General features: G+C 37.1%; 1 protein-coding gene across 2 annotated transcripts; it reads left to right on the plus strand.

Moving 5' to 3' along the window:
• The first annotated feature begins 9915 nt into the window (after window positions 1-9915).
• LOC131068208 (U3 snoRNP-associated protein-like EMB2271) lies at window positions 9916-54766 on the plus strand. Of its 2 annotated transcripts, XR_009111958.2 has the most exons (8): window positions 9916-10548; window positions 23460-23784; window positions 23871-24095; window positions 24696-24954; window positions 28094-28272; window positions 36154-36219; window positions 53982-54130; window positions 54232-54766. XR_009111958.2 is itself a non-coding variant. In XM_058003390.2 (7 exons), exons 1-7 carry the CDS (start codon window positions 10058-10060, stop codon window positions 54060-54062), a joined length of 1626 nt encoding a protein of 541 aa, XP_057859373.1. In that variant the 5' UTR covers window positions 9916-10057; the 3' UTR covers window positions 54063-54766. The 2 variants fall into 2 exon arrangements, 1 of the variants encoding a protein (XP_057859373.1); XM_058003390.2 differs by having other exon boundaries at window positions 53982-54766.
• Window positions 54767-72089: the final 17323 nt, after the last annotated feature.

The following is a 72089-nucleotide window of genomic DNA, read 5'->3' on the forward strand; positions in this document are numbered from 1 at the left end:
AAAGTCCCCCCATAAGAGAGGAAGGAGAAATCAGCTGACCCCCCTAATGAGACATCCTGCACCCTTAAGAGAGCTCACAACTGCTAGAACTTACTCTCGGTGAAAGGTTTGGTGAATATGTCTGCAACCTGCTCTGTTGTAGGACAATACTGCAAATCAATGACCTGCTCCTGAATCAGCTCTTGGATGTAGTGCATATGGATCTCGATGTGTTTGGTCCGCTGGTGCCAGACTGCGTTCTTCGAGATAGCAATAACACTCTGATTGTCACAATGTAGAACTGTCGACCGTGGAGTGGTGAACCCAAACTTTGTGAGAATCTGTTGAAGCCAAATGGTCTCAGTTGCTGTGTTAACAACTCCTCGATACTCAGCCTTAGTCAAAGAGAGAGCAATAACATGCTGGTTCTTGCTCTGCCAACAAATAGGCCTCGAACCAAGGTGAAAATTGTAACATGAAGTAGACTTACGATCATCAAGATCGCCAACCCAATCGAAGTCTGTGTAACCAACCAAGCGAAGTCTTGTGCCTATTGCATAGTGAATCCCATAGTGATGTGTACCTTGGATGTAATGAAGGATGCATTTGGTGGATTTCCAATGAAGCTCATGTAGTTCCTGCATGAAGCGGGAAACCATGCCAACTGCAAATGAAATATCAGGGCATGTGTGAGTCAAGCAGATGAGACTACCCACAAGCTGACGATACAATGTGGCATCAACTGGTGGAGAAGAACACTGAGCCTCAAGCTTGACTCCTGAAAGAAAGGGAGTTGGGGCAGGATTACAATCAGCCATATGAAAGCGTGCAAGTAGATCAAGAGCATACTTGGGCTGTGATAGTGTAATCCTGGAAGGTGACTGTGAAATCTCTATCCCGAGAAAGTAGTGCAAAAGATCCAAGTCATTCATAGCAAATCTACCATGCAAAGTAGATTTGACCATGCTAATGATGGATACGGTGCTCTCTGTAATGATCAAATCATCAACATAGAGCACAAGTACCAAGTGAGAGTCATCCTGTCGCAAAATGTAGACATTTAGATCAGAATGACACCTGGTGAACCCTACTGAGAGAAGAAAGGAATCCATCTTGGCGTACCAATCCTTGGGGGCTTGCTTGAGGCCATAGAGAGATTTCCTTAGTCTGCAAACCAAGGAAGTATCCTGGATGAAACCCCGTGGCTGCTCCATATAAATCTCCTCATCAAGATCACCATGAAGAAAAGCACTCTTCACATCCATCTGATGTACAACCCAACCATGAGCTGCAACAATAGCAAGTGTCAAGTGAATGGATTTCATCTTGGCTACGGGCGCAAAGGTCTCGGTATAGTCAACACCTGGAATCTGAGAGAAACCTTTTGCAACAAGTCGAGCCTTATACTTATCCACACTACCATCCGCTACAAACTTGCTTCAATAGATCCACTTACATCGAACCATCTTTACCCCCTTGGGGAGATGGACTAAATCCCATGTGTTGTTCCTCATCAAGGAACTATACTCTTCCTCCATAACTTGGTCCCACTCAGGAACCCCTGATGCTTCCAAAAATGTCTGTGGATCGGAAGCGGTAGCAATGAATGCATGCGGAATATCTTGATGTTGTGATTGAGTCCTTCGTGTATTTGAAGGATCCCCAACAAGAGAACCTACTGACTCAAGTGTCTGTCGAGCCCAACGAGGTCTAGGTGGAGGTGGAGAATGAGGCTCCTCAACTGCAAGTGGACCCTGCGAAGGTGTAACCTTGTGAGTCGGAGTTGAAGGAGACTCATCATCTGAATCCCTAGCATCACTATCCACAATGGAGCAAGGTGGAGGAGGTAGAGAGGCTAAGCTAGGAGAGCTTTCCTCAAAGTGAACACTCCTCTCAATAAACACCTCACGTGTCTCAGGATCCATCAATATATATGCCTTAACACCCTCAGGATATCCAACAAATATGCAAGGTCGACTTTGAGGTTCCAATGCCTTGCATTTTTGCAAAGGTATGTGAGCCCATGCTGGACACCCAAAGACTTTGAAATATCTCACAATCGGTTTCCTACCAGACCAAGCTTCAAATGGAGTAATACCTTGCAAAGCTTTGTGAGGAACCCGATTTTGGATGTGTGTGGCACACTGATAGCCTCTGCCCAAAAGGCGGGATCAAGAGAATGTGCATGTATCATACATCTAGCCATTTCTTTGAGAGTTCAATTCTTGCACTCTACAACTCCATTTTATTGTGGAGTGTATGCAACAGAATCTTGAAGATCAATCCCCTCAAATGTACAAAAATCCTCAAGTCTTTTGTTCACATATTCCCTTCCATTATCTGTACGAAGAATCTTGACCACTTTCCCGGATTGTTTCTCCACACGAGTCTTGAAGTCCTGAAATCTGTCAAATACTTCACTCTTATGAATGAGAAAGTAGACCCAAGTGAAGCGGGAGTAGTCATCAATGAAGGTGAGGACATAGCGGGCCTTGCTGAATGAAGGTGCTGGAAATGGACTTGCTACATTGCTGTGAACAAGTTGAAGAACTTCCAAAGCTCTCCAAGATTTCCCCTTATCAAACTTCTCCTTGGGATGCTTGCCCATGGAACAACCTGAACATACACCCTCTGAAAAAATTGATTCGAGGTAGACCTGTGACCATGTCTTTAGTGTTGAGCTGTTGAAGATAGCAGTAGTTGAGGTGACCAAACTGCTCATGCCATAGCTTACTTTCTAAATTTGAACGAGTAAGCAAGGCCCTAGAAGGAGAACTTGGCACAAAGTTGGAGAATGAATAAAGCCTTGAGTTGTCATTGACTTGTTCCACTACTACCAAGGCATCATCATCAAGTTCCTTTACCACAACCGAATCAGGTGTAAACTCAACCTTTTTCCCATTCCCATAGCGAGTGATTTGGTAGATAGAGAGAAGGTTGGTAGACAAGTTAGGAACATAAAGAACATTCTCAAATGTTCCATCATCCATGTCAACTGAACCTTTCCCTTCAACCTCTACTTGTGTATCATCACCTATGTAAATGTGAGATACCTTAGATGGCTCCAATGAAAAAAACTGCTCCTTTGTAGAACCCATGTGACAAGAGGCACCCGAGTCAAGTATCCAATGGTGTGAAGAACCTATTGTAGCCACAAATGCTTGCCCTTCTCCCTTAGACTATGAGGAAGAGGAAGGAGACAAATCCTTCTTTGTGTAGGCGGATGGCAAGTTGATGTTGTTTTTCTTAAGAAGATTTGTCAACTCATCAACTTGCTTGGTGTGGCATCGATGCTCATCATGACCATACTTCTCGCAATATGTTGGTTTATCCTTCTTAGGTGGAGTCCCCTTCTTGGAAGAGGATAAAAAATTGCCTTGTGATGGAGAGGATGATTGTCCTTTTTCTTGTTGTGGCTTTGACTTAGATTGCTTCTTCTTGTTGTTGGAATCTTTGCTTTGACTCCCTTGACTCCCTTGATTAGCCACCAAAGCCTTGGACTTTGAAGATTTGAGAAGCCCCATGTTCAACAACTTAGATTGTTCCAATATCAACATTTTTGTGAAAGCATCAAATGAAGGCATAATATAGGAACTCCCCACTGTCAAACGACGAGTTTGGAAGCTAGACACAAATGCTGCATATTCTGGTGCAAGCTTGTCCAACAAGTTGAATACCAACTGAGCATCCTTTTTGTCAATTCCACGATCCTTAAGCTTTGCTCTGAGCTCATTTGCTTTGGTGACATAATCTTGGATTGTATCGAAACTCTTGGGACCCAAGTTGGTGAGCTCATTGTCAATCTCGTAACCTCTGATTTCATCAACTTGACCATACAATTTCTGAAACATATCCCAAGCCTCTTTTATTGTTGTACACTTCTCAATGTGAAAAATGAGGTCATCTGATACATACTTACACAAAGTTCCAAGAGCCATGCAATTCTTAGTGAGCCATTCTAACTGAGCATTAGGATCAGCCTTAGGATTAGGTGGTTCTGCTATTGTTCCATCTATGTAATGCGTGAGACCTTTTTCCATTAATTTGCTCCATATTTTAATTTTCCATGATGCATAATTATGTGGAGTTAAAGGTGAAAATTTATGAGGACTCATTGCAACAAAAATGAAAGAGAACAAGGAAAAAGAGGCACAATCACACAAGACACCCCCCCAAATTCACTCAATCAAAGAACCCCACCCCCCAAAAAATGATGATTTGGCACTTTATACTTAGTGCGTGCACAATGGGCCACTTGCAAAAAATGGCAAAGTGGACTTCTGATTTCAACTTTACAACTACCTCAATAAGGCCAAAAGAGACTCAAACTAATAATGCAAGAGATCTAAAGTAAGATCCAAACATTTTACAAGTACCAAATAGTCCAAATAAGACCAATATTTGAAAGTACAATTTCCACTCAAAATATTTGAAAATTGATCATAGATTATGAAATTAGACGAAAACACATGCACTTTCAAAAAAAACGACACTTGAAAAGGAGGTCGTATGAGCTCAAACGAAGCCTTTGAAGTTGCATAATTGAGGATTGGACAGGTACAACTGAGAGAATCCAAAAATTACAAAAAACATGTGCACCAAAATCAAAAAATAACCACACCACTATGAAGAGAACAAAAAATTAGCCCAAATAAAAAAATTTGCACCCAAAAAGGAGCAAATTTGAGCAAGTTATGAGCCTCCAAAGTTGACCCAAAAATCCAAATTGCTCAACGGAGAGGGGTCTAAATTTTTTTCAAAAAATGTTGACTAGGTGTTGACTGTGCAAAAAATGTTGACTAGATGTTGACTATGTAAAAAATGTTGACTAGATGTTGACTGTACAAAAAGTGCTAGGTGGCGCTGACTGGGCAGATTTGCTGACGTGGCAGGTGATTGGACCTATTGCTGACGTGTCAGGCAGAGGTGGATGACGTGGCTTGCTGATGTGGTAGGCAGATAGGCTTTGTCGGTCAGTCACCGGAAAACTGACAGATGGCGGTCGGAAAGAGGATTGTCGGCGGTGGGTTGGGCCGACGGAAGTTGCCGCTGGTGGCTAGAGCAACGGGGTCGGTGGGAGGCGCTGACAACAAAGCTGGAGCTCGGCGGTGGCGCTGTTGCGGGGGCCTGCGGCGGGGCAGCGAAGGTCGCAGAGGCGCTGGCAGTGTAGCAGCGGTCGTCGGGGGTCGCGGGAGGCTCTGCAGAGACCGCCAGAGGATCAACACTGCACGGGGTCGTTGTTGCCGACGGTGGTGTTACTGTTGCGACTGCCAGAGGAGGCTGTAGGGTCCGCCAGAGGGGACTTTTGGTGGTGGAGTGGGGAGCTGTCGGTGGCCGACAACCTGCAACCTGCAAATATGGTGGGGCAGGGGGTCTATGGACCCCCAAAAAAAAAATTTAAAATTTTTTTTTTCTTTTTTTTTCTTTTTTTTTAAATTCCCATTCGTCTTTTGAATTTTTTTTTCTTTTCAGAATAATAATAAAAAAATTGCAGAAAAAAACTTTTTAAAAATTCCCAAAATTCGATTTTCGCCAAAATAGGTCGAGTTTATACTTGATTTTTATGGAAATGGCCTCCTGGACGCAATGGTGAGGTCGAAAACGCTCTAAGATGCCTCCAAAAAGTGCAGTTCCTCAAATCCAAAAATAGATAGAAGCCTTCCACGATGTCTCCAAAAACCAATCAATGAAGCCCCAATTGCTCTGACACCATGTGAGATTTTGTCAAGATCAAGGGCACAATGAAAAGTATAAAAGAGAGACAAAATAATGACAAGAACAAATTGTATTCTCATCAATATGCAAATGATCAACTGGATTAACCAATGCAATGAATATGAACCTGCTTATATAGGTAAGGCCATAAGGATATACGAGCACACAATCATGACATGTGGCTCAATGAGAAATAAGGGTAGGTAATAAATACTAAGGGCAGGTAGGAGAAATAATATAATATTCCACAAGAGGTGGATGACCCACCGAATGTGGAGTGTAACAACAAAATAAGACCACAAAAGGTGGAATTTCTCCTACAAGCTATATCCCTATGAGTACACTTCCCTAAGTGTCTCAAATCCAAACTAGGAAGAGATGCATTATCCTAAGTTAACTTAAGTAAAGTGTAATAATATCCATAATGAATATTTATTTACACCAACAATAAAAAAGTATGCCTTTATGCATTGCAATTTTCATTTTGTGATCTTTTCTTTTGAGGAATATGGCATATTTTTCTTGCTACTGTCATTTATGAAAGGTGTTCTAGTTTGTTGTTTGATCTTGTAGGCTTGTGTTGCAAAATTCAATGACAAGGACCAATGATTGTACCAATCCACAAGTGTATGCATATGTCATCATTGTCATTCATTCCATACCTAACAGTTCCATCACCCATGCCCTTCTCCCCCTCTCTAGTTTTTTCAATAACCTAAAATTGTTGGGCTTTACATAGTATACACACACATTTCCATTGAAGCACAAATTAATGAAATTGTTGGGCATTAAGTATTTTTACACACTCAAACATCCATTACAATACCAACTTAAATAAAACCCTCTGCAACACATAATACGTATGCACATATCCCTCACAAGCCCTAGACACCGCAAAGTACACGTATGCATTAAAATCCCATATTAATGAAACTCCAAGGCAACACATGTACACACCCACACATTCATTACAAGACCAATTTTACACACACACACCCAACCACCATTAAAGTGATACCCAATTCATGACCACGTACCAACAACACTTGATCCCATCATCATTGATGAAATAGATGCAAGTTTTCACATATAGGGACAAAAGCAAGTGCATAAATCCTTTTGCATACTTTTCTTTCTTCTTCAATTTCTTGTAGAAGTAAAACAAAAGAAGAAATTAAAGGAAAAAGGAATATAATTAATGCATCATGGTGCACTTAGCACTAGATCTCTCCCCAATCCAATCAACACCTCCTTTCTTATTCTTTGAACCCCCTAAAAAAGGCAATGGAACATTTTTAGGAAGAGTTTAACAAAATTTATGTTTGATATCTTGAATTTTTCAATCTTGAGAATTTTTGGAACGGTATGCCTTTCTTCCAAAGGTTTTTCACTAAAGAGTTTTTTGTATCCATTGCCATTATCAATTTAATACACAGTAAACCAAAATAATAAAATTGCTCCAAGATACCCTAAATATATACTCCACCTACACTACCATCTCCAAGAAATATAGATGATAAACCGATACACAAAAAAATAAGAAAGACCATCACATTCAAATGAAATTACATTCAGAAACATAATACACTGATTTTAATTCGTCAATAGTCAATATTGTGACTGTTATATTACATTGTTTAGACATTAAGCACAAACAATTAATATTGTGAGCATGTGTATTGGGTAGGGGAATAATTTGTTATGGGAGCTCTAATTGGCAAAAGAAGAGGATGCATAAACAACACATGAAAAAAGGAAACAATGAGGAGGTATGTTGTAGAGCATGGTATGGACATTGCCAACTCTTTATTGGATGTCCCATGCATATTTTTATGCAAGCATAGAAAGACATCCATCATATGAGATGTAATTTGCAACATCACAATTTTGTCATTGGAGCCTAGCCTTTCATTAAAATCCTTTATATGGATGACCAAAACTTCTTCCATCTTTGTTGTAAACCCTACTCCTTGTGCTTCTTTGAGATACTCTTTGGCATAGATGCAAATAGGCAAATATTGTTGTGGAAACTGCCATTTCAGTGATTGAATCAAATAAAAGCTACATTCTTATCTCAACAATAGCAAATTTTATTTCATGGAGAGTTGCAATTGGAGAGTTCAGCGTGTCAATGCAAATACAACATAAAGATTCTTTTTAGATTTTAAATAGAAGAAAAATAAATCATAATATATAAAAAATTAATCAATAATTATTGTATTTTAAAAACAGTGTTATAAATTATCTTGAATAATTTTTATTTATTTATTTTTGATACATAAGAGGTGTTGTATTGATTAAAAAAGGCAAATACAAATGATTTGTTCGGCCAGAGCAACATTCATCCCCAACCTGCCTACTGCCCACAATAGAATGCCACGTAGGGCTAATGAAGATAAGTTGCATGCCTACAAATAGGGATGCAATATTAGCTACTCTACCCCACACTCTTGCCCCTAAACAAGAGACCTTAATCTCCAAACCAACACATATGGCAATGTCGATGTAACGATGTTTGTGCTTTTTTCCCTTTCTCGAAGGACTTCAATATTCTTTTATGTTGTGGGTTATGTTTCGTCCTCTTTACTTTTGTCCATCCTTGGTCTTTTGGATGACTTCTCTCTCCTTCTACACTTTCCTCTCCATTTATCACCACAAATGTCTCTTGCGGTTTAGGAGTAATCTCTTAATCTGTACACTTTAGAGCAGATGCCTCTTGCAAGATTAGGGAGTTAGCCACATTGACATTCTTTGAGTAGACACCACATGTAGTTGATGGTCATGGAACAGGTGAGGGAGGGGGCAAGTTGTAATATCATAAGGAGAAGCTTATAGACTTAAGGGTATTGGGTGACATGACATAGTGTTGAGGGTCAGGCCCAATCCACTACGATGTTTTGCTTGATGATGCCTAAATCCCTAAATCTCGCAATTTATGACGTTGGGATGTAAAATGTTCAACTGAGAAATATCTCCTACCTCTAAAGACAATTTTCACATAGTCAACAAGTTGCCTCCTACATGTATTCCCCACCTTCAACAATATCTTAGCAAGGAGGTCGTTGGATAAATCCATATCAACACGTATTCAAGCATAAGAAGAATTTTGATAGATGATAGTTTTCTTGGAGGTGCAGTGATACTACCGTAAGCCATTCCCAATTAAGCATTATAGTTCCTAGAACTATATGGGAAGAAATGATAATCACACTCGTAAATATGTAGTAGTGAAGAAATCTATGCATGGATCGAAGGTAGGGAACTAGGGTTTCACACACAAAAAATCTCCTTGGAAGATTCAAGGACCATTTTCCAACATCAATTCGTTATCTTCCTAAGAATCAAATTCCAAGATGAGAAACACCTCAGTATAGGGGCAAATACATATTTTCCCATCCATATATTCTTTCTATTTCTTTGTAATCCAAGAATGTAGGTCACATAATTTAGGCCAAGTCTTTGTGAGTCGACAAATTAGGGCATGATCCTACAAAAAACCCTCCCGATCCATGGCAAGTTCATTTAGTCATTGCAGAGGGGCGAACTAGGAGATTTAGCGTTTTATATAATAGTTTGTCGAATAAGGCTAGGGTTAGGTGAAATCTTTGTGGATTTCGCATGAGGGTTGGGACGCCGAAAGTTGCCAAGCGCCAAAGGCATCAGACCCTTATTTGGATAAGCCACGACCTCCAAACCTGGCCACACCCTCGAATTCACTCAACTTTCTTTCCCACACAACAACCGTGAACTAGAAAAACAAAGAAATTGCACATTTTGACTAGCAGATGAAGCAATACCAATCATTGAGGAGGTGTAGACAAAAGGAGCAACTTTAGGGAATTATATTTCCCTGAAGAAAAAATTGTATGTTTTTTTAAAGTTAATATTTTAATTCAATTTTACCTTAAACTTTTTTTAAATTATTATTATTTTTTAGACTGTAGGAATCAGGTATAGCACCCCCTATAAACTACAGTGCGTCGGGTAAACTTTTTATGTGATCGGTGACGTTGGTACAACACGTCCTTTGATACCATGTGGACTGGGGAGAGACTTTAAAATTAATATTTTAATTTAATTTATCTTAAAAATATTTTTAAATCATCTTTAAAAAAAATTAAAAATTAATTATTGAAAATTAAAATAAAACAATATTTATGTACTTTGAAAAGTATTTTAATATATCTGCTATTTTTATATAGATTTTTTAAATATATGTCAGTTCTCAGCGGTAAGATTTAGCCCCCAAAAACCTAAAATTTATTTTCAGAGGTTTAAGCCGATAAAATGCACTTGCAATCACAGAGCTTCTGAAGGAAGTCGCCGCCATTGTTAAATCTGAAAGGATCAAGATTTTCTGGCAATGTTTAAGATGAAGAAGCAGCAGCGTCAGAAAAACAACATTTCCAGAGGAGGAGGAAGAGGAGGAGGAAGAGGAAGAGGAGGAGGAGGAGGAGGAAGAGGAAGAGGAGGAGGAGGAGGAAGTAACGGAAAGAGAAAAACTCCTGCAATTGACAATGATCCGTTTTTCAATGATAAAAACCCCAAACGACAGAGAGGAAAGGGCGAGGAGATTCTCAGCAGCGAAGAAGACGACGACGATTTCGTTGACAGAAATGGGGAAGAAGAAGACGTCGCCTTGGAAGACACAGAGACTGCCGATGATAAGCGACTTAAGTTGGCCAAAGCTTATCTGGACAAAATTAGGGAAATAACAAAAGCCCAGGAGGAAGAAAACGAAGAAGATGAAGATGAAGAAGGGCGGAGGGGTAAAAGGGATTCGCTTGTTGCCGAGATTCTCCAGCAAGAGCAGCTCGAAGAGAGCGGCCGGGTGCAGCGCCTTTTTGCTTCGAGGTATTTTTTTTCATTTAAATTTTTTTATCGGTTTGATAAAATTCTCTTTTTGCCCGATGTAATATTTCGCAAGACCTTTTGGAGGTATCAAGTGCGAGGAAAACTTTTCCTCGACAAGGACATTGAGGAATTTAGTTCATGAATCTGTCATTTCGAAGAATATGTATGTAGAGGGAGATGAGTACCCCAAGCATGCAATTAGACAGTTATAGGTATGAATAATTATCACAGTTCAAATCAAAAGTGCAGTCATAATGCGACAATTTTCAAACCTAAAACAATCCTCAAATGTAGTCACAAATGATTGTCCAGAGGACAACATGTAGAATACATAAAGGACAGTGAAATGAGGTTAAAGTGGGTAGTTAAATAGTTATAGAAGTCTATGATAGAAATCAGCTGTAGTGCTTGATGTACAGAGCATTGCTTGTGGAGGTAGACTTGGACATGGTGTAAATGTAGATGTTTCGCATCCAAAACTTGTTGAGGCTCTTGCAAATACAAATGTTTTGAGCTTGTAGCATGTGGGGAATATCACAGTTGTGTTCTAACACTTTCAGGTGACTTATACACATGAGGAAATGTTAGTTATAATTATGGGTTTCTTGAACATGGAAAACGAGTTGGTCACTAGGTTCCAAAAAAGGCAAATGGACCTTTGGAATGCATATCCTTGTTTTCAATTTCTTGTAGACCATGGCACACTGTTATAGTAAATTCTACAGGTTATTTGTTTACATTTGGCGATGGAACATGTGGTGTTTTGGGTCACGGAGACAACACAAGTGCAGGGTTGAATGTTAAGGTTTAAGGAGTGACTTGAAGATATAAATAGACAATCACCTTGTGAAGACATTGAACATATCGATGACAATCTTTGGTGCTTGTAATTACAGTGCAGAATGGATAGACCTTTTGAAGATGGAATTTGTGATAATCACCAAATATATATGAAGAATAGTTAACGTTGGATGGTAGATATGGCAATTGGTGTAGTGAGAAGATAAAGTGCATTTTTTAAAGAACAATGTTGTAGGTCTAGGGACAGTTTGATGCCTTCAAGTTCAGAGCAGATGGAAAACAGACAAAACTTTCAGTTTTGAAGTTAATGGAAAGGGTATGCAACATCTTCAACAAGATTATAGCATATAAATCATAATGCTTATAGAAGTCAATAAATAAAGCCCTGTAGTCATAAATATGTTGTTAATAATATGGACAGTGACATACTAGAAAAGAATAAGACAGTCTCTGTGGTAGAAGGAAAACAATGAAAATATTGGAACATAGTGCAAAGGAACAACCATGATAAAGGTTTAATAGATGCCAGTCTAAATAAAGCCATGGGGAATGTATAAACAACAAAGTGAGGTTTCAAAATTACTGCTTCATCATATAGGACAATCCTTTGTCCTCTCCAAGGAGACAGTAGGTTATCAACTTATCACAGATGTCATAACAGTACTAGCATAAAAACAAGAAGAAGCTTTGTCTATTCTAAAACAATCATTAAGACAAAAGTAAGAGTTAAGAATACAAAGTGACAGTAACAGTCCCTGTGAAAAGAATCACAGGTTACAAGATTAATTGCCTTAAATGACCTAAAAGACAAGGAAATTAGAACACGGAGACAGTCAACTCACAGTCCTAAATGACAGTTTTTATGATGAAGAAACTAAGAAGGTATGGATATAGTTCTTTAGAAGGGACAATATAAAAATAAGAGGGACAATCTCTAAAAAAGCTGATAGAAGAAGCACATAAAGGTATAGTTATGAAGTCATGTGAGACATAAAGCATGAATGTGGCAACTGATAGATGACTATGGACTGTAGATTGATTGAGGAGTAGAAGGAAATGACCATTATAAAGTCTGTCAGGCACACGAAAGACAGGCGAGCATCATGCCTAAAGAACAGTCTCCATAGAAGCCTAAGGTACATGAAATACATGGCAGCGAGCTTGAGTCAAATGTAAGATGATAGTGAAACAAAGAAGGTAGATTGCAGCATGAATAGAAGTAGATAGTCATGGGCACTATAATAATTGTCATGTGATTGGTGGACAACAAATTCAAAGTTAACCCTTGACAAACATTAAGGGTAGAACAAGGTTTGCAATAGAGAAGAGTGAAAAAGTGATAGAGAATCTTCACAAGTCATATAACCTATAGCAATCATAGAGGTTGGCAAATGTAGCATGAAAGAAGGATATCGGTAGTCATCACGAGGCCTCAAGACGATAAATAAAGTTTCATTAAAAATGACATTTGTAGAATGACCAAATGCTTGAACAAATAAAAAAATCTCAGTGTTATGACAATTTTTCGAAAAATTTCATTCAGCAGCATAAATATGACTAGTGTCTACAAAGACAACACCAAGCTTTCCTTGAAGAAGGCAATTGCCTCAAAGATGATAGTCCCTTGGATATATTAGAATAATATTGGCATATCTTATTATTTAATGGTTAATGATGTATATTTAAGTAGATTAGATTCTTTCTAATTTTGCTTTCAGTTCTCGATGGTTTCTTAGGAAATATTGTCAATGTAATTGTCTATATGTACATTTCATTCTTTCAATAATAAACAAGCAATTACCATTGTAACATGGTATTGGAGCGAGACGAAAGAAATTTTTGAAGAATTTGTAATCCTAAAATTTGTTAAAACTTGAACCAGAATACACAAATACACAAGTCCTTATCCTGGGAAAACCCTCCACTTGAGGGTGAAAAACCCAGCCACACAAAATGAATCTTTTATTATGATTGCAAGTCTGATACAATAATAAGAAGTCAAGAACTAATTACGATTGTTATCATATAACAACCCACAGTAATCTGAACCTGTTCAAGAGAGACTGATCCTTCACATAGAGAAGACTGAAAAATGATGAAGATCGTAGCATAAATGATCTCCAACAAAAGCTCGAACATTACACAGAATGATTATCAAAACAAAATAAATGACGGAATGCCTTCAGCTCTCTCCACGGCTGCCTTATCACCAACCTTATATAGGAATCTGTCATAACCCGCAACAAGAAAGAGAACAATCAACGAACGAAAAAGACCAGACTCTTCACGTACTCTCCCGAACTAGCCATTACTCTTCCCTGCGGGAATGACAAGAGTCGCGCATAAGGAAAGAGGTCCGTTACACCACTGACGCAAGGAGGAAAGGCAACTGACGAACTCCATACAGGAATAGAAACGACAGCCAGCACAGAATCACTCCACATCGGATAAAAACAGTTGGCAAGGCTTCTTCATAAAATCTCTCTCGCAGCTATAAATCATCAACACTCCCTCTTAGCAAGAGAGAGATCTTCAAAATGTCATCACATGACAAGTACACATAGCTGCAACCAAAAGAATGTCAACAAAAAAAATCCCATCACAGATTTTCTCAAATAAAAAAATGTTATCGCAGCATAACAATATTCACCATAGCTACTCCTAGAGGGTGAATTAGAAAAACTGAAAATAAAGTCATGAAGTCACACACATGACTTCCACCATGGCTACTCCCAGAGGGTGTGCCAGAATACTAAGCTGCAGTGCCCATCCTAGGACAAAAGCACAGGATCTACCTTCAAGCGGTTAGGCTCTATAGGAGGAACCCGCTCTGATACCATGTTAAAACTTGAACCAGAATACACAAATACACAAGTACTTATCCTGGGAAAACCCTCCACTTGAGGGTGAAAAACCCAGCCACACAAAATGAATCTTTTATTATGATTGCAAGTCTGATACAATAATAAGAAGTCAATAACTAATTACGATTGTTATCATATAACAACCCACAGTAATCTGAACCTGTTCAAGAGAGACTGAACCTTCACAGAGAGAAGACTGAAAAATGATGAAGATTGCAGCGTAAATGATCTCCAACAAAAGCTCGAACATTACACAGAATGATTATCAAAACAAAATAAATGACGGAATGCCTTCAGCTCTCTCCACGGCTGCCTTATCACCAACCTTATATAGGAATCTGTCATAACCCGCGACAAGAAAGAGAACAATCAATGCACAAAAAAGACCAGACTCTTCACGTACTCTCCCGAACTAGCCATTACTCTTCCCCATGGGAATGACAAGAATCGCGCATAAGGAAAGAGGTCGGTTACACCACTGACGCAAGGAGGAAAGGCAACCGACGAACTCCATACAGGAATAGAAACGACAACCAACACAAAATCACTCCACATTGGATAAGAATAGCTGGCAAGGCTTCTTCATAAAATCTCTCTCGCAGCTATAAATCTTCAATAAAATTTTCTCTTTTGAAATTTTTTTAGTGAGATTTCTCCTAGTTTTGAAATTTTTTTTCAAGAGTGTTTTCTTGCATCGTGTTTGGACCTATGTGAGCTTGTGGGATACGCAATGTAAGGGCTTTTGTTTGGAATTTTTCTAGGGTTTGTGGCTTCTGTTTCTTGTTTTGCGAGTTTGTGGGTTGCTGCATGTGATTTTTTTTCCACGCTTTTCTGCACTTCTATTTTTTCGTGATAGAGTTTTCTCTCTTGTGCAAGCCACTTGTGGAAAGTTTTTTGCGATGCTTCTGCACATGACGAGATTTTCATTGCGTTTTCCATTTGCTATTTGTCTTCAAATCGTGTTTTCATACTCACATTTGAGCAGTTGATCTCTTCTCGACGGTCATGTGCAGATATCTGCCCACTGTTTTCCAAATTTCGATGTCGTCCTAGGGTTCTTATGCCGTTTCTGTGCAGGTTGAAGCTTGCACTCAATGGTTTTCTACAATCTTCAGCTACGATGGTGTTTTTCTTTGCAGATTTTTGTGGGTTCTCTATACATCTCTTGTGGCTAGGATTTGAATTCCTGGGTGTTTTTTCAGACCTGCATGGGAAGTTTTGGCTTTTTGAAGCTGCACTTAGGGCCTCATGCAGATTTTAATTTTTAGTGTCTAATCTGCAGTCTATCTCTTCATTTGTGTATTTTGTATTGCAATTTGTGTCTCAAAATTTGTCTCATTGGAATCCGTGCCGTAGGGTTTGTTCCATCCAATTTTGGTTGTTTTTTCACCTGTTTACAACCTCTTTTGTTCCTCTCATGTTTGGTGCCTGGGAAAGCATGCAAGATGGCATCTTTGAGCAACATAATGTTGGAAGGCAGTTAGAAGTTCAATGGCCGCAACTATAACACTTGGAAGCAACACATGACGACAATTTTTGAGTATTGGTGCCTTGACTAGATTGTTTTGGGCAAGTCTTCATGCCCTACAACGACGGGTTCAGATCAGGACAAATTTGATGAGCGAAATGGGAAGTCGTGATGCTTATTAAATTATCAGTCATCGATGATCAATTGCCTCAGGACCCTCAGGCAAGACAACTCCTGAAATCTGGGATCATTTGAAGAACCTACATGAAACGTTCGACAAGAGTTGTGTGTTCTTTCTGAAGAACATGTTTTTCTCGATGATGGTGGATGAAAAGATGTCTTTGCAGGAGCATCTCACGAAAATCAAAGACATCCATGATTAGTTGGAGGCAATTGGTCGAAAGATGGAGGAAGAAGACATGGTAGTCATCACTTTGAAAAGTATACCAAGGTCTTATGAGCACTTTATTGAGACACTCAACATTACTTCGACTAATGTTGACTTGAAGTTTCCAGATCTTTGCAACTAACTCCTGTAGCAAGATCGTTGGATATAGTAATTCGGTAGCGGTGCTAGTTCGTCCTCCACAGAACAGGCCTTCTCAGCTAAATCCTTTGCTAAGGACAAAGGGAAAATTTAGTCCTCTCAGCAGAAAGGCCCAAGTCAATCCCAGGACAACTACAAGAAGAAGAACATTCAGTGCAACTAATGCCACAAGTATGGTCACATGAAGAAAGACTGTAGGCAATGCTTGGCTTCTGAACAAAAGAACCAAGGAGGGTCTCAGTCAAAAGCTAATGTTATAGAGCACACTAAGTAGAATGAATCTCCCTTTTACTCATTTATGGCTAAAAGACTTGCATATCATGTCAAGTCCTCTGCCTGGTACATTGATTCAAGTGTTTCTCGACATTTCACTTAGTGGAGGGATCATCGATTTAGTGATCTTTGGAGGAGGGGAAGAGTATACTGTTGTTGGCAAGGGCAACATGCATATTCAATTTGGTGGGAGGAATTTAATTTTCCTTGATGTATACTATATGTTCTAGGCATGGAACTCAACCTTCTCTCTGTTAGTCAAATTATGAGACACTCTCCTCGGTTGGATGTGGTATCCAGTTCAGACAAATGCAGTATTGTTGATAGGGAGACTCGTGCTACAATTGCTGTGGGTATAGAGGATCATGGTCTTTATAGACTTTTTGACATTAGTGATTCTTAGGAGCATGCCACGATAGCCAAAAGTTCTTCCATCAGCAATCTCTAGCATCAACAGTATGGACATTTGAACATTCACTATCTCTCTCAGCTAGTTCGGGAAGGTCTAGTTGTTAGCTTACTTGAGATATAGACTCAGAATTGTGGAGTTTACAGAGCTTGTCAGGCTGGAAAGCAGCATCAGACTCCATTTTCGGATGGTGATACATGGCAAGCTTCCAAGGTATTATAATTGGTTCATGCCGATATTTGCGGACTAATGAACACTCCTTCAATTACTGGGTCTAGGTATTTTTTGTTATTTGTTGATGATTTTAGTCGCAAAATGTTGGTGTATTTTCTTAAACAAAAATCATAGGTGTTTAACATGTTTGAGGAGTTTAAGGCCCTAGTAGAAAAAGAGACTGGTCAACAAATAATAACTCTTAGGTCAGTAATGGGGGGGGGTATTTTGTTCTTCTGATGTCTCCAACTTCTATGCACATCATGGCATCAAGCGTCTGCTTACCACACCTTACACCCCTCAACAAAACGGTGCTGTTGAGCGGAGAAACCTCACAATAATTGAGATGGCTCGGTCTATGTTGGAACATAGAAGTGTTCCAAAGAAATTTGGGCAGAAGTAGTCTACATTGCTGTCTATCTTTTGAACTGATCTCCCACATAGGCCGTAAAGAAGAAGACTCCAGAGGAAGCCTGGTCTGGTAGGAAGCCCGAAATTAGTCACCTGAAAGTCTTTGGCTCTACAGCTTATGTTTGGATTCTAGATGTCAAGCGCTCCAAATTGGATTCCAAGATCCAGAAACTCATGTTCACAGGATTTAGTGAAAACCACAAAGCATATTGGCTGATTGATGTAGACACTGATTGTTGCATATTCAGTCGGGATCTTGTCTTTGATGAAGAACAAGGGCCTTTTCAGCTCTCTTCTCTTGTTTTGAGCTCTGAGGATCAGCCTTTGAAGGCTACGGATTTGGGTGTTCATCTTCCCTTAGATCCACTTGATGGGAGGGATTCAATAGACTTTCACTTTGAAGTTGTGGAGTCTCCCAGGCATATTATTGCACCAACCGACTTTCCTCTGGAAAATGTTGATCTACATCTTGATGAACCTTTTCCATCCATTCCAAAATCAGATGTGATCTTCATGATGATGAGCTCATTGAGGGTAGATCGTCTAGAAACAAGAGCAAACAACAACATATAGTAAATCTTGCTCTTATGGCCAACATTCACAGTGTTTATGAGCCTTAGACATATGCAGAGGCTAAAGGTATACCTGAGTGGGAACAAGCTATGGAAGTTACCACAATCTTCTGAAGAACAACACTTGGATCCTCTCTAATCTTCCACTAGGGAAGAAGCCCATTACCTACAAATGGTTGTATAAGGTCAAATATAAGGTTGATGGAACCCTTGATAAGTACAAGGCTCGACTAGTTGCTAGGGGGTTCTCACAAAAAGAAGGCATTGACTATGAGGAGACTTTTGCTCCTATAGCCAAAATGATTACAATTCGGCTCGTCTTTTCTATGCTAGCTTAGTTTGGTTGGAAAGTCCATCGAATGGACATCAAGAGTGTATTCCTCAATGATGAGTTGCAGAAAGAAGTCTATATGACGCAGCCTCCAGGGTTTAAGGTTGCCAGTAAAGAACATCGCGTATGTAGATTGGTGAAAGCACTCTATGGCTTGAAACATGCTCCTTGGGCTTGGTACATAAAAATTGATAAGTACCTCATTGATCAAGGCTTTCAGAGGAGTTTTGATTCCAATCTGTATGTCAAAACTATTGGTGGTGATATTCTTCTACTTGTCATCTACGTTGATGATTTGATTATCACTGGTAGTTCAATACTTTTGATCGATTAGATCAAATAGAGTTTGTGCCATTACTTTGACATGACAGACTTGGGACTTTTGCATTACTGCTTAGGTGTTGAGGTTTGACAGATAGATGGCTATATCTTTATCTCCCAGTCAAAGTATGCCAAGAGTCTGCTAAATAAGTTTTGGATGCAAGATTGTAAACCTGCATCCACACCTATGGAAAAAGGGCTGAAGTTGTCAGCCAATTTAGATTCACTTGTGGCGAATGAATCCTCGTTCAGGCAACTAGTGGGTAGTCTCATCTATCTCATCGCCACTAGACCTGACCTTCGTCATGTAGTGAGCTACATCTCTCGCTTCCTGACAACTCCTAAAGTTGAACACTAGGTTGTAGCGAAGCGTGTGCTGAGACATGTGAAGGGCACCTCTGAAATTGGCATTCTGTATGGCAAAAGCAAAGATCCTAGACTCATTGCTTTCACAAACTTAGATTGGGCAGGTTCAGTTGATGACAAAAAGTCTACATTGGGTATGTCTTCAGTCTGGGAACAGGTGCAGTCACATGGACCAGCAAGAAGCAGCAAGCGCTAGCTCTTTCCTCAACTAAAGCAAAATATCGGGGAATTGTTATAGCAGCTTGTGAGGTAGTTTGGCTTTGAAGGATGCTTTTTGACATGCAAATGTCTCAAGCAGGGCCTTCACCCCTCTTAAATTACAATCAAGAGGTGCTCAAACTTGCCAAAATTCCTATCTTCCATGAATGAACCAAGCATGTGGAGTTTCATTGCCATTTCATCCGCTAGCTTGTAGAAGACGGATCAGTACAGTTGCAGTATGTGCCAACTGAGGATCAGATTGTAGACATCCTCACCAAGTCTTTGAGCCCGGACAAGATTGTAAAATTTAGTGGGCAACTTGGTGTAGTTGATAGATTGACCATTAAGGGAGGGTATTAGAATAATATTGGCATATTTTATTATTTAATGGTCAATAATGTATATTTAGGTAGAGTGAATTCTTTCTATTTTGCTTTCAGTTCTCGATGGTTTCTTTAGGAAACATCGTCAATGTAAATTTCATTCTTTCAATAATAAACAAGCAATTACCATTGTAACTGGATAACGAGCAAAGAGACAACATTAAACAAATGTGGTTTTTATGATAATAATAGTTTATTGGCAGGGACAATATATATGAGGTGGCGATAGTTACATAGAAAGATGCTAAGCAAGAAGGGGTTCATCAAATTCATCACAATATTCAGGAAAGTGATATGGGTAGTGAGTGAAGAGGATGATGACCAAGATAGTATGGACTGTAAAGAGAAAGGAGGATAATTTACTACAAAGGAAGAAGGAAGACCAAATAGACCTTAAGATAGTGTTGAGTTTCACAGGAAAGGGGTAGAGAAGACATGAAGGAAAGTATTTATTCATAGAACATATAGTGTATGAAGGAACACAATCCAGGAATGGATGTTCAGTCCAATAGAGGACAGTTTATCAGGGAAACCAAAAGATAATCATTAGGGTTATGAAGGTTGTCATGGTACAGTCAAGAGGATAGAAGAATAGAATTGAAGGGCCTGTATTATGGGCATATGAAGACATCAAATAGAGGTCAAATGCATGAAGTAACAGTCTCCACTATGCATAAAATACTAACAAACAAAAGGATATGGCAGATGAATATGCAGGTCACAGTCTTGTAGGTGAACAGATAGTGAAAAGTTGAAGGCAAGAAGCTCCTAAAGGTGACGACAAGTGCCATATCCTAACCTAGAAGCTCTCCCACGCCTTAGGAGATTCCAGCCTTTTAATTGCCTTTCTCACATGCCCTATAAGCATGTTTGAGGGAGGTGGCAATAATTAAAGAGTCGTAATGGCAGTTATTGACAAGTAGAGGGCATATAAGAGACTGTTTGGTGAGTTGAATGGTACATGAGAGAATAAAGAAGGCAGTTGAACAAGTCATAACACATCTCCAAGGATATAGGAGCATTTCCAGTTTAAGGAGGTCAAAGTAATAAAGTTTTGTCTACAACCATCAGCAGTTTGAGGAGCAAAACCAGGGATAGATCAGCTAGGTGCCTGAGGATGAAGTTTAACTTAGCATCATGGCAAGGCACATGTCTCTTATGTCTTCAAAGTATTCCCAGATGATAGGAAGCCATTGAATAATCTAAAAGGGATGCCTAGGGTCTTTTTTGGTGTGAGATTTTATTGTGTAGGCGAAGCATTGCAACTTGTTATGGTTCTTTTTGGTCATTCTTAGCATGGTAACTCAGTGTAACTCAGTATTGAGACTGAGAAGCAGGTATTCTCTTGATTGTATGGAGTTGTAATACCTTTTTGATTAATAGGTATAAGCATTTTGCCTTCTCAAGAGCTGTTTTACTGTGTGCAATTGAATGATGGATGGATTTTTATGTGATTTATGTGAGAATCCTTAAACATATCTCATTTTAGCACTGTTATGCAGAAAGTACATGCCTTATGCAGATTGTGTAATTAATGTGAACCACATTGGTCAATTTTGTGTATGCAGAAGCAGCAGTATATGTGTTGAAATCTCTTTGGTGCATCACCTTGCTAGTCTTAGGTTTCATTCCATATTTTCTCGTAGGTAAATTAGATTAGGTGAATCCAAGAAGAACGGACCTTCTCTGGAGGTTGATTTCTATCTATCAGAGTCAACACTCTAAGATATCATCCCATGTTTCACCGGGTAGCTTAGTGGGCAACTCAGTAAGGGTGCACATCCAAGTGATAACAAGAGGTCAATAAGATAAATTTCAAGTGTGCATCCACCTCTTGTCACCTTAAGGATGATACATTAGGTTTGACTAAGTTTTTCCCAAATGTTATAGTCACACTATGCTAATCCACCTCTTATAACTAATTTAAGATGCCAAATGTGTTTTTTCCATGAGTTAAATATTTCCTAAAATAGTACCACATGGCATCTCTTGTAGCTTAGTATTTGCCTAGGTCTACAAAAAACTCAAAAAAACTCTCTATATATTTTTGATTCACAAATTGCTACCTTGAGGATAGCTCCCTTTCCTTTCATATAAAATAAAGTGTAAGAATAAAATCCTCAAAGAAAATGCTACATAAGGTTTACACATTCTTGCAAAACCTTCTAATTATTATTATGAAGGATGAAGAGCATCCCATCTTTTAGTTCAGCTAGGCATTCCACCTTTTGGGTATTTAATAGTTCTAGGTTCCTTGCCAATAAGGTCTTGAATTCCACATACAAAAACCATCAAACTATATGACTATGAAATGCTTCACAAAAAAATGTAAAATATCTTTTAGAAACAAATGTTGTGAGGTCACATTATAGGACAAGGATTTATTTGTAGTAAACGTATATACATATACATATACATATACATAATACATATTCATATGCATATGCATATACATATATATACATACATATGCATACATATACATGCACATGGATACACATACACACACACACACATGTATATACATATACATATGTATATACGCATATATACATATCCACATGCACATGCATGCACACATATATACACATGTACACAAGCATATGAAGTTTGTAAATAATGCAAGTAGTAGTAAATGTAGAACAAAATATTCAATAATGATATTGTTAGAAAACCCAATTTCATAATAGATGTCCATATTTAGTGGTTTATAAGATGTACCTTTGTTAAGAAACATGACCGAATATATCAATTTAATGGTACATACATATTCATAGTTGTACACATTTATTGATATAGAACAACTACAGATGTATATATTGAGTTTTTATGTGGTGATGATATAAGGAGACCTATCAATAGAAAAAAACCTTAAACAGAAAATTAAAAACCTGTCAATATAAATAAAATCCCCAACTATATATGACTTTAAAATTATCAAAATAAAATATTAACAATTTTTCTTACAAATAAACCATTTGGAGTCGTATTGTAGGGCAATGGACAGGTTATTTGGCATGAGGTGATTCTGTCTGTTTATTAAGACCCGTGCTTCTATTTTTAAAGCTTGAGTTTGGTTGGCCAAAGAGAATCAATGTTTGTTCAAACACTCGACATTAACAGTTACGATAATTTGAAATTTTAACAGAAGATTGTTAATCTAGTTTTACTTGTTTTTTTAGAGGTTTGTTCACAGTCAATTTATTAGCAAATTACAATTCAAAGATAATGTGTTTGTAGATGTTATGATAGCTTTCTGGGGCATTTATCTTTCATTTACTTCCAAAAAGGCACTATATTCAAGTGACCTGCCTAGTTGTTTAATTCTGTTGCATGTATTCATACTTCATTCAAGGAACAAAGCTATGCATATGAATGATTATGGTTGTTTTAAACATGTACTTGCTCTTTTAGTTTCATTTTTTGATGATTATATCGTGAATTTTGAATAGCTATCCAGCCTTGTGGCAAGTTTTGTTTTGCTAAAGAAATTTTGATAGTGTGGTTTTGTGCTGAGTTTTGTAAAAGAGTACAATAAATAGCCTCATGCATTGATTTGAGACAGTAAATAATTGAGTGGACAGTTATTCTAAATTCAAAATTTCATTAATAAGAACTGCCAGAAATTCTTGATTTTCTTTCAGACTTTTGAAAAGAGTTCATTTAATGAATGAAAATCTGAGACGATATGCTGTGTTATGTTAGTTTGGTGCCGTATAATAAATGAATGCTAAAGGTTAATTCCCACCAGGGTTGTGAAGCCCTCCAAGCAGGTAGAATGGCGAGTTGTTAAAAGACACAAGCAGTCTGTAACAACTGTAGTTCTAAGAGAAGATGATTCAAAGGGTTTCTCAGCATCAAAAGATGGTACTATTTTTCATTGGGATGTTGAAACAGGTGCAAGTGAGAAATATGACTGGCCCAACAGGGAAGCCTTTACAAAAAACTCAAATAAGAAACAGGGTAGCAAACATATTCTATCAATGGCTATCAGTTCTGATGGCCGGTATTTGGCTACTGGAGGATTAGATCGTTATGTTCATCTATGGGATACCCGGACACGAGAACATATTCAGGTATAATTTTCATAACCTCTAGTGTGTATACAATATATATCTGGGCAGAGCAATTACTAAATATTTAGTCTTTCTATTTATTGCAGGCCTTTCCAGGTCATAGAGGAGCTGTGTCTTGTTTAGCTTTTCGGCAAGGTACACAACAACTTATATCCGGATCATTTGATCGCACAATCAAATTATGGAGTGCAGAGGACAGATCCTACATGGATACTCTCTACGGTCATCAAAGTGAAATCCTAACAGTAGATTGCTTGCGAAAAGAACGAGTTCTTTCTGTTGGACGTGATCACACATTGCGTTTATGGAAGGTATCTTTTAATGCATTGGTGGAAGGGTTTAAGCACTTAGAGATATCCTGTTTTATATACAATTTTTTATATAGCAGCTCAAGTCTGCATTATTAAATATGTCACTTTTGAGATGTTTGATGATACTTAATCTTCTGAAATTCTTGCTATCAGTCTATGTTGTGTGCAAGAAGCAAATACCAAGATCTGCTGGAATTTGCTTTAAAACTTATCTAGAAAATCAGAATGATCCTATGGTGTGAGTGGTTAGCTCATCATATCATTAACCCAAGTTATGCTACATCTATATTATGGAGCATTCCTGTGGTTGTGAAAAGTCTGTTTTCAGTCTCTTTCACAAATATTTTACCTCTTTTTGGTAGCTTCTATGTTTGATTTTAGTATTTTATTTGCTGACACAATATATGATGATGGATTAATTATTACTAATGATGTTCAAGGCAGATAAACTAGACAGTCTTATCACCCATGCATTTGGCGGCTTCTCCTTTGATGATGAAATATATTTTATGGCCTTTTGTCTTTAGGGTGCCTGTGTGACGGTTATGGTTTCCTGATTGTTTTATTAGATTGCCCTCAATGACTAACTTTGCTGTGCAGATTCCTGAGGAGACACAGTTAGTGTTTAGAGGACATGCAGCTTCTTTAGAATGTTGTTGTTTTGTCAACAATGAAGAGTTCATATCAGGTTCTGATGATGGAAGCATAGAACTTTGGAGCATGATGCGGAAAAAACCAGTTTTTATTGCAAAAGGTGCACATGGGAACACAGGCATTCAACATCTCTCTGAGGATCATGGCACTGGGGAAAAGCCAGAAGAAATGACATCCTCACAAATTAATGATGGCAATGATATTGGTAAGCAATTTGTAAATGCTAACTAGAAATTTGGGCCCAATATCTTGCCACTATCTGAAATATTTTAAAAGCCAACATTGAACAAAAATAATTGATCTGTTAAGAAAGGTTTAAAAAGACGTCATCAAACAAAAACAATCAATTTGCAAAGAAAGGTGGTATTATTATTTGTTTACTATGCTGGGTAAAAAGTGTCACAACTGCAGTGTACTTCAAACTTGGAGTCATTTTTTTTCTCTCGTATCGCTAGTCTGGATTCCCTAGGTTAGATATTTTCTTAAAATCAAGGATGAGCAGACTGTAAAGACCACCGCTGTTACTAGCCAATTTTTTTGCACTTTTTTTCTTTTCCCTTTGATAATTTTGTCAAGCAGTTCGCACACTTGTAGAACATAACAAGTCTGTGATTTTGCAGATCTATGTGTTTCCAGTTTGTATTGGTGATTTTTGGATACGAGTGGATATTATATTCATAATAAAGCCAGTTCAGATGCAATAGTATGTAGAATGCACTAATCATGTTTTCATCATTAAACTCATTAACTCCAATGATACATAGCAGAACAACAATTAATTTTATTCAAGTGTTGAGATACATAATCAATGTTTGACAAACTACTGTATCAAAATCTGACCTCATGGGCAGGGATACAGCCAGGAAGGACTTTGAGACTGCAATATAATTTTGATTCCAGTTGATCCTTGTTGAACAGATTTGTCTGTTGAAACTCTAGTGTGTTCTTGATGGCTATAATGTGCTCATGATCCTTGTCTCTGTTGTCCAAGTAAGCTTAATTCTGTTGCTGCTTAAACCACGTCACCTCCCGTAATGATTCGCCTATCCTATGCACTTAATTTTCTGCCTAACTTACAAGTCACTTTTGCTGCTACTGAAGGTTGTGGTCCATCATTGTGCCAAATTTCACAGAAATAACTGACTTCCCACAACTACTCTGTTGCTGCAACAGCATATACCTTAACTCTGCCTTCAACTAGCTATTGAAAAAGGCACCAACTCTGCCAATATATTGTGGTCTGACTAAGTGCACGAAGAGGCCAAACTTAGTTACTCAACACCAGGTAACTTCAACTTATATGGTCGATAGTGGTGCAAGAAGGTTCCACGATTCATTTCCATTACCCAGACTGAAAATACAACTCAGCAGGACCAAAGCAGATATCCTCGACCTCTAGAAAATGGCCAGTGACCTGCAGAGATGTGAAATATCCCTAACAAGATTTTTTGAGATTTTCATGCACAATTTGAAATATCCAAATAGCAAGAACAGAATTCATACCCAGACAGCAAAAATAGTAAATTATATTTCTCCTTGAAATGAATGTGTTTCTATCTGTTAATACTTCTCGGCATTAACAAAGACCAACTCAGGATATTCAATAGAAAACATTAAAAAAAATCATCTCTGCTGCAATGTCCTCGGATTTCTGACATAAATCTGATACAATCAGTGGGATCTTTATTACAGAATAACAGAGTACATAAACACCGATTGCAAGGATGCCCAAGATGAAATTAATAGGAGCTGAGGAAATGGAAATAGAGTTGACATGCCCAGTTTATTCTCCAACAGCGATCTGATTGACTTAGGATGTGGTTCTATGATCTGAAGCATAGTTTCTTTAAGTCCAGCTTCTCCTAATGCCAATCTTCCTATTTGCTTTTCTGGTGTCAAATGACACACAGCAAAGGAATTCCAGATCTTGTGCCTTGAACACCACAGTGTTCCAAGGCTGCTCGCACCTTTCTTAACCCTGGAAGTCACTCCGGCTGGGTGTTGCCTTTCAGGGGTTTCGTCCCAAAAGACCTGGCATTTGTGAAATGCACTTGCGAATTATAACAGTTTGATGATCCCCCTTGACTGAACAGTCCCTATAAATATTGCTCACCTTCTTAGGTCGGCCAAGACTAAAAATGCCCATCACACTTATCCAAAGTTGGCCTCCCAGCACCAGTTACCAACGTTGGCCTCAAGCAAATATTGAAAAATTATATCAAATTGACCAACAGGTCGGACAAGGGCAAAAATTATTTAATAATTATATTTTTTATTAATTTTTTATTTTTTATAAACCAACTTGCAGAAAATAGGGTGTTGAATAACACTGCTTGGCCAACCGATCCAGCCCTAAATTTGGTTTATCACATGATGATTTATTAAATTCAAGGCCAAGGATTTCTAGTTGCGCCCAGCTGGTTCACTTGGAATATAACTCCATGATTAACTCAAAACACACACACACACACACACACACACACACACACATATATAGTTAGGCCATGTCACACCTTAAAAGGAGTCTAGATTTGTCTCTGCTTAATGTCAAGCTGTGTCCAAAGTGTCAGCACATGGTTTTCTTTCTCAAGTCTTGGATGGCTTTTTAAAGTCCTTTGCTAAATGCCAAGATTGTGAAATGAAGCCGCCAACTACTTCAAGCTTCCATGCAAGATGCTCACAATATAATTTTTGTTTCAACAGGAGAACTGGCCTCTCTAATTTACTTCCACAAATATTTGCAAGAAAACCAATAACCTGCAAATTTAAAACTCTGTTCTGTTTCCAACAAGCTATAACATTGAGGTGCTTGATAAATAATTTTAATTAAAATTTCAAATGGCAACCTTAGTGAAAATAATTAAATATAGCTCTAAATTACACCCAAGTAGCGACAATGATTGGAATGTATCAAATTGAAAATTGATCGCGTAGGAGGGATCTCAATGATAAAAGAGGATAAATGGACCTGACTGGGTGACTTACTAAAAATAGATGCCACTTCTAAGAATCTTGGAGAGCAAACCAAAAGTTGAAAATAACATCTGAAAGTGTCATATGACTCCTCTAAACCACCTGAGCTCACTGGTAACATCAAGTTACCCCTTTGATCAGGCTGACACAAACTGATAAAGTTAGTGCCAATTGCATTGCAAGAGAACCCGAAAATGGAGACATTACATGTATTGCAACTTTTGACCTTGTTACTGTTTTTTTGTTTTCTATATATTTAATGTGCTTTTTTTGTTCATTAGTTTTCCTTTTTCTTGTTTTTTAACTACACTTTTAAAATATTGTGTTGAATTTTTTGCTTGGATGCTGAAATTGAGGAACCAACTATGCAGGGAATGGTAACATAACACATAAAATGGGAAGTAGCTCTTTTGTAGAGTCCTGGGTTGGAGCTCTTGCAGTGTGTACAGGGAGTGATCTTGCTGCATCAGGAGCTGGTGATGGAATGGTGCGATTGTGGGCTATCGAGAACAGCAGTAAAAGCCTTAAAGTTGTGCATGACATTCCCTTGGTAAGAAATGAGATTGCTGTTTTCTGTTTTGAATTCAATGACAGATGAGAAAAGGCTTAATTAAACTGTAATTAGCACTGGTGAGCATGCTTTGCCTTGTAATTTTACATTGTTAAAGTGAATTGAAAATAAATGCTAAGGTTATCTAATTAGACTCTCTAAAAGAGGATTGTCTTGCACTGTTGCATATTGCAAGGATATGTAACAGTAAGGGCTCGCTCTTCTGTCTGTTTAATCTCTGATTTAAAGCTTTCTTGCAGCTTAGTGCATATGTATTGAGTGTTGTTACTGCATGTTACTGTACAGTTCTTATGCACTCTCAAAGGTGTCTTTTTTACTTTTTAAAGTTTCCTACTATATCTATTGAATATGGTAGAGTTATTAGCATACTATTTTATGTGACAATGGAATAGCTATTTGAGGTAGGGGTGTTGTTCTGAAATTAGCTATATTAGCTACTCTGTTTCCATGAAAGGTTTCGACACACCTAAGGATCGGCGATAGGGATGGTCCATCTGTTGGTTTCTTTTTCTATTTGATTTTGTGTCTTCTCTTTAAAACTTTCAATTTTTGCATCAATTTGAGGATCTAATGTTGCATTTAATTGGATAAAATACTTGTTGAGCCACAATTTTTTTTATCTTTCATTTTTGGCATTTACTGCTTAGTGCTTTATAGTTTATACTTTGATCATAATTTGCATGGAAATGGAATGGGATCTGGATATGGCCCCCTTTTCCAAGTTGGTGCTCTAGGTTTTTTTGCATGGAAATTTTCAACTTGAGAAACTTATAATTCTGACATGATTGTCACATAGGTTGCTTTTACTGGCATCTCCTCTTTGTGGATGCACCTTAACCTGATTCAATCAGGTATTTACTGGTGTGCTGTATGAAGCTTAACACCGAAGCATGTGATCCTCTTTCCCTCAGACTGGGGTTTTAATTTATTGACTAATTAAATTTGTTAAAATTAAATGCACTCATATTCTTATCACTAAGCAGAGACATTGAGTAGGTGGCTTATTGAATGAATTTAAATCAGTTCTATAAGCAAAAGCAGTGAAATGCGTAGATGGTTTTTAGTGGAGCAGTAAACCTTCAGCCTCAAATGATCTTCTTTGTACAGAGACTAATTTAGCTACCTATAGTTTCCAGCCTTAGTTGCACTTTGTCTTGCCCTTTTTTTTTGGATGAAGCATTTAAATCATCAGTAGCTAGATACCGTGGTCTTCAATCTTTGTGATAGTTCTGAACTCTGAGACTATCATTTCAAATAAATTTTGCTGTGGGTCCAAAGATGGAGGCACAATCTCCTGCTTTTTCTATGTCCCAAGTAATGATTATAAAGTCTGTAATGTCCCCTTTGGGAATACCTGATTTTTGCACAAACATAACAAATCCAATACTATAATTTATTTACAAGAGTACTCTTTCACTAAATGTCATGTCCCCTTCTCTTAAAAATTGGTTTTTGGTCAGTATTAAGTTTTAACCCATTTTATTCTTCTATGGGTTAATCAGACAAGATTAAGGGGAATAATTAATTTAATATTTATGAATGTCCAAATATTTTCAATATCAAAAGGACATTCAAATATTCAATTAAATATTTGGAAACACTTAGTGGGGAGTTGGATTTTGTGCCATAATGGGAAGTTTAGAATATTTCTAATTATGACTTTCCTACCAAGAGTGGAGTAGGAAATTGAAATATTTTTAATTAATGATTTTCTCACTGAGAGCAAATTTGGAAAGCAAGAGTGGAGTGGGGAACTTAAAATATTTCTAATTAATGATTTTCCCACCAAGTGCAAATTTGGAAGGTAAGAGTGGAGTGGAAATTTGTAACATTTCTAATTAATGATTTTCCCACCAAATTGGCAAAGGACAAGATAAATACAAAGCATATTTGGGAAAATGGATCTTTATGCCATTTCTATTTCTCAATTTTTCATTGTACGAACTTCATGATCTGCAAAATTTTTTTAGTGGACAGAAACCCATTGGAGATTGGAGGCTTGTGGATGGAAACCCATAAGTTTCAGGTGGATAGTGGACGCAACCCCATTGCTCACATAGAGCAATGCTATCCAGAGGTTGCATTGGAGCTTCAAGATTTTAGCAGCTTGAGTAGTTTTCCATTGTTTGTGTCAGGACTTATTACTGTTGCTACAATGATTCTAGATGTGTTTTGAGGGGTTTGTTGCTGTTATCAATCTTGTATAAGATCATATGCTATGTACTTTCCATTTGGAAATCAAACAAAATCAGTTTGTGGTGTTTACAATGACATAGATGGTTTCAGTTGTAATAGTTATTGTGGGTTTTGCTTATAAATTGGAGTTAGAAGATATTTACTTTGCTGCAGTTGTAAATCAAGTTTCAGACTTGATAATATGCTTTTGAATATCATAAAATACATTTCAGTGGTGTTCTATGAGGTTTCATTAAATTTAATGTCCTTTTATGCAAGACTAGCTCACTAGATTTGGTGTTTTTGGTAAAATTTGGGATAATATTTGTGAATCTATTTTCCAGATCTGAAAGTAATATTAAATTTTGGGTTGAGGACATTACACTAAATTAAACTATAGCAATGAAATTTAGGAAAATAATCCATTAACATGAAGCAAAATAGGGAAAGAAAAAATAGGTGCAATTATAAGTGGGAAAAGAGGGGGCTTAGGGATGTCAAGATCATGGAGGCAAAAAAGGTTTCTCATTTTGTGTTCTTGATTTCTTTCAAATTATATAATTTGTTTATTCATTATAATAAAAATTAAATAGTTATCTAGGGATGTAGGGTACAAGTATTGATATGGGCCCACCATTCAAATTAGCTTATGTGAGTAAATAAATTTGGATATGGCTATATCATTTATAAATAACAGTCACCAGAAATTGTGGGGGTAGGGGTGGGGATGGGGATGGGGACAAGGATATGGTCTATGATCCTATATAATGAAGTCTTGTGGTAATTTATCAGTAAAAACATATGAAATGAAGGAATTTGAAATGAGGAAAAGGAACTAGATGAAAAAAAATAATAATAACTAAATGGAGAGAATAGTGGGGAAGGTTTTGCTATTACATCTTGAGATTAAATTGTGATAGAAATGATATTTTCTTTTTCAAATTATGCATTGGAATCAATCGTTGAGAATAATAAATTAGTTGCGTCTATTTTTATCATTTATCACTAAATCATACCTGATTCTGAGATAAACAATGTGGTTCTTCAAATCAGTGAAACATAGTATTCCACTATTCCTTATTTATTGATTTGAAGTTTTTTGGATAATCACTTATAGACTGGTGGTCGATAGAACAAATATGCTGTGAGAGATGGAATGGGATAGAGTCAAGCCAAAAAGGGAGGAAAATTGTGGAAGAATGTTTGTTAAGTCACATGCTAGTCTGCATACATACTTTATTCATGGGAACAAAATGCAGTTGATGGTTTTGGCCATAGTTGAACTTCTTCCATACAGGAAAACATAACAGCACTAAAAGGTCATCCAAGGACTTGAAATCAGACCTTAAGCAATAAGCATCAGGTCTAATTAGATGAACTCAGACGTAATGAAGGAAGATGGACCTACAAGGCACCTAATGCAAGCAAGTACCTAAATCCCGCTCATCCTTGTTTGTCTAGACAAGGGTCTTAAATCGGCTCTAACACCTTACATTTGTGCACAGCAACCCCTGAATCCCACTCTTTCTTTGTGCATGCGTACCCCTCTAATGCGCTCATGAGGGTAAATGATGATGTTTGTGCATGCATATGTTCAAAATGTGCTCAAAGGAGGTTTGGTTCTGATTTGAAAGTAGCGAATCAGGTCTTAAGACACATATAAATCAGACCTTAAACAATGAAAATCCGGCTTTCGAAGTGGTGAAACTGTGAAACATGCAGAACAGAGGTAATCAGGCCTGCAATCAGCCCTAAAAATATAAAGATTAGACCTGCATGGGTTGAAGCAAACCTAAATCAGATCTAATCCTGATTAGCAGCCCAGATCTAATCTCAGAGCAGACTTAATTTAATTTAATTTAATTTATATGTGAAGGATGAGTTGATGCTTTGATGCTGGGTGCTTAATACATGGTAGATGGTATAAAATCTTGCCCTAGCCGACTTGGTTGCAAGAGAAAAAAGAAACAAATCAAAACATATATCTAGCCGACACCTTATGCAAACCTCTCCATCTAATGCGCTTGAGTTGTGCATAAAAGGGCCCTAAATGCGCTCTTCTTGTGCACTTTACCCCCTTAAACTCACTAAGGGGTAGAGCAAGCTCGAAGTTGGCCTATGGTAAGAGGGAGATAAAAATTAATAAGGGCAAAATAAATATTTCAAGGCCAGCTGACTCAATTAAATTGGTTAAGGGAATAAAAGAGAGAATTAGGCCTTTTACTGAGGCATCATTCAATGCAATCAAAGCCCGATTTAGAAGTGGCATATCTTTAAATAAGCACAGAGGAGCAGACCAACATTAATGCATTTTTAAGCCAGCAGCCTTAAGAAAACTTTAGATCAGAAATTTAAATCAGAGGAGCTTATTTGAAAAAAAGAACGTCTTTTCTTTTAGTATCTTGATCTGAGTATGTTTGTTTTTCAGGTTTAGGAATGGGCATACAAGGATGTATGAAGATTCACCAATGCAAAGATCAGCATCAAGCGTAAGCGTGCGTAAGGGGGATTCAAGTTTCATACTCAGCACAACAGCATGAAGGGAGAAGTCAAGAAATAATGTAAGGAAGGGAAATTCAATTTAAAGGCCAACTTATGTTTTGATTAGCTACCTATCAAATGTGCTCATGCATTGTGTTATACAAGTTTACCCTGGAAATGCACTCAGCATCCTTCATTTTGTGCAGAACAGTACTAAAATCTTGCTCAAGGATGGGTGCAATGCAAACTAACTCTCCAATCCCGCCCTGCAATAAGGGGAATGAAATGCACCTATGGAATGTAGTAGCAAAGATCATATCTTAAGGCACCAAAATCAGGAATGAGGGATGGCCATTCAGGTCTTAGGGTTTTAAGTCAGACCCTAAAGCATCAGAAACTGGATCCTAAGCAACGAATTTCAGACCTTGAAGGACCTAAATGCCTAGAACTCAGGCCTATGGATATAAAGTCAGACCTAATCCGTTAAATGCAAGATGGAGACGAGTAAGGGAGGTTTTGAATATTGTAGCATCAAAGCCTACATTGCAACATGAAGGAATCATGGCAAGGAGGAAGCATATGAAGCAAGTACAGCATAAGCTATACAAGGACCCACAACAAGGACTTATGACATGAGAAGGATAAGGATCTACACTCATAAGCTCATCAATGCAAGGAGGGTTTAAGGGATGAAATTCATCAAGATGGAGCTTAGAAGGAGGCTTGGAGGAGCATCAAGGAAGCATGTAATTCAAGAAATCTAGAGTATCATAAGGACTCAAGCATAGTACTTGTAAGGACTATAACCATTACATCAATGGGTTCAAATGTACAACATTAGGATGTTAAGGGCATAGCAATGAGGGTGGGGATATTTGACAATCTTGAATTTCCTTCGAAAATCCAAGAATAGTTGTTAGTATAAGGAGATGGTCCCAATTGAGGAATTAATTGCATCAAAGTCAAAGTATGGACACTACAAAGTCTACCTTAAAACATCATCAAAAGGGAGATGCAACACCCCTACAACAAGTGAAGTAATTCAAGTCTAAAGTTGGGATCAAGGTAGAAATGCATCACAAGAAGGTGAATTCCCAAGATAGTGAATGGAAATGCAAACGTGATCAAGGAAGTAGATAGTTTCAGAAGAGTTAAGCAAAGTTAGAAGGTTTGCTTGATCACTCAAAGATGATGCAATTTGGGAATATGCCCCATCACATCATATCAAGCTTGGATAATGCTGAGTATCAAGAGATATTGCTCAACCACAAACACTTCATGATGATCTACATGGCAAGCTGAGGTGGCATCCTATTCACATCCAACCAATCAAGTTCTTCCAAGTCAACACGTTTAGGTTCATTGAACCTGATTTATTCAAGGTGGAGCAAGTGACACATGGTAGTGCTTTGAAGTTTGCTCCATATACCTAACCTCAATTCTTATTGGTACACACTCAAAGAATTACATGTGTCCTAAATTTTGTAATTAGTTCATAGGCGAGAGGGAGTTTGTTGTAAGAAACCCTAATTAGGGTTTCATTTTGTAATCTTGTCTGTTGATTTCAAATCAATATGGACCTTTGAATTGCAATGAGCTTTCTATATAAGGCTCAATCATCTCATTTGTAAAGGTTAATAGTTAATAGCCAAATAGTTAGTAGTAGTTGATAGCTAGAGTAGAGTAGGAGGAAAGGAGATAGTTGCCAAGGCTTGTTGTAATAATAATACTATTTTCATTGAAGAGATGGTGGATTTTGGTGTGCTATTTCAACTTGTTGCATGGTCTCTACATCTCATAGCGTAAATGTTTGTTAGATGAATGGAATACTTTATTGTTGATGAATGGTGAAACTTGTGTTCATACCACTTGCAGTTTGTTGAATGCAAATTATAGTTTGTGGTTAAAGTGAACTTGATTAAAACGCTTAATTTCAATTACTATATGCTCATTGTTCATAACGTTGGTGTGCATAGGCGATATGCCAATCATTTGCTCATCCCTAGGAGATTGCACCATCTTTGTGTAGTTGTTCCCGCATGGCGAAGGAAAGCTTGGTTTGGTGTCACCGATTCAATAATCATTTTCTACATTCTTAGGATTAGCATAGGATCTCCTAACCCTTATCCTCTTTTGTCTTTATTTTTCCAGTGAGTTAGTATAGAGTCCATGTTCTAGCATAGTTCAAAATGTAAGTACCCTTGTGATTCCAACAAAATCACATCAATTCACTGAGTCTATCCACATCATTAAGTGGCATAGTTCGCTTTGTAAACCTTGGAGTCATCTCATTTGATCACATTGTATAGCATATGAGGTTTCTTTGTTCAAGAGAGGATAGAATACTTTGGTATTTTATTCTATGTTTGAGGTGTCTTAAAAAACACCTCAACACATTCCTTAGTCGAAGCTGCATGCCCTAACCCACTGTTGTGTGCCAAAAAAAGGTCAAAATGTCATTGAAAACAGCAATTTTAATCAATTGCAATGAGTTTTACACAAAAAATTGCCATTTTTGCATATACGCATGGGCTTTTTGGGATGAAACCATTGTGAGTTTTTGAAAAACTCATTGGTGAGTATATTAGCGAGTAACTCATATGGGCTTGATAGCTCGCGAGTTGTGGGAGTTTCTAGCGAGTTCTACAACCTTGGGTTATACATTCTAATCCACATTGGTGTATTCAAAATGTTGTGCTTAGGAGGGTCAAACTTTGGCTTCCCATCCTTGATGTAGAATCCAACTTTGTCCATTAGCCAAGGGCCCCCTTTTTGTATTTCCTCTTGAATCTTTGATTCACACTCAACTTGGAAGAAGCCTTTTGGCAGATCATGGACTTTCAACTCCTGCCCTTGCTCTTCTTGCCTTCTGAAACTTTCCTTACATTGGTTTATTATTCTACTTTGCTTCTCCACATTTTTTTTCTCCTCATCTTTCTGTCTCTTCTGTGCTTTTTCGGCTCTATCATCTCTATGTCTCTCTCTGATTTAGATTAATATTTTATTATAATTGCCTTTTTATGTTTGGGTCTTCAGACTGGTACACAACCATGATTCCTTTAGTATTATATTATATTCTATATTTCTTGTTTTGTGCATTTTGTATGCTCTGAGGTGATACCTTATTTGAAATATTTAGCCCATGTTCATTTTATGTCAGTTATTCTGAATAGATGTCTTGTTTGCCATGCTTTGAGAAAACAGACTGGATTTGTTAATTCACTCGCATTTGCACGGTCTGGACGATTTCTTATTGCTGGAGTTGGGCAGGTACATGTTTTTCTTTTATTTTCAATCTTAGTTCAATAAGTTTCAAAGCCATTGTATGTTTTATTTTCAGTTTATATTGAAGGTTTGGATTTGTGTTTCTATGGTGGAAAATAACTGCTCAAGGTTGAATTCTTGTCTGTTGCTCTCAATATTCAACGATCTAAAAGAATGCTGAAATGTATAAGATACATGGAATGACATTGTTGTCTGTGGCAGGAGCATTTTTCTTTCATGATAAATGTGGTCTTGCATTTCTGTGGTTGCACTGAATGCTTTCTATTCTCCTACTAATAAAACATTGATTTATAAGGGTTAGTCTATTTGATTAATTACTAGATTAAATGTGCATTATGCCTCTATCTCACTAGCTCAATGTTTTTCAATAAAGATTCACATAACCATATACCTTGTATCTTGCTTTACCATTTGATTAAGATCAAGTTTTGGATGACCATGAAAGATAAACAATTCTATGATCAAAATTTCATAAATGTTTGCATAGCTTTCTGTTATTTGCTATTTTTATGAGCCTTCCCAATTGATTAAAATATTGATTATCATGTTGGACCATTTCTATGTCATTTTTGCACAACGGCAATACTAGATATATTATGGACATGCAGATATCTATGGTAAATGTTAGTCCATGTACACATTTAGGTGAACATAGAAGCTTTGGATGTCTCTGAATGCTAAATTTAACTTGGCTTTTATTGAGAACTATCCAGCTATCTGCATCAATTGCATCCACAGCTATTTGTATAATTCTTTACAATGAAATAATGATATGATACAATTTTCTACAAATGTAAGTAGCTACATGGATCTCAAAAACACAACCAGCAAAAGAAACTGTAAATAGAGTGCCTAAGAAAGTAGGAGGTGTTTAAGAAGGAATGTAAAGCCCCCCACAAAAAACACAGCGCAGAATTGTGCAAACAAGTCAAACATACCTTAGTTTAAAAACTGCAAGACAAAATGCTGGCTGAGTCACTTGTGGATAATGAGTTTTTTTTCTGATTCCTTGGCAAGTTACTTGCAAGTAAACATGCCAAAACTGGTGAGTTTGACAGAAAACCTTGCTTGTCGGTGCAAAACAAGATTCTCCAGACAAAAACATCAGAACACTTAATTATAAACAATTTGGTCTTCCAGCAGTCACTCCTTTGGTGCATTAACATTTGGTGAATTTTCAGGCAATTTCAACATGTTTTGCTTATCTTTGGCTGATTTGACAACATTTTTGGTAGCATTTGAAAGGTATTGAACAATGCCCCTACTCATTTATTTATTTATTTTTAGATTCTTGTTTTGTTTTACCTTCTCATTCTAGGATTTTATTATTATTATTATTTTGGTTTAACTAGATGCTGAAATGATAATTCGATGTTGTAATTAATTAAAGGAATACTCATATAAAAAATTGCAAGACGATTTTCTCATGATAGAAACGATCAAGAATAGAAACATGAAAGACAAAAAAGAAACTTCCTAAAACTAACTAAAGACGAAATATATAAACGGAAGTTTCTAAATACTAACTAAATGACTAATATGACCATTATATCAATAATACAATCTGAAAACCCTCCAACAGAGAAAGAACCCACAAATTTTGTGTGAAAAAATTGTGCAAAAAATGAATCGAGAAACCATGATTTTTGAAGAGAAAATCGTGCAAAACGCTCCATGATTTTTTGTGGAGAAAAATCAGAAAATCCATCCACGATTTTTGAGGCAAAATCGCATAAAACCCTCCGGTCTATTAAAAAACTTTAGTCATGACCATCACAAGTAATAAACAGAAATAATTTCTCCCTGATTTTAGTGGAAAAATCAAGCAAAACCCTTCCATGATTTTTTGTGGAAAAAATCAGAAAATGCACGAATTTTTTTACTAAAAAAATTCACCAAAAAGGAATCTAAGCTTTGATACCATGAAATGATAATTCAATGTCGTAATTAATTAAGGAGAGGAATACTCTCCTTATATAGAAAAATACAAGACGATTTTTCCATAACAGAAATGATTGAGAATAGAAACACGAAAGACAAAAAGGAAACTTCTTGAAACTAACTAAAGATGAAAGACAAACGGAAGTTTCTAAATTCTAACTAAATGACTAAGATGACCATTATATCAATATTACAATATTATTTTGATAGATGCTATTATGATAGGGTTTGAAATTGAGTTATTTTTTTGAGATATGATTTAATGGAAGTAATAAAGTTGGTGGCAAGACTAGACATCCGCCTAGTAGAATGAAACCTCAAGGGGAAACACAAGACTACTTGTGTGTAAACATTGTGTTATGTAGATGATAGAAGGCATCGATGAGCTCAAATAGTATCTTGTGCAGACTCTTGGAAGTTATGTTTCTCTTTGTGATAAAGGGCAGATTAAGGTAATGCTCCCCTTTCTTTATATAAGTTATGGAAATTAGAAAACAAAAGGACTATTGTGGCATTAGTAGCTATAGTGGGGTCTTCACTTGAGATTAAAGTAATGAGCTCTTGCATTGGCTCTGTGAATAACTGATTCACTGGTAAAAATATCTTGTTTATTTATAAATTGGGAAAAGATTACAATTTATAGAAATACAAAACACTGTAGATATTTAAGAAGACACCTACTTCTAACTACTTGTTACTGTAGACATTTAAGATGTCTAACAGCCAATTACGTTATTGACCATTAACAATAATAATATTAAATATTATTCTAACACCTTCCCTTAATGGTCAATATGTCAAAAACACCAAGTTGCCCCTTGAATTTTACAAATTTATCTGGGCTTAGAGACTTGGTGAGAATATCCGCAGTCTGATCCGCTGTCGGAACATATTGCAATTGAACTGATCCGTCTTCTACCAGCTTGCAGATGTAATGACAATGAAGCTCGACATGCTTGGTACGTTCATGGAAGATTGGATTTTTGGTCAGTTTGAGCACCCCTTGATTATCAATATACAAGGGAGAAGGCCCTGCTTGCGACATTTGCATGTCAGAAAGCATCCTTCGAAGCCAAACTGCCTCACATGCGTTGTGACTATTCCTCGGTATTCAGCTTCGGTCGAGGAAAGAGCCACGACTTGTTGCTTCTTGCTGCTCCAAGTGACGACACCAATACCCAAACTGACTATGTACCCAGAAGTGGATTTTCTGTCATCCACTGATCTTGCCCAATCTGAGTCAGTATAACCAATCAGCTTTGGATTGTTGCACCTGTTATACAAAATGCCATAGTCTGAAGTGCCTTTCACATATCGCAGTACTCGCTTAGCTGCAATCCAATGATCAGCTTTTGGGGTTGCCATGAAGCGAGAGATGTAGCTGATAGCAAAACAGATGTCAGGTCTAGTGGCAGTGAGGTAGATGAGGCTACCTACTAGTTGCCTGAATTCGGTTTCATCTACTGTAGGTGAATCGGACTTGGCTGATAACTTCAGCCCTTTCTCCATAGGTTTGGAAGCAGGTTTACAATCCTACATTCGAAACTTGTCAAGCAAACTGCGGGCATACTTGGATTGTGAAATAAAGATATTGTCATCAGTCTGCCGCACTTCGACACCTAAGCGATAATGGAGAAGCCCCAAATTTGTCATGTCAAAAGCTTGGCACAAGTCGTGTTTGATGGCTGTAATCAAATGTGCGGAATTGCCAGTAACGATCAAGTCATCCACGTAGGCAACAAGAAAGAGGATACAATCATCAGAGAGTTTGACTTACAGATTAGTGTCAGAGGGACTGCGTTGAAAATCATGTTCAACCAAATACTGATCAATCTTGAAGTACCAAGCCCGAGGGGCTTGCTTCAAGCCATAGAGGGTTTTTACTAATCTACAACTCACCGTTGAGGAATGCACTCTTAACATCCATCTGATGAAGTTTCCATCCAAACTGAGCTGCAATGGCGAGAAGAAGACGAATTGTACTCATCTTGGCAATTGGAGCAAAAGTCTCCTCGTAGTCAATGCCCTCTCGCTATGTAAAACCTCGAGCAACCAATCTGACCTTGTACTTATCCAAAGTACCATCTGCATGATACTTGACTTTGTAAATCCATTTACAGCTGATAGGTTTCTTCCCAAAAGGCAAATCAGAAAGACCCCAAGTGTTATTCTTCAGAAGACTATGATATTCTATCTCTATAGCCTTTAGCCTCTAAATACGTCTGGGGCTCAGAGATGTTGTGGATGTTGGCCATAAGTGCAAGGTGTACTATATTTTGTTGCTTTCTCTTGCGGCGAACTGATTTATCCTCAAGAAGCTCATCATCACGAAGATCTCATATTGTCTTGGCTCACCATTTAGGTCTGAGGGTAGAAGTACCAACATCTGGCATTGGAGGAACAACATCCCCTGGAGTTTTCGAAACAAAATCATCTGGATGCAAATTCTCTGAAAAATCAGGTGGTGCTGGATCGGTAGATTCCTCATCTTCAGAGTTAGAATGCTCTGAAGCCCTCCCATCATGGGAACCAAGAGGAAGACGAACACCAACATCAAAAGACTTCACAGATGGAGTTGTAGGACTAGGAGTAGTAGAAGGCATAAATGGACCACTAGTCTCATCAACCACAACATCACGATTGAAAATGAGACAATCTGTCTCCACATCAATCAACTTGGAGGCCTTGTGGTTGTTGTTGTAACCAGCAAACATAAGTGTTTGGCTCTTTGAGTCCAGCTTAGCAGGTTTGTCGTCCGGAATCCATACATGAGCGGTAGAACCAAAGACTTTCAAATGACCCACTTTAGGCTTGCGTCCTGACCAGGCTTCTTCAGAAGTCATCTTCTTGACGACATGTGTAGGTGACTGATTCCTACGTTTCAACGACACCATTTTGCTGAGGGTTGTATGGTGTGGTGAGGTGGTGTTTAATGCCATGTGTAGCACAAAATGTAGAGAAGTCATTGGAACAAAACTCTCCCCCATTATCTGACCTTAGAGTGGCAATCTAAGAACCAGATTCTTTCTCAACTAAGGCCTTAAACTTGCTGAAATGTATTGAACACATCTGATTTATTTTTCAGAAAATACACCCACATTTTACGATTGAAATCGTCAACAAATAACAAGAAGTACCTGCAACCAGTAACAGATGGAGTGTTCGTTGGCCCACATACATTAGCGTGAACCAATTGAAGGACCTTGGAGGCTCGCCAAGAATCACCATCCGAGAATGGTGTCCAATGCTGCTTCCCAGCTTGATAGGCTGCACAAACTCCATGATTTTGAGGTTGGATCTTAGGTAAACCAGTAACCAAACCCTCCCGATATAACTGAGAGATATAGTGCATGTTTAAGTGCCCATGACGCTGATGCAAAGTGTTCTAATGGATGCACTTTGAGCAACCAAAGTGTGCTCGTGAGAATCACCAGAACTAGCAAGTCTATATAGACCATGATCCTCAAGTCGCATAGCAATTGTAGTACGAGTCTCCCTATCAACGATGCTACAGATGGACGAACTGAAGACAACATCTAATTGAGGAGAATGCCTCATGATTTGAGTGACGGAGAGGAGATTATGTTCCATGCTTGGAACATAGTAGACATCAAGAAAAAATAAATTTCTACCTCCTGAGTGAATTTGGACAGTGCCCTTACTAGCAATTGTGTACTCTTCTCCTGCTCCGAAGATTACTGAATCCGAGAATGGTTCAAATTTCGTGAACCAATCCCGATGATGAGTAAAATGCCGCGAAGCCCTTGAATCAATATACCAGGCAGAAGAGTGGATTGGATTTGTTGTTCTCTTGGCCATAAAAGCATAGAAAGTAGATTCTTTCTGCTCTGAGTGTTCGACGACATTTGCTTTCTGTTGAGACCCTCCTTGCTTCTTTTGTTCAGAAGCTAATTGAATTCGGCACTCGACTTTCATTTGACCAAACTTAGGACAATAATTGCACTGAACGTTCTTCTTCTTCTTGTTGTCCTGAGAGGAACCAGAGCCTTTCGGCTGAGAAGACTGAGCCTTACCTTTGTTCTTCGCAAAAGATTTGGCAGAGAACGCTTGCTTGGTGGAGGTGGAACTGGTACTGCTTCCAAACTGTTGGCACCACCGATCTTGTTGTAAAAGCTTGTTGCAAAGATCGGAAAACTTCAAATCGACGTCTGTGGAAGTGATATTGAGCTTTTCGATGAAATGCTCATAAGATTTTGGCAAACTCTTTAGAGTGATGACGACCATGTCCTCTTCCTCCATTGTGTGACCAATCGCCTCAAGTTGGTCACGGATGTCCTTGATCTTGGTCAAGTGATCCTGCAGAGGTGTCCTTTCGTCCATCATAATCGAAAAGAGCATGTTTAGAAAGAATGCTTTGCTCTTGTCAGAGGTTTCATGGAGACTCTTCAAATGATCCCATTTCTCCTTCGCAGTTTTGCCGGACGGTACCTTAGGTAGCTGCTCATCGGTGATGGAGAGTTTGATGAGCATGATTGCTTCCCGATTGCGCTCATCCTATTTGTCTTGATCTTTGTCGGCTGTGGTTGGACGTTGAGACGTGCCCAAAACAACTGCATCAAGACATCGATACTAAAAAATGGTCAGCATATGCTGCTTCCAGGTGTTGTAGTTGCGGTTGTTGAATTTCTGGCTGCTTTCAAGCATTATATTCATCAGAGATGGCATCACGTACCCCGAGGTCGAACTGGTGAAGGCACGAATGCACGAAAACCAGAAGATGAAAACAGAGGGTTTTTTAAAAAGTCTGCAAGTCGGATTCTCATACAAAAACTGAAACCCTAGCATGGTTTTCGAGGCAAAATTTTTCGGAAGACCCAAAAGAGCACTTGAAAAACCCACAAGGAATCTGTAATTAGAATTATTTTTCGACTGAAGGGTCAAATTTGCAAGCTCAAAAACCAAGCCACAAAAAATGATGCACCTAGAAAAATCTGACGACAACTCAGTTCAGATTTCGGAAAACCCAACTAGAATTTACAATCAAAATAAAATTTTGACTTGAATTGAATTGTCAAAACCCTAGTCAAATGTGCAGAACCCTTAGGCGAAAAAAATCTGTAGACCTAGAAAAATCTGACGGTAACCTAGTTGAGGTTTTGAAAAACTCACGAAGAATTTTGTGATCGAAAAAAAATTTCGCCTTGAAATTGAGTGTCAAACTCCTAGCACGAGAGCGAGGCACAAGAAACCCTAGATGGGTTTTGGAGAAATTTCAAAAATATTATATAACTCCTTTAACCTAGCTCTGATACCATGTGAATAACAGATTCATTGGTAAAAATATCTTGTTTATTTATAAACTGGGAAAAGATTACATTTTATAGAAATACAAAACACTGTAGATATTTAAGAAGACACCTACTTCTATCTACCTGTTACTGTAGACATTTAAGATGTCTAACAACTAGTTACATTATTGACCATTAACAATAATAATATTAAATATTATTCTAACAGGCTCATAGATGCGAAGCTCTTTTATGATAGGTATTTCTAGTCAGCCATCATTTAGATATTCATGGTTTCTTTGTTCCACAAAACACTCGGTGCCCAATCTCCCATCAAAGTTACGACATGGAACTAAGAGAAGCCAAATCAGGTGAGGTTGACAATCACTAATTTTTGGTACTTCAATAACATATGCTTCCATGTTGCAAGGAACCCTTATTGGAAGTCAACTGTCACAAAATTGACAAAAATAGGGAAAGAGTTTAAGCTAAGTTACCGATTCTAGTACGGATTCGCGGATTCGACAATTTTTTTTCCTTGGGTACCGGTACGTCCGTACATATATATATATTTTAATTATATATATATATTCAAACATCAAAATTATATATATGTTTTGATGCATTTCATGCATCATAAAGGGGCAAAATTAGGGTTTAGATGTTAAAAAAATTGTTGGTGTAAATAATTATTCATTTTGGATATTATTACACTTAAGTTTACTTAGGAAATGCATTTCATAGTAGTTTGGGTATGAGACACTTGGGCGTTTGTGCCACATTGGGATAGTGTGTGGTAGGAGAATTTCCACCTTTTATGGTGTTGATCTTATCTTGTTGTTACATTCCACTTCATGTGGAATATTTTATTGTTTCTCCTACCTACCCACACCTATTTCCTACCTACCCTTGTTTCTTATTGAGCCACATGTCATGTTTGTGTGGTCACATATCCATATCGGCTTGCCTATATATGCAGGCTCATATTCATTGTATGTAACGATTGATGATCCAGTTGATCACATTTTGCATCTTGATAGAATACAGTTTATTCCTATCATCTATTTTGTTCTTTCTTATTTATGCTTTTCATTGCCTCTAGATCTTGGCAAAATCTCACAAAAATATTAAAATAGGTGTTTTTTAATTGTTTTTTGTGTTTTTATGACCTGTGGGCCTCGTTTTTGGGAACCCATGGGCCTTGGTTCTCTTGGGTCTGCCCGGGTTCTCCTTGGGTTCCTCCCGGGTCTTGCCTAGGTGGTTGGGTTCTCTGTGGGTTCTTTGTGGGAGGACCCACAGAGAACCTAGCCACCTAGGCAGGACTCGGGAGGAACCCAGGGAGAACTCGAGGAGAACCAAGACCCGGACCCAGCGCATTTTGCCAAGAGCTGGTATCTTAGAGTTTAAGTCATCAAACAATCATTTCGAGTGCATTGTTGTTGGATGATGTTGTTGGACATACAAAGCGCTTGGTGGAGGAACAAAAGAGGGCTTGACAAAGAAAGGGCTACACTGTTTTGTTTAAATGGGTGGATGGATGGTAGAAATTACACCCTAATTAGCTTCCTCGTTGCTTCAAATAATCAGTTGGTGTTCTTGAAGTTAGATGAGTCCTCTACTGTAGTTAAAAATATAGAGACACTATGCAAGATGTTGGATGAGGTGGGTGTGCAAACTGTTGTTCAAGTTGTGATCGATAATGCAGTCAATCAATACCTTGTTTTTGTGTGGTATAATCTTCGTATGTGTATTGAAAAGGTGGATGGAGGGAAGGGACACGCGTGATGTCATCAACCTTGATGACATAGATCCATATTTAGATTGGATCAATGATGATGTAGACCATTGATATTGAGAGAGAAGCAGCAAAATAGACGGCAGATGTAGCAGCACAAGGCTAGGAAGAGACAGTAGTTGGTGCTTCCATGGATGTGGCTGCCCATGATATGCCTAAGGAAGACATTCTTTGTCAAGTAGAATTATTATCATCCACTTCAAGAGCACCCAGACAGCCACTTAGAAGTTTAATTTGTAGAAAAAATGTTTTAAAATATTAATAGGGATTTGTAATTTATGATCATATGACAGTATGATGTATGGTGGACATCTTTTGATCTATATGAATTAGTGAAAATCTATTTTATCACTTATCTAATTTCAGTTCTATATATGTTTTTGAAGATTATTTTGTAAATATATGTGTGTATATAATGTTTCAAAATTTTGCCAAGTTGTATCTGAGTCAAATTTGGGTCTACTGAGTAATGTGTTTTAAACTATTTAATAGACCACAAGTTACACACAAAGATATAAAACAAATGAGGCTCAGCTATCCTCACATATTACATGAGGGGTAACCAAATCCCTAATGCTCATCAAGGCCATAGGGAAAATCTTGCATAACTATATAATACTATAATGGATGTGAGGGCCTCATCTAGTGAGTGGTCCAAGTTGAGAAGAGCATGAAGATTAAATCTTTGAAACATACAACAAAGAGACTTGCACAACATCCAAGGCAAAGATGTGGAAGTAGTGGAAAAGCCAGTATCACTTGCATTGGAAAAACTTTAGTGTGTGACAGCAAATCATCAATAGTTGAGATTTTTTAAGAATTATTGTATTTTTTATTTTTTACCACATTATTACTTGTAAGAATTGGCTACAAAGGTAGCCACCCAAGATCTAGAGGCAATGGAAAGCACAAGAATAAGAGAGAAATAATATGTGACAAGAACAAACCGCATTCTCATCAAGATGCAAAATAGATGGATCTTCAACTGGATTTAACATACAATGTGCATAAGCTTGCTTATAAAGGCAAGGCAAAAGGAGAAGAGAGCACACAATAATGACATGTGGCTCAATGAGATGCAAGGGTAGTTAGGAGTTAGTTAGAACTCAACCATCTGACACAAGTAACAATGCATATCCTAGGAAAGGACAATTCCACCTAAAGTGGAAATGCTCCAACTAATCCTATTCAATTCCCTAAGTAAGCTTAAGTAAAGTGTAATTATATCCTAGGAGATAAATAAAATAAATTAATTATACCAACACCCCCCCTTAAGTGAAACTTAGGGGAATGTAGACTCAAGCTAACAATGCAAGATGGGTCCCAACTACTACGCCATGTTAGGTACCCATGTACAAATGCAATGCAATCTCTCACAAATGGAGAAAGAGAGAAAAACATAGTACCAGTAATTGCTGAGCCTGCGGGCTGCAAGTACTGCGATACCCGTAGGTGCTTGCGATGTCGTAGGCTTGCAAGCCCAAAAAGATCACCCCCCCTCCGAAAAACAATTTTATATTATTTTTTATTTTAAAAAACCAAAACAAAAAACTGTCCTTTGATTTAAAATTTTTCTATGGAAAATGAAAATATATTTTATTTTATATTTTAAAAAAAAATTGTACCTACTGCTGCAGATTGTACCGCCATCCGTACAGCCAAGGGGGGAAGAATTTTTCTCAACTCTGGGTGAACTGCTAAGATTTTGGCGAATGGAAGGCGATCTTGGGGTTTTTGGACCTTCTAAGTGCAATAGCAATGTCGGATTTGGCCCAATGTGCTCCAAAATTGCAGATTGCTCCTGGGACAGATAACCACCCTTCACCTTCAAATGACTCTAGATTTGGCCTTTGGTGTCAGATTTGGACAAAATAAAAGGCAAATTTGACTTTCTCAAACCTCTTCAATCCAATGTCAACCTTAGATTTGACCCATCAAGCTCCAATTGTGATCTGCAATAGAAAGCCACGAAATGGAAAACCCCAAATTGCACCAAAATTCTCTCAAATGGCAAACCAATGGCCCTTTAATGACTCTGATACCATGTAAGAATTGGCTATGAAGGTAGCCACCCAAGATCTAGAGGCAATGGAAAGCACAAGAACAAGAGAGAAATAATATGTGACAAGAACAAGAGAGAAATAATATGTGACAAGAACAAACTGTATTCTCATCAAGATGCAAAATACCCGGATCTTGAATTGGATTTAACATACAATGTGCATAAGCCTACTTATAAAGGCAAGGCAAAAGGAGAAGAGAGCACACAGTTTTGACATGTTGCTCAATGAAATGCAAGGGTAGGTAGGAGTTAGAATTCAACCACCTGACACAAGTAAAAATGCATCGTAGGAAAGGACAATTCCACCTAAAGTGGAAATGCTCCAACTAATCCTATTCAATTCCCTAAGTAAGCTTAAGTAAAGTGTAATTATATCCTAGGAGATGAATAAACTAAATTAATTACGCCAACATTATTGGAGTCTGTATCAACACAATACAACATGATGTTGTGTAAAATAGTACATTAAATATGAAGTTTCCATACGAGTCTGGTATCTTTGAAACGTGAATAGTGTGGGGAAAGATTTAGCTGCAACTTTTGTATTTTTAGCCTTCTAGCTATGTTTAAATTACTTATAGCATTATTTGATAAGAAGTTCAAAGTTGATTATTTAGTAAAATAAATTATATTTATATATTTTTTTTGATCGGTAATATATTTTTTTTATTGAATAAAACTAAACTGTACCTCTTCAACTGGATTATATCCCTCAAACCACCCAAAAAATCCACAAAAAAAACCAAACCACCCATAAAAAAAAATCCATAAACTAGTAGTTTGCACAAACCATACCCCATATTTACAAGCATGAGAATGTCATATACATTATGCTAGACAAAAAATGGCATATACTATTCAAACTGTTCTAATTGAAAGCTCATCTTTTCAAAACAAGAATTTAACTGAAAAAAGAAATGGCACCAAGAGGTACCTTGGCCTGCAGTATCTTTATCTCTCTTTCTTCATTGCCTCTGCATTCGATGAGCTCGCAGCACTCCCAACCCTGTACACTTCACCATTCGGTCTGTTAGCCCGCGACGTATTCTGCTTGTCCATTTCTGCAAATAGACGCCTGGTTATCGGTCGCCTCCTTTGCTCCTCCTCCACCACCCTAGCTTCCTCCTTCGCCTGCCTAATAATCTTCTCCAATTCCATGATTTGAATGTACATTATCAGGCCCTCCCACCCTCTCCTCGCATCATCTTGAAATCTTTCTTTTACTTCTTCTCGACGTCTTAGAAAAGGAATTCGCAAATGCCTGCCTCTAAGCTCAGCGCGTTCCTCCAAGATGCCTTCCGAAACATTAAAGCCCCATCTCGGGACCGCCCACTCCAGCAGAGATTCCATATTGAGAAAATAATCTCTTGGCACTATCGCCGTCATCATGTTTCTCACCTCCACACAAGAATAACCAAATTCAAGTCCCCACGCCATAATTAAGGCGTAGTTGTCCCACCCTTGTTCAGTATCTATGTCTGATAACAACCACCTCCTCACCAAGAACCAATTGAACAACCCTCAAGACTAGGGGGTCCTTCGGAATGAACATGTTTTGCAGCCGTTTTGCTGGAACCGGACCCCCAAAAGCAAGCACGAGTTTAGTTGTTTTGAGTGTGAAATTGGCTTCCATATCGCACTCCCCACAAAACCGCCTAACTCTGCACAAAGACCACTATTACCACCACCAAAATCGCTCAATTGCCACAATGAGTGAATGAAAATTCCCATTCTAACAATAAATGAAGCTCTCCCAACTCCCACTGCCAATGCAGGGGAATTCAGCATTAATTGCCCGTAATACTTGAGCCAGCCTAGGCACACAAATAGAGAGAAAAAAACACATTTTGCACATTTCAAGAATGACAAGGCACTATACTTAGCAGATTATCTTAACTCCATTGAATGGTATTGTCATTTCCATCCCACCACCTCACCTCTCCCTTAGCTAGATCACATGCCACATTGGACAACCCATTAGCATTGACATTTCCACTTCTCCTTACACGAGAGATGCAAAAATCTTGAAAAGTTTTTAATTTTGAGCAGATTAATGTGATAAACTTATTTAATCTCCAACTCAGGGTTACTCCTTTCATGATTGCATTAACCACAACTTGAGAATCTCCCTCTAAATGGATTTTCGAAACCTTCATGTTTACTGCCAAATCAATTGCTAACAGAGCTGCTTGCACCTCTGCATCATTATTAGTTCCATCTTGCAGCCTTTTTGCTCCTTTAAAAAGAACCTTCCCTCCATCATCGGAAGCCACACATCCCGCTCCAAAAGTACCTGGGTTACCCCTAGAGGTCCCGTCAAAGTTGATCTTAACCCATCCTTGTTCGGGTTTTGACCAAATCTCCTCCTTGTTTCCAAGGTTCTTACAAACAGGATTAACCCTTGGAAACCCATGAACGGGTCAAATTATATTTATATTTATTATAATATATATTTATTGATATTGTACAGGGTCTATAAATATTTCTATACATAAAAAATATTAGGAAATATATTTTTTTGTTATGAGGCTGAAAATATGTACATGTTTTTTTTTTTTAATATGTTTTGTTTGGGCAAAACCCAAAACAACCCCAATTTGTTTTTGACCAATCTCACAAATACAAATCCATACTAGGATTGTTTACTTAGATTCACTATAAGACAGTTGGTAATGTGCATTTATCCACATAATCCTATACTCTGGATGAGAAGGGCAACTTCACACTCTTATGTCCAGAAACAACATATCAAAGGATTCTTGAACACTTCAACTAGAAGGTAGTGGATAATTAATCAAACAGTCCTTTCTTGAACACTTCAATTAGAAGGAAGTGGGTAATTAATCAATCAGTCCTTAAAGGGCCTTATAGAGTCAACATATAAAGGTGCTATAGCCAAAATCTGTAGTGAGGAGCTTTAAGGAAACTTTGAACAAGGAATAATATCTCTCTTGGATCTCATGGTAGATGGACAACTTGAAAAATAATTGTTCCTCCAAGTTTGCCTCAGATGGAGAAAAAGATAGCAAGAACAAAATGCAGCATAGAGATGAAAAATGTGTAGGGAGATGCTCTCAGAATATAGTAGTTGGGCAGCAAACTCTTTTGGATAATCCAATAATGGGTTTTCATTTACAGTGGATCATACTTTGAACCAAACAGTTTGAATCCTCTAAACATTCTCTAAGCTTTCATCCAAAAAGCAAAGTAGGTTTTTTGATGATGTTTAAAGAGTAGCATCTTAGTAGGGATGCCCAAGAAATATGTCCAAAAGAATTCACATTCAAAAATAAAATGAATGCATATCCTATGCATATCTTTTTCTAAGCAACCAACTTAAGGTCAATAGATGGACCTGTAAATGGACTCACCAAAATGTATAATTTGTAGTGTTGAGACTCAGTTCGGTGAAAACTTGACAAGCCAATTTTTTATTTGGACTAGGACTCGACGCCAATCTAGGTGATGACTTATCAAATTTAAAAATCATTGGGAAAAATAGTGAATGTTGAGGAAAAAACTTATTATATCGTATTTCATATCAAAATAATTTCAAATATCATAGTAGCATTACTTGGATTTCAGTTTGACTCAGGAAACCAAAATAATAAGGAATTCAATTACCTGGGAAAAAAATGTTGTCTTTCCATCTTGTGCAGCACCAAAAAAATTATTAATTTTGATTTTTTGATTTTGTAAAACTAGCACGGGGGCTACAGGTGGCAGCTCTCAGCAGGTCAAGACCAAATTAAGGCCTTTGAGGGCACAGGGATCTTTACTAAAATAATAAAATCTTTAATAGAAGTTATGTCCTATACCCTTTTTTAGTACAAGTAACTGAATATATGCATATTTTTTTAATTTTATAATTTCCTTATCTAGTTGTATTTATAGTAGAGGATGTTGGAAATTTGCTAGATACTATATTCATTTCCATTGAAACTCTGCAAGTGATTGTTTTAAGTTTAGTCCCTTTTTAGTGTTGAGAATGATGAGTTTTTTTTTTTTTTTTACAAATATTGTTTTTGACTGACTGGTGTCCCTGGAGTCTTGGTGAGTTCCAAACTTGGATGCACAAGTCTGTGCAGACTTATGAGACCTGCAAGCCTAATCCACGGACTCAATAATGGTACTGGGACTTAGACTCAGACTCAGACTTGTGAGTCCTTGTCAAATATCAACATTATATTCTCTCCTTATTTATACAGGCCAAACTTATAGAAATTGGAAATTGAAGAGGGCACCTTTGGAGGAATTGAAGATCCTAATCTTGGCTTTGCTAAGATTAAACACTAGCTTCCGGATCTCATCAAACCAAGTGAGGGGGATAGTATCCTCAAAAGAACATCAGTATAACAATGAGAACATAATGCAAGTTAAGAATTAACCTTCAAAATTAGTACAGGACATCAGCAGCAAAAGGCTGGGCAATAGCCAAACCAAATGAAGCAGTCTATTCTAGTTTGCAAACATTTTGCATCAAGCAAATTGTTTTGCAAGAATTTTTAAAAGTTTCATGCTACATTGATGGTTTACCATCAGATATTGTAATTCTAAAAATACTGCTGCTGAGTTAATATTTCCTGGGATATTTTATACATGTCTATTAATGACAGAAATGCTGAAACCAATACTCATTAAGGATGAGTTTACCCTGGCAAACATTAGCAAATTTAACTGAATATAATCTTCATTCAAACCAACAAAAAAATATGCTTGCAATTGCCTTGTGCATCTGCACGGAGGTTAAATTCATGTTCTCCATTCAGCTACTGTGTCTGATTTCGAAGATCATTTTCTATCAGATTAAATTCTGACAAGTTGTGGTAATGGAATTGATTGTTACTTTTTAACCTAGGTTGCTGACTACTTTTTTTGGAAGTTTATAACCCTCACTCCTAATTTGCGATCAATTCAAAAGAAATAAAAATAAAACTTTCATAACTAAATACAGAAATACTAATGCAGAATATAATTAAAAAAAAATACAATAGAAAAAATCTGAAACAACAAAGAGGTCAAAGGGTTTCAGAATTAGAAAGAAGGCTTATTGACCACCCCTCCATTCACGAACACATACTCCTCTCTGTTATGCATAATTATTTTGTGTTTTAGTTTTTCTGCAAGATACTTTCATTGACTTTGGCAAAGAGGCTACATAATTCGTTGTGAAGTTCCGCCTACAATATAGAAATACTTTTCTTATACTTTTTGGGTTCTAGGTTACTCCCAATTCTTTCATGCTTCTCATTTGCTCTTTATGATTCTACCTTTATATGCTATAATATAGCTGCCATTCTATTGTGGACATTTGTCAACACAACTACTATTTTTTTTTTGAGTAGTGGGGGAAAGTGGTACTAGTGGGTGTGGAAAGGATTGGGAGTGAAGATTGGTGCAAAGCAGAGTTGCCGGAAACTCCTTTGTCCCTCCTCGGGAACGCGTTTCCCTGTATCCGTTCCCTTTTCTGAAACGGATATGTATCCTATACAGCCCAGATACACGTCAAATATTGTACCCACGCATGCCCAAAAGTACTTGATTTCCAACCATGCTAAATACTAATGTGATTTGATTTTTAAACAAAATTGATGTAAGTCTTCCTAAATTTAATTTTAAAAAACTTCATTAATGCATTATCAAAAAAAAGGGTATTAACAAAACTTAAACCAAATGAGAAAGACAAATGGAATGTTTTTCTATTTCAGTGACCCATTTTTTGGGTTATCTTCCAATGCAACTCTTCTATTTTTGCATATAGTAAAATGTTAAATCTACTTATCATTATTTATGTAGCAATTATGTGTCTATATTGCTTTTGAACTAATGAAAATCTCCTTGAATAACTTAGAAAATTGTGTTAAATATATGTGTATGTGTTTTTTATGAATGACGTGTCCAGCTGTATCCATATTGGGGGTCTTAAAAAATAGCCGTATCCGTATCCGATACCGTATCCGTGTCCATGCAACTTTGGTGAAAAGTGCTGGCTATGTGAATGCCACCTTCCTCAAGGCCCTTTAGGTAATGGTGTAGTGGTGGTATTAGAGTGGATGCAAAACTCCCTCCCTTGTTGGGTCTTAAGTATATCCTTAATATATGTAATACTGATACACACTAAGATGATGCGGGTGTGTTGGATTGTGGTTAGTCAGCTCACCACTCTATAATCAAATTTATATTCTAAGCCCATCACTCTATAATCAAATTTATATTCTGTTCTTTTCTTATTGTTGAGTATATTTTGTTCTGGGGATACTTAAAGGATTCCACTCCATTATTGTGTCACGAGCGAAATTTCGCACTGATTTTTTCTATGGTCCTCGTGCCTACTTAAATACTTACCTTATCATAAAAGACTTCATTGCACTATTATTAATTAGTTTAATTGAATGTGATATAGCTTAATTTTTTTGTGGTGACTATATCCAATACATTTACAAGTTGGGCCTTTTCAATATCTACCTATATTCTGGTTTCACTAAATTCTATCTGCTCCAATACTTTTGCTTTCTTACCTGTTGATTTATAGGTACAAACCAATGCTAAATGTTCAAAAATTTCACATTCATATGCATATTTTTTCATTCTAAATTCTGTAGGGATTCCTTCCAAGATTCCAATACAAGTTGTTTTATCAATCACTGAAAGTAACAGATGGAGCAAGCACTCATGCTGTAATTGGAAATGTCTTAAACAGGAGCCTCGATTAGGTAGATGGGGTCGCATTCAAGCTGCTCGTAATGGTGTTGCTTTGTATCCAATTGAGCTTTCATGCTGAGCCTGAGGAGAGAATTGGAATGATCGGATCATATCTTTGTTGCTTTGTCTCTCAGTGTGATATGCCTGGTATGTTTGACAGTGTATAGGAGAACCTGGTGCTTGTTTTGGGAATTCCCTTTATAGCAACACATTCTCCTGATTTGTCAATGTTTTCTGCATGTCTAAAGTTGGCTGCCATATTTCAAGTTTCAAGCACCAAGATCGTTCTGATGCCTAACAGTGGCTGACCAGAGTATTGTATTTGAGAATTCAGTATCAAATGTATTTTATAAAGTTGGCTTGGCATGAAACATAGTGCTGAGAGAATTTTCAAAATTTGCCCTCTCAATCTATGCATTCATTTAATTTTTGCTAAGTCAATGTAATTTTGTAGTTGATATGAATTTATTTTTTTAATAGTTTAATCTTTTTAATACCCTTCGAGAAGATGCCTTCTTCAGGCCAATTTTGAGGAATAGGAATCTACATCACATGCTATGCAAATTTGCTAGATTTCATCAAATTTTAGGCTGTTGTGACATGGCTCTTGCAAAACATTTTTACACGGAAGGCAAATTTTATGGCCTATTAATGCAAGTCAATTGCCTTCACTACAGTTCCTAATTCCCTATTGTAAAACTGGGATTATTTGTGCGTGATGTGAACTCAATATCTGTTTAGTAGAGTTGGATTCTACTTGAGCAATATTTTGGCCATTTCTCATATTAACTTTTCTGAAGTACAAAAAATGTGTTTTATCTTACTTTTTGTAAAATATTTATGTTAACGAATTGTCAGACGAAGCAACCCGAGGTGGCTAGTACAAAATTACATTGACTTCGCAAAAAATAAAATAATTAAATGTCACGATGCGAAAATGCAACGTACTGTAACACAGAACTCACAACATCATAAATAGGAGCTGGTGATAATTTGAATGGCTGTATGGTACTGCATATGTGGCACTTTTTATGCTGAAATCAATCATTATTTTATTTTTTACATTGTAACCATGCGGTGTTATATAATTTGCAATTTAGATTAGCGTTAAATATGGAGTTCTGGGGTAGCTAAGACCATATTGGACTGCATGGGTGGCATCCTTTTCAAGTTGAAATCTGTTGGTGTCATGTTTTTCATAGTAATTATATGATTTATACTTTGTGCAATTTCGATTAATGTTAAATTTGGAGTTGAAGTGTAATAATATAAGCAATAGCCGCTCCATGGCATACATACAAGGAGTTATAATTCAAGTTGAAATCTATTGGTGTCATGTTTTTCACTGTGGCTATCAGAGAATACAATGAGTACCTGTTACAACAATAACCAATAGCATTCCACATTACACAGAGCAAAGTTTCACCCAGTTCTAGAGGACCGTACATATCAGACTATTGCATGTAGGGTGAACTTTATGAGTTTACATATTGAGCTGAGCTACGTGCAAAGTTTCCTTGCTAATGAAAGAATGTTGCTACAAATAAACTCTGATGTTTTTTTTGTATAATTGAAAGTTGAGAAATATCCATAGCAATCCAATCGAGGATCGACAACATTAGTTGGCTTTTGATTTGCGTGCTTCTATGGAAGTCTTGTTCACTCTATAGGTGCAAATAGAGTGGCAATCACGTAATACATCTTTGTTGATGTATAAGGGTATGACATAATTTGCTGTCACCTTCATTTACACACATGCGAAGTCACACAAAGTTTGGTTGGCGAGGATGTTTTCTTCTTTTATCAAATCCTAAGATGGATAGATTTAATGGCCTGGAACAAAGATAAAGAATAACAGTCAACCAAATGGTATGCCCTAGGATGATGATATAATGTTAATAGCATGCTCTTTAAATGATATAATGAGTAATAAAATGATTTAATATTTTCTCAATTCTAGATGGTGGAGAACTTGTACTCTTGAAAGAGAGCTCACAAGCTCAAATCTTATAGGTGGTAGGGTATGTATGCTTTGTATTAGAAGCACAATTAGGTGCCTCCTAAATGTTGGGAGTATGAGGTAGTCTATTATACGTCTAATTTCATGGACTATAAAAGAATTTCATTCCATTCCGTTCTAATATTCAAGATAAATTAAAGTTTGTCATTTATAACACCCCAACATACAATTCAAATATTTTCACAACCTAATCAACTTGTAAGTTCTAAATAAATAAAAAACATTTAAATCCAAAATTAAAATTAAAATGTTTTTTATTTAAAAGCAAGTTGACTAGGGCACCAACCCTTTAACATAGTCAGATTATATCAACAACACATTTACAACAATAAAAACCTTACAAAACAATAAACAACCCAAACCCAATCAAGGAGGGGTAGGAACACTCGAGCCTTGAAGAAGGGTTTGGGGGGGGCGGGGAAGACTTCCCCTTCCACTTGCGACAAATAATAGTTCAGGTGATACTGTCAAGAGAGTGGTCAAGCGGCAAGGTCCCCCTTTAGGTACCATGAGTAGATTCAAGAGAGTGCAGTTGCAAGGCAACAGCCAGCTACTGCGTTGCTGTTGCAGAAGAATGTCATCAGAAGCAGAAGCAGTCTGTTGCCTTGCTGTTGCAGAAGAATGTCATCAGAAGCAGAAGCAGTAGGTGTAGAGCGGATCTACAAGTCGAAGGTATTAGGAGTCGAGTCCAAATCAGGAGCCACATGAATTGAATCCTCATGCACTACAGTAGCATCAACAACAACATCACTGACGGAGGGCAGCTAATCAGCCGATTCAGTAGCATAAATAGTCAATTGATCCAAAGTGGCATCCTTACACCAAGTAGCATACAACGTTAAAGTAACTAATTTTTCCAAATATAAAATTAAAATTTAATACAAGTAAAAACAAACTTAATCCAGTTTACTATTTTATACTAAAAACATATTACTTTACACATAAACCATTATATTTAGATCCCTATAAATCAATAGGATAAAATGGTTTTCAACAATACTACAATAATTTTTATTATTAACGTATTGATGTAAATATATAGTTTCTTTATGTTTAGGTCCTTACGGTCACACTCTTTACTATTTTTACCAGCAATTGAATGTTTTTTTAATTTTAAATTTGTAATTTTCTCAAATCACGTTCCCAATATAACATTCACTTTGTTGTTTAATGTGCGTAAATATGTCTCTTTCCCATGCGTTTCAATTAATAAAGTCCACCATCTAAATCATTTTAGTGTTTATTGGATTATCATTTTCCTCATCTCTATCTACGTCATAATGTCTTCCATTATCTCAACCTTTCTTCCATTATCTCAACCTTATCCATCCTTCACTAGATATTAATTTTTGAATAATTCTTCCATTCAAAGGAAGATTGGATTTCCAAATCTTAGAAAGGTACACATTAAGATTGATAAAGACATTCCACCTCCTTTAGTGCCTCTCTATGATATAGTTGGAGAGTGGAAGGTTTGAGATGTATTAATAGTTATAAAGTGTTATTTGTTTTATTATAAGCATAATCAATTTCAAGTTTGAATGTGTTTTAAGAGAAGTATTAAAAATAATATAATAAAATCTAGGTTAAAAGATGGTTTTGATATTAAGTTTTTATATGATTCGAATTCACATTGATATAATTATTCAAGGTATCTTACATTAATTTTATTCGCTTTTCAAATTTAAAGACTTGCATTAATTAAAATTATTTGTTCACATATTTAAATTATATTTATGAATGTATACACCTAAAAAATGATTAGAGATAATTAAATAAATATTTATGATTTATTTATTGTTTTCATTCTTCTATCAATAAATAATTTTTTTTGATTTTTTTTGATTTATGTGTCATATTCTTCTAAATCAATTTATTAATTAAATATTTATTATTTAATTAAAATTCATCATTTCTTCTAAATTCCATCTTGATTAAATAATTCTAAATTATTTAATTAATCAAGTCTAAGTCTTCAATCCTAATTCCACATTATTTCTTCTTCCATGTCATCAAGCAATCTTATCATCAAGTGGCTAAACAAATTAAATATTTTTAATATTTAATTCTACAATTATCCTCAACATCATCCCTAGTCAATAGGATGAGGAGGCTTATGTGTCCTTCTACTTCCTATATTCTCTCTCACATCCCTACATTTTAGAGGGTGGTTTTGTCCACATCAACCTAGTCAAAGTGACTCATTGTGCACTTGTCCTAGGAAGCCTAAATCTTCTCCAACCTCCCTAGATTATTGGCTCCTTCACTTGGGAAACCTATATTCTCTCCAACTATCCCATATCTTGGGAGTCTTCATCCTTGGTCAAGGTGAGCATGATGCCATGTGGCTTCTCCTTCCACCTTGTCCTCCACCTTGTCATTGTAGTAGGAATATCTTCCCCCTTTCTCTCTCACATCTAAACAAATTCTTCTTAGCCATTCATTCTGTCAAGTTTCACTCTCAATAATTGATCTTAGCCACCTTGGATTTTGGTCTTGCAAAATCTATATAAGGAAACATTTGAAACTAGTCACTTTAGAGCAATCAAGCAATCAAACAATCAAGTATTCAAGCATATTAGCATTCTAGCATTTTCAAAAGTGTGCCTTTGGCTTAGCTTAGTATCATTGTAGCAACTTATCACATCATTCATCCATCATTGCTTTGCACTATCTCCATCTTAGTTGCATTGTAGTTTCATTGCATCTCTTATACCACATAGTCCATTTAGCTTTTGTCATCTTGAAGCAAACACCAGTTCAATCTGAGAGCAAACATCATAGCAACAAGATCAAAAGTTGATAGGAAATAATGGGACAAATATGAAGGTTTATTGTTTTTCAGTTTATTTACTTTACTTGTTTCATTGGTGATTTGGTTGTTTTGTAGAATTTTGTGAGTTTGTGGTAGCTTATTTCAGTAGTCTTATAACTATTTAAATTTCCTCATCGGAATAAACATTGCATTAAAATTTACATCTTTACTATAATTTTAAATGTTTAAACATTCATACCATTATTCACATAGTGTTATAGTAGAATTATATGAGGTTAGCTAAATGCCATAATTTGACATCATTTTTATATGTTTAAAGACATGCATATTACCATCATTTTACATTATAACTATTAAAGTTCAACTTTATGGTGAATCCTAATCAATATTTTATTGGAATGTGTAATATTACCATGACGAAAAATTGCAAAAAAATGTCAAGTTGAGAATTGGCATCGATGATCTTGCATAGAGACGTTTCTCATCTTGCCTCCAAATTATCACATATGCAATACCTTTTATGTTCTAAATATTTCATTTCTAATTGCATATTTAACTATTTGAACTAAATAAAATGAATAATTAAAACTTTGTCTAGAAGTAACAAGAAACAATTGTAACAATCATTTGGAAAATAGTTAAATAATTTGTTTTAATTCATTCAGTAACTTGAACATGTATCTATAATGAATCTTGAAAATTGACTTTATCTCTCTTGGTGCCTAGTTGCAAAGGCACTTAAGCTAAATGTCACATAAAGGAGATTGCATATAGTAAACTATTTGGACCTTAGCTAGGTATTATTAGTTGGACATACATTATACACTTCATCTTGAATGACCACTACTTGCCTTGCACTATCAACTTTATGATACTCTCATTTCAATTTTTTTATTATAATACTATTTATATTAGAATAAAAAAGTAATTCTATTATTAACTACTTAATTAATTAGGTCCATTTTTACACTAGCGTACTTATTCTTGCTTGGGTCATCTGTTTTTTTGTCTTAAGTCATAAGATTAGGTCACATATCAAATGTAATTTAATCCTTTCTCAAGGGTAATTCATTGTGTATTGTATAATTATTCATATCTTTTTACATCAACAAAGCACATGCTATTATAATAAGTCAATTGCTTCTCTTTCTTTTGTTAGAGGTGTTTAACTGTAGGTGACTATTAAGAGTTGTAGGGTTGATGATTCAACTCAAAGATTGTATTACAACTTTATATATGTGTGACTATCCTTTATTTGATAGATCCAACTTTGAATGATAAAACGATGCATCCTAAAGCAAAACAAACCTCAATTTTGTGTCTAAAACAATAAAAAACCATATCAACTATTGATTTGTCAAAGTTTGAGAAATAGATTTTTTAGTATTTTTAGGCATTCCATGAATCTCTAAGCAAAAAATTGTATAATTGTACTCAATGTATATATACATATAAATCCATATAAGTTTGTATGTGCATTTTTATTATTTTAGATTTTGTAAGATTTTGACAAAAATATTAATAAGGGCAAGATTTGATTTTTTCAACGACTTCTAGCTTTTATGAGTTTTTTGCACTTACAACAATGATTTTTTAATAGTGGTTGTTTTTTATTTTATTGGCATTAGATGTTATCCCTCAATCACCAAATTAAAGTTCTCGATGATCTTCAACCACCCAATGCACTATGATCATCGACTGATGATTTTCAGCCATTCACAAACTTTTGATTGACCATGCTATAACAAAACCCTTCCACAAACCATTGTTGCTAGTTACAATATTTTATTTGACATCACTAAGGAACTTTCCAAGAACCACCTCCATTTCTTTAACCACCAATTTGCTTCCCCCACTCACCTTTGACATGCCACCAAACCCCTCTTTCGACTTAGCCACTATGTTGATTCTCATGTGCCACCAATTCACTGCCCAATGCCATCCAATCACCACCTTTATGAGTGATGCCATAAATTCACAACCCACAAGCCTCCTAATTGCTGCCCTCTAGCCACCAACCCTAGCTTTTATGCCCTAAATGGGTTATTTTTTTCTTTTGGGCAAAAATTGGACATATGGAGTCAACAATTTGGGAAACAAGATATTGTTGTTGCACCTTCTGGATTTTCTTGAACACACACACACACACACACACACACACACACACACACACACACACTCACTCACACAATCAAATCCAAAAGCTACAACAATAATATTTCATGGATTGTGAAAATCTACTATCATTAAAATAAGATATTGTCAAAAAGTTGGTTTTGAACACTTTTCATTGATGCTAACATTTTTTCTAGATTTTTTGTCTTGTTTTGTTGAAATTAGATTTACTTGTTTATGCTTCCAAGCTATAAATTGATCTCCCTTTTTCATGATTCTTGTAGTGTTGGAAAGCTAATTCAATACTCTACATAGATCTCAAAATTATCAAGTACATAAAGATAAACTTTGAAGTGAATTTTTCCATTTTTTACTTCTAATTTATCAAATTTGCAAAAATGTTTATTTTTTTCTTTTTATGGGTAGCTAAATTTCCATCCTACATAACATAATAGAAAAAGACAAAAGACTGGCACATAGTCACTTTGCAAAACTCAAATACAAACATACACATGATAAAAATCTCTTTTATTGAGTACCTTACATCACATAATTATCACACCTAGAAAAATCAGATGACCAGATTGACCATGTCCAAGGGAATATGGTATATATTGGATTATACTATAATTAACACTACAATTTAATCGTCCTAAAATTTCCATAATTAAGCATAAGAATTCTTGATCATTAATTTCTGAAGTGCTTAGCAATCTAACTTTTTTGTCAAGACATATTATTTGACCTTTTAAAAATATCCAATAAATTCTATTGAATGAACAAGATAGGCAACTTTTCTAAAGAAATGGGCACTAGTGGTGATTATAATGACCTAAATTTCTCCTTGTTGACATGTTGACCTAGAGAAGACTTTATTGCTTGTATTTTTTTTTGTCACTGGAAGAGATTTGCTAGTCAAGGCTGATTATATGATAGATACAAAAGATACCATTATTAGATTAATGTGTGAATAAACATTAACAAATGCATTCATTACTTGTAATTAAGGCAAAAATCTAAGTACACTCATTGTGTTCTTTCCTCATTTGGCTAATTCTAGGTCTTGGGAGAAAAAGAAACCAAACCTTAGTTTTTGGATCTAAATTGGCAATGAGGGCAACTGCTACATCATAAGGAAAGTATGAATTTGTGAATATGAATATCATGTGATACACAATAATTTTCCTAAAATTGATGCATTTCTTGTTCTAGTTGGATTCATTGGATTTATCATAGGAATGAAATTGATGTTCTAGACCTTAGTTTTTGGAGCTAATCTAGCCATGAGAGCAGCAACTACATTGTTGTGTTGTTTTTCTCTACAAAATTGATTGTTGAATTTATTATCAAGAGATAGATAATACCAATAAAGTCTTACCAATCAATAGGTTCACCCTGAGCTAATAGATTTTCTAAACTTGACCCACCATTAACAGGAGCCATACCAATGATTGTTGCAACTTGCATGACCCGTGATAGAGGGTTCTAGATAAAATTAAGAAGTTTGAAAAGCTTGTTTTCCTGAAATTGATTAGTATAGATAAAAACATCATTTTTAATCAATACTGGAAAGAACACAATCAACACAATTATTCGAATATATATCATGGTATAATTTTTTCTCTACGTTTAATTTAATTTTGTATTTTAGTTCTTGGAAAAAATGAAACCAAGCCTAAGTTTTTGGTACTAAACTAGCCATGAAGGTAGTTGTTGCATTGTTTGCGTTATTTTAAGGATGACTATATGATAGATAAAAAAAGATACCATTATTGGATTAATGAATGGAGAGACATTTAAAAAATGCATTCATTACTTGTAGATAAGGCATAAATCTAAGTATACCATCATAGGAAAAATATGAATTTGTGTTAACTCAATTATTAGTGAATATATCTCATGGTATAAATTTTTCTCTACATTTGATTTTGAAGCAGTCACATGTGAGGAGGGACCTCAAAGAGATCAATCTGGACTGATCAGCAAGAGCAAACACAATGGAAACACAAAGATATGATGGAGGCAATGCATAACAGATTGTTTTATTCCATGAAAATTGATTACATCCAACTGGTAGCAACCGGATTATAGCATACCGACTCACAAGCCTGGTAGAACATACAAAATAGGTCACAACCGGGACTTTGAATCTTAAGATCTATCTTCTACACACAGTCTAGCTACCTGATTCTTCTATTGATTCCATTCTAATACGCAATTATAATTATATATATCCATCCCAAAGGATCCAGTCGGCCCAAAAGGGATCAAAACCCAAAGAACAAGACCTAACGTGTAAAATAAACAAGGTCGGCCTCCACTAAGAGATTCCTCCAGAAAATACAAAGGATGAAACACAGATCGTGGGAAAAGGTCGGCCACACGCCAAGGAACATCGGAATCAACGCCCAAGGCTCCGCAAGCTTCAGAAGGGGTTCTGGCAGATCACCAAAATAGGTCCAAGCAACCGGCAACAAGAGCTGCCAACCGGTAACAGGAAACTGTCAAGAAAACCAATAGCGATATCTTATCGAAAAATGATCCAAATGCGATGCGGTCTGGAAGCAAGAAAGATGATCAAGTCTTCAAGTAGAATCCAACTCCACAGGATCCGGTGAGCCAAAACTGGGACACACAAAAAGGAAAATTGAAACTTTAAACAGAAAGCAAAACATAAAGGAATTTTTTTTTGGTTGATGCAAGATTGCTATGAACCGGGGATGCTCCTGCATTAGATTTTGTATTAATTGATGTTCTAATTACAAGCGGAATAGTCCTATTTTGCTACAAGAAGGCACACACATTGTTATGCCTAATCTATTTTTAAAGGGTCACCTTCAAGCAAACGAACATCTCTAGGAGCAATATTCTCAAAGTTTTATGCTAATTACGTCTCTTAGAACCAAAATTGCAACATCCCATCTTGCCATTGCCTATGTTTAAGAATCCAATCAAAATTAAACAATCAAAAAATGAAGTAAAAATGAAGATGAACTAAATTACTTTGTGATGCTCTACAAAAAGGATGTTAGGAAACACAAACACAAGACTCAAGAATCAAACGTTAGTGTTAGTATCAAAAACGAAATACGATCCTAAGCAAGCATATCAAGAGAGATATCAAACATTTAGTGGAAAGTATGCAAAAACAAAAGAAAGACGCAAGACCCTTCCAAATGCTTGCCAACATGTTCATAGTTGCTCCTCCCTTGTTCCTCTCCTCTCCAAGTTCCACATGAGTGTAGCTCTCAACTATTTGCACTACTATGGAAGTTTTATGGAGATTCAAGATTTGTGAAATGATCAAAAGATTATGCAAATGCAAGCTAAATAGATATGAAAAAGCACCTAATTAAGTTATATTGATTTTAACCAAAATAATAATGTAGATTAAATGGCTCCTAAAATGCTCTCTTAAATTTCACTATAGATTAGATGCATACAAGATTTCAGGATCTGGATTATGAAGGAATAGGCTCTATTTATAGGAAAAATAGAGAAATGGATGGTTGAGATTGAATAATCTCAACAAGGGTTAGGATTGATGGGTTTATGATCCACGTGAAGGCTTTCAACCCAATCCCTGGATGAAAAATGTCAACATGAGATGGCTTGAGAGGAGAGGGAAGAAGCATTAAATGCTTGAGAAGACATGAAGGTTAGCTTGGGAGGTAAGGTTAAGCTTGAGTTGAATGAATAAAGCCTTTATCCAATGAATAATGCCTTTATCCAATGGACAAACTCTTGTGCAAGAGTTAGTGGGGATAACCATGGTCAAAGCAATGAATGCTTGAGGAGACACATGAGTTAAATGGAGGTTGAGTTAGAGGTAAAGTCTCTAACCATGTGGGCAAGTGGAATTAACCATTAATGGTTATGTAAGAACCATAAATGGTCATGTAAGAACCATAAATGGTCATGTAAGAACCATTAATTGTTTGGAAGATTTTAGGGGTTAACTTGTTGGAGACATAAAGCATTTAATGTTTTTCAAAGACTTTGGAGGCTTTGAGAAGTGACTTCAAGTTGCTTAGGAATGTGACAATAATTAGAGAGGGTGATTAGGATAATTAAGAATGGTTTAGAAGAATCTAGAATGGGTTTAGGATGCAAGTGGATTTGGTGGGTGAGGGAAAATAGGATTTTATTTAAAATAAAATTACTTTATTTCAATTGTGATTGCAACTTGCATTTATAGGAGAATGCAAGTGGGGGGTAGTTTAGGAATTTAAATAAATGTTTTATTATTTATTTAAAAGAGGAAAGGGGGTTAAATTAAATAAATGTGTTTTATTCATTTAATTGATTTTGAGTGTAGCTTAATGAATTAATTTAAATAAATTGAATAATTTATTTAATTAATAGGAGAAGGGGTTGAGCATGAATTAATTAAATATTAATTTAATTAACTGATTACTAATGGTTAATTAATCAAATAAATACTAAATATTCATTTATTTAAGTGGACAAATTTATGTGACTACATTTGCCCCTCTTTGAGACAGTGCGGTTTATCGCGTTGTTTCAAAGAAAGAAAAATAGGTGTGAAGAAATATGCCCCATAAATGTTAATTTAGTGGGTGGTATGCCCCCTCGAGAGATGGGCTGATTTTTTTTGAAAAATCGGGCAATCTCTCGAAAAAGAATAAGAAGTGGAGGGGAAATTAGCAATATCGGTGAAAGAATGGGAGAAAACGGGGAGAAAATCGAGAAATGAGAGGCATTGGAAGTTTACAGAGATCACGACAGTGAGCAAGGTGAATTAGGGTTAGGGCTTGAGGGTATATATGGAGGGGAAGGGGTAAAAACATGCTCATTTGCATCTATCTCCCTAGTAGTTTGGAGTTCTGATAGTGACTTTTGGTGGAGTGAGCAGCGATCATCATGCATGTGCCTATAGTAGATCACTGGCTAGAGCGGATCTGTCGATTCCAGCGGCCAGATGACTACGGACCAGTGGTACGCAAATTGTGAATTTTGTGCATTTTTAGCATGTTTTTTCAAGCATCAAAGTTCAATCAAGACAATAGCACTAAAACTGTGTTTTAGCGCTTTTGTCGCCTAGAATAATGCTATTGTGCCGCAATGGCGCTATTGTATAGTAGTTGTAGTGCTTGTGTTAGGTTTAGCGTGTCTGTTGCATAGTAATAGCACTATGGTAGTATTAGTGCACTTTTGTGTTTTTTGTAGCGCTGTTATGATGGAATAGCGTTGTTGTGTAGTTGGTGTAGCGCATTAGGTTTTTTAGCGCTTTTGTGCACAAATTGTAGCGTTATTGTTAGCAGAATAACGCTATTGTGATAAAAGTGCCCCAATGTTAGAGAACATAGCCTGATGCCTTAGTTGATTGTTTGGTTGGTTGTTTTGGTGAATTATAGCAGCTCCGTTGAGACTAGGTCATTACGATAAATGCATGTTGTAGTCTAGGATTGCCATAATCGATTGTTTTTAAGACCCGAAGATACTTGATCAAAGTATCTGTTGATAGTCTAGGTGGGAAACTTAAGAAAGTTTGTAGCAAAACAACTGATGTTTGTTGATGTGTGTAAGAGGACTTGCCCGTTCTGCAGAGGCGGGAGCTACATCCTGCAACACAATAGCTGCGAGAGCAGCTGACTAAGGTAGAGAGACATTGCGTCGCTACGACTGGTTTGTACGATATGATGTATCTTCCCGTGATTCGGACAAATTGCAGACTGATGACAACACTGGCCGAGCATTGGCATAGTGAGACATGTACCTTCCACCTGGCGATGAGAGAGATGACAGTTACGCTAGAGGATGTGTGGAGGATACGACACATCCTGATCAGAGGGGAGCTGGTGACTTATGATTGAGGACTAGGGACGGCGACAATATAGAGGATATTTGCTGATGATGTTTATATTGAGGATGACTCTATAGCCTAGGGGGACATAGCAGCACTGTATGAGCCTTTATAAGTAGTTTTATCAGGGTTGTGCCTCGATCGACGTTCACATGGACTGATCGTTGGTTGGGGCCAGGTGATTGAGCAGATGATGACTAAGGGGACCCCCTATGCCTGGGGACCATGTGTGCTAGCACATCTTTACAGGGAGCTACACGAGGTGGTGTATCGTGAGACGAGATTACTAGCAGTAGGGATCACATTACTACACATTTGGGCGTGGGAGCACTTGCTAGTCACACGGGCAGTTTGCTTGAGATTTAGGGCGGTAGATCAGCCTTATGTCTATATGTATGGAGGGATGATGAGCCAACCCCATCTGGGGAAGTTGGAGTTTTGGTGACGGGCTTTAGATGACTTAGATATAGTGATATGGAGGTCGTATATCGAGTGTGAGCCTTGGGAGGATGATGCAGAGGCACTACCATATGTATTTATGACACACTTGTTAATTGGTTGCACATCTTACCTTGTAGAGAGACAAGTGCCAGGGAGAGTGATGAGACAGTTTGGACAGAGGCAGGGATTGTCGAGGGGGTCAGGGGAGTATGCACGGGCAGTATGGGAGAGATTTCAGGGCGGCCAGTGTTATCGTATGATTAGGCCTTGGTAGAGTTCCGGACTTTATAGGCGAGACCATGGCATATGAGGCCTGAGATTGTGGATGCAGGGGTGACAGAGGAGTACACTCTGTATCGTACCACCCATCTGAATGCACGGATTTCAGATCCGGCCAAGCCTATACCGCCCATCCGATTGCATGGATTTGGAGGTGGAGGTGGTGGAGTAGGACGATTACAGAGGAGAGGTAGAGGGGGACAGTCTTTGCGACTATCATAGTGTCCACTGATACAGAGGGCAACCATAGCAGGAGGTAGGGATATTGGTGGGGGTGTAGCGCCTATGGAGATGGGAGAGGGAGCCACAGGTGGAGGAGAGGATCCTATGGAGATGGGAGAGGGAGAAATAGGTGGAGGAGATGGAGATGTGCGGGAGTATATGATATTACACTTGTAGACTCGGTTAGAGGATAGGGAGGCAGAGATTGCAACTAGAGATGTCTAGTTGTTTGCACGGGGGGCGGAGCTGACTGTAGTGAGACGAGAGAGAGATGATCTGGTGGACAGGTTGATGGAGGTGTAGGATAGAGTCCGAGTGTTGGAGGGAGCACAGGCATAGGGTCCGACTGAGGCAGTGTTGAGGGAGATGCGACAGGCAGGTGGTGAGATTGACTATTGGCGGGGAGTATATGAGCAGGCTGTGCCAGTTAGTCAGCAAGCACTGAGCTATTCCCAGATGTGGCGGGTGAGATCAAAGTGGTCACAAACGGCTCAAAGAAGTGGGGGTGTTATGGGTCCTCCTCGGCAGGATGGTGACGGTGGTGTAGGAGGTAGTGGTGGTGCAACATCTGGCCAGAGTGCTATTTGAGAGATTTTATGTACTTGTTACATTGTTATTTTGGACGATGACCTGGATGGCTCTTGGTAGCCAGTATATTTTGACATCATTGTACTTTGATACATGTATTTATTTCTGATGTAATATATGATGCGATATATGAGGAGATCTCATGTGTTGTGATGATATGATATGCATATGTATGATGGCATGTATGTTTTTATGCAGGATGATGATTATGAGTTTATGCTTAGATTCATGTTATCGATGATTTTGCTTTCTATATGTACATGTTGGTGATATGATTTCTATATGCATGATATGGATGATGTTGCTAATCATGTGGATGCATGTAGAAGATTGATGATGCTTGTGGTAATGATGTGAATATAATGTAATGATGATGATGATGCCAAATGATGAGTTGAAATAATGCATGATGATATTTGTGATAGATAATACGTGCTTATGTTTTTGATGACATGATATGAGTAAATGATGCATGGCTTTAAGATGAATCTAAGTGAATCTAAGTGGCAAATGTTTATTTATGCAACTAGATGAATGCACTTTAAATGAATGAACAAATGTTGATACAAATGTTTTTGTATGAATGCACTTAAATAAATGTATCTAAATGATGTGATGTTTGTGAGATGTATCTAAAATGAATCTAAATGACTTAAAAATAGTTCCAAAACATAACTAAGTGCTGAATGAGATTAAAATGAGAATGCAAATAAATGTAACTAAGGGTTAAAGGATAACTGCACCTTAATGTAATTAAAGGATAATGAATAACTACACCTTAATGCAATTAAAGGATAATGAATAACTGCACCTTAATGCAATTAAAGGATAATGCATACATCTCATGAATCTAGATGAAACTAAATGGGGAAAAAAATGCACCTATGAAATGAATTCTAAATGATCTTAAAGGATAATGAAAGGAATGCATATTTAATGTTGTTAAAATGAATGCACTACATGGATGAATGAATGTTCTTGATAACAAATCCACTTAAATGAAATGCAAGTAAATGATAATAAATGCACCTGATGTGTTAAATGCCTCAATGGGATGAACAAGTGAATGCACTTAAATAAATATCTAAATGAATCTAAATGCAAGTAAATGATAATGAACTGAATGCATGTAATGCAACTAAATGATAATGCCATGCGTTCATGATATATGAATGCAAGTTGGTGAGAATTTGCAGATGTGGAATGCAAAATGTGAGATGAAGTATCAGAGAACTCCGTCATGATTGTGTACCCAAGACAAACTATATTAGGTGCTTTCTCATATAAGCCTACAGTATTTGCATGTAAACAATTGATATGAATAATGAATGAGCAAATGGATGGGTGATATGCAACAGAATGCAATATAAATAGATGAGATGGAATGGCGATCCATAGAGTATTCATAGTGCTTTATTTTCCTCATCGAGCATGGTAGTATTGTTCTTGGCTGAGGTAGTAGGAACGAGTGGCACCTATTTGCCAGGTTTTCACCATCGTACTTACCCAAGGTGGCACCATGGTGGTTTTCACCATTTGGATGCATGATTTTTCTTTACTATTTTTTCCTTTTTTTGTACTTTCTTCAAGACATTTTTCTGATATATATCAGAGATCCTGATGCTTTGCACAACTTATGTATAAAACCGTTTGAGGTGCATGTTGTTGATCGGATCTGCTAGTGGTTCTCCTTCTGAAGTTGCCAACTGATATGCCCCAGACCCAAATACAACAGTGATAACATACAGACCCAACCAATTTGATTCAAATTTTCTCTATTTGGTTGGTTACGAGGATTATCTTTGAGAACAAGATCACCTACCTTAAATGTATGAGGTTTAACTCGATGATTATAGCTTTTGCTCATGCGCTGTTGATAGGCTTTGAGGTGGTTGTATGCAGCTTGTCGCCTTTCATCCAGTAGTTCCAAGTCTTGAAGACGTGAGACTCGGTATACTTCATCATCTATCAGATTATGCAAGGAAACCTGTAGAGATGGTATCTCAACCTCAATAGGAAGGATGGCTTCTGCTCCATAGACCAGTGAGTAGGGGGTTGCGCCTGTAGGGGTTCAAATGCTAGTTCGATACGCCCATAGTGCTGGATTTAATTAAATGTGCCAATCACGACCAACATCATTGACTGTCTTCTTGAGGATTCTCAATATGTTCTTGTTTGATGCTTTGGCTTGACCATTGCCTTGTGGGTAATAGGGAGTGGAAAAGCGGTGTTGGATGTGAAACTTCTCACAGAGATCACTGACATCCTGATTTTTGAAAGTAAGTTTGTTATCTATGATGATGGACATGGGTACACCATACTGGCAGATGATGTAATTAAGGATGAATGAGGCGATCTTCTTGTCAATGACTTGGGTAAGTGGAACAACTTCAATCCACTTTGTGAAGTATTCGGTGACGGTAATGATAAATTTATGGCCATTGTATGAAGATGGATGAATTTTACCCACAAGGTCAAGTCCCCATTGACAAAAGGGCCATGGTGTTGTGATTGGTTGCCATTCCTATGCTGGTGCATGCATCAGGTCTTCGTAAACTTGGCACTTCTTGCATTTTCAGACAAAATAGTAGGAGTCTTGTTCTATGGATGGCCAATAGTATCCAGCGTGCATGATTTTCTTTACCAAGGAAGGATCGCTTGAGTGAGCCCCACAAATGCCTTCATGTACCTCTTCCAAGGCATTTTTTATCTCATCTTGTTCCAGACATCGAAGGAGAGTACCATCAAGACTTCGTCGGTATAGGGTTTCGGCAATGATGGTGCATCAAGTGGTTTGGCGGATGAAGGTTTTGCATTGGTTATTGGATTGGTTGGGAGGAAGTGTGTGATCGCGGAGATAAGTGAAGAACTCACCGTACCATGGGGATGCAGAACCGACTAGGCAACATATCATTTCAGTTTCGGGGATATCATAAGCGGGGATCCAAAGTTGTTCTACCAAGAACTCATAGCGTGTGGAATTTTGCGGAAGATCCATGAGAGATGCAATTGTAGCCATTGCGTTAGCGGCTCGATTATGATCTCTAAGTACTTGCTCAAAGGTGATAGTTGTAAATGATTCTTTGTAACTATCCACCATCTTTTTATATGGCATGAGCTTATCATCCTTAGTTTCATACTCATCGATGACTTGTCAGATGACTAATTGTGAATCTCCATATACCTGTAGCTCTTTTAGATGCCATTTTATAGCCAATTTGAGTCATGTGATCAAGGCCTCATATTCTGCTATATTATTGGTGCATGGAAAAGTGAGCCTCTATGACTTCGGGATGTTGTCACCTTGAGGTGTAATGAAAAGAATACATGTCCCCAAGCCATGTTTAGTATATGAGCCATGAAAGTAGAGATTCCACGGTTGTGCTGCTGTGATCGTGAAGATCTCTTCATCTAGAAAATTGGAAACAAGAGGATGATCACCTACGAGGGGTGCATTGGCCAACTGATCTACAATAACTTTCCCCTTGATAGCCTTGCGGTCCACGTACTCAATGTTAAATTTACTCAGAATCATAACCCATTTGGATAAGCGTCCTGTTAATGTTGCCTTGCTGAGTAGGTATTTGAGTGGATCAATTTTGGCGATGAGTTGTACCTTGTGTGTCAACATGTAGTGCCTCAATTTGGTGGCTGCCAAGATAACTATTAGGCAAGCTCACTCAATAGGTGTGTAATTGAGTTCATAGTCTATCAATGTGCGAGAGATATAGTATACAACACATTCTTTTCCTTCTGCATTGTGTTGTGCTAGCAGTACTTCTAATGTCGTATTAATAGCTGAAATATATAGCAATAGAGGTCTACTTGGTTTTGGTGG

This window comes from Cryptomeria japonica, chromosome 1 (assembly GCF_030272615.1).
Source record: "Cryptomeria japonica chromosome 1, Sugi_1.0, whole genome shotgun sequence".
Lineage (NCBI taxonomy): Eukaryota > Viridiplantae > Streptophyta > Pinopsida > Cupressales > Cupressaceae > Cryptomeria > Cryptomeria japonica.

Excerpts from the sequence above, each read along its gene's own strand:
- LOC131068208 (XM_058003390.2), top strand. The coding sequence starts at position 10,058 with ATGTTTAAGATGAAGAAGCAGCAGCGTCAGAAAAACAACATTTCCAGA. Across the intron at positions 23,785-23,870 it reads GGACACGAGAACATATTCAG|GCCTTTCCAGGTCATAGAGG; the intron begins GTATAATTTTCA and ends TATTTATTGCAG. Across the intron at positions 28,273-36,153 it reads TTGTGCATGACATTCCCTTG|ACTGGATTTGTTAATTCACT; the intron begins GTAAGAAATGAG and ends TTGAGAAAACAG.